Genomic DNA, 72089 nt, shown 5'->3' with positions numbered 1-72089 from the left:
AAGATATCAGGTTTTTTTCCTAAATTAATGTTAATAGTCCTTGGTCTTTGTTCAAACTCCACAGTTCTTTCTCTGGATATAGATGGTATTCTCCATGGCAGACAGCCCCAAATTGTCCCTGATTGTTGCACTGATGGAACGAGCAAGTCCATCAAGGTTGATCATCACTCCCATGTTGCTGTTAGCGTGTCTCACTCAGCATCAGTTCATGCAAATCCCTCCAGGCTTCCCTTAATTCCCATCTCTCTTGGTTTCTAATAGAACACATACATATACCACAGTTTGCTAAGCCATTCTCCAATTGAAGGACATTTACTTGATTTCCAATTCTTTGCCACCACAAACAGGGCTGCTATGAATATTTTTGTGCAAGTGATGTTTTTACCCTTTTTCATCATCTCTTCAGGGTATACCCCTAGTGATATTGCTGGATCAAGGGGTGTGCACATTTTTGTTGCCCTTGGGGCATAGTGGAAGCTTCTTTTTATACTTTGAAGCCTCGCAACAGTATGTTTTATTCCATGCTAAACTAATTGATAACTGTAAAGATATCCCTATGTAGGAAGTCAATGGGAATCATGACTGTTCTTTTAGTGTCAAACCTGAAAGCCCACTGTTAAATCTTACCTGTTAGTGCTTACACCTTGGAAATGGGCAAATACTACAAATCAGGTCTTAATTTATTGTTTTGAAGATTGTCTAGATTTATAAAAGTGATGAAGAAAATATTAATAATGCAAATTAAACTTTTTTGAATGTTATTTTATTTTTTCAATTACATGCAAAGATTTGTTTTCAATATTCATCTCTTGTAAACCTTTGAGTTCTACATTTTTCTACCTCCCTCCTTACCTTCCCTCTCCATGATAGTGAGTAATCTAATAAAGGTTAAAAATGTGCAATCATGTTTAACATAATTCCATATTAATCATGTTATGAAAGAAGAATCAGAACTAAACAAAACAAAACAAGTTTAAAAAAAGTGAAAATACTATGTTTTGGTCTGCCTTCAGACTCTGTAGTTGTTTTTTTTCCTGATGTGGATGACATTTTCCAACACAAGTCTTAGAATTGTCCTTGATCATAGAACTGTTGAGGGGGAGTTCAGTCATATAATAGTTGATCATCACATAATGTGTTGTTAATGTATACAATGTTATCCTAGTTCTGCTCATTTCACTCAGCAACAATCTTTTCAAGTTATTCTGATGTCCTCCTACTCATGATTTCTCACAGAACAATGGTACTCCACAACATTCATATACTATATTTTGTTCAACCATTCGCCAGTTCATGGGCATCCCCTCAATTTCCAGTTCTTTGCCACTACAAAAAGAGCTGCTATAAATGTTTTTGAAAACGTGGGTCTTCCCTCCTTTTTTATGATCTCTTTGGAATAGATCTAGTAATGGTATTGCTAGATCAAAGGGTATGCACAGTTTAATTGTCCTTTGGGCATAGTTCCACATTACTTTCCAGAATGGTTGGATCTGTTCACAACTCCACCAACAGTGCATTAGTATCCCAGTTTTTCCCACATCCTCTCCAGCATTGGTCCTTTTTCTTTTTTGTTAATTCAGCCAATCTGGTAAGTGTGAGGTGATAATGCGCATTAAAAATGTATCATCTGGAGGGCACCCCTAGCTGAGAAGCTTCCTATCTTGTATGTCCAGTGTCTGTTTGAAGAACAATATTAGGCAAAATGGATTTTCCACCCCATACCTTGGTACCCCTTCTTGTATAGCATGATTTCATTCAGTTTCTGATCCCACAGGATAATAATCCTTTCTTCTGCCACCAAACAACAACAAACAAAAGTTATGAAGGCACTGCCCCAAGAACATAAGATGGATTAGGTCTCCTCTGCCAGTTGAATTTCTACCATGGAATTGGAGTTCCTCAAAGAAGAATATTCAGGATAAGTTTTGAATTGTAGGACATAGTGTTGGCAAAGCTTGGGGGAGTGATGTAACTTGGCTTTAGATGTTCCATTTCATGAAGAGATGGAATAGAATAACAGAAAAAATGTGTTGAAAGGAAGCCTTTAGCCTAGAGGCAGAACATTTTGGAAATTGCAACAAATAAATTTGCCGGTTTCCATTGGCTATGATCATGTGTTTGGTATTGCATTGCCCATGGAGCGTGTGTGGTTTTCTCCTTTAAATAGATGCTCTAACCCCCAATTCAACATCTGTCAAACCAAACATAAACTTTGGCACTTAATGAATTACTAGCAATCCTTTATGTTAAGAGAGGAGAGTGGATTGACTGCTGACTAGATTGATCTTCACTCCTTAACAACACACTCTGGTTTTCCCTGCTCCTGCTTCTATGGAATTTGCTTCTACAGAGACTACTCAAGGAGGTCCTGGCACGTATTCTCATGTGTCTGATGTGACCTTCCAAAATGAGGCATGAATATGAAGATATCTAGATGGCAATCTTTACTTTTTTTCCACATTAGGAGGGGATTTAAGATGAGAAAATCTTTCCCTGTCTATCACTGAGGTTCATTTTCTTGCCTTCTCTCTGATGGATTTGAGAGAATGGAACAGCTAAGAGATATGGGGACATAGATTAGGAAGGAGCAGATCTACTGGCATAAACTGATCAGCTACTCAAATAGTACTCATTTTTTTAAATAAAGAAATATTTTATTTATTTTGAATTTTGCAATTTCCCCCCAATCTTGCTTCCCTCCCCCCACCAAAGGGAGTCTGTTAGTCTTTGCATTGTTTCCATGGTATACATCAATCTAGGTTGAATGTGATGAGAGAGAAATCATATCCTTAAGGAAGAAAAATAAAGTATAAGAGATAGCAAAATTACATAATAAGATAATTTTTTAAAAAATTAAAGGTAATAGTCTTTGCTCTTTGTTCAAACTCCACAATTCTTTCTCTGTATACAGATGGTATTCTTTTTTTTTGTTTGTTTTTAGGTTTTTGCAAGGCAAATGGGGTTAAGTTGCTTGCCCAAGGCCACACAGCTAGGTAATTATTAAGTGTCTATTTGAACCCAGGTGCTCTGGACTCCAAGGCCAGTGCTTTATCCACTACGCCACTACGCCATCCCCTACAATTTTTTTCTAACTAATTAAAGTAATTTTTTGGAATTTTGATTGGTAGGGCACTAAACAAGTAGTTTAATTTTGGTAGAATTGCCATTTTTTATTATATTAGTTTGACCTATCCATGAGCAGTTGATATTTTCCCAGTTATTTAAATCTTATCTAATTCATATGAGAAGTATTTTGTAATTGTTTTCAAAAAGTTTCTGAGTCTGTCTTGGCAAATAGACTCCCCAGTATTTTATATTGTCTGAGGTTACTTTGAATGGGATTTCTCTTTCTAGCTTTTTCTGCTGCATCTTGCTAGTCATATATAGAAATGATGAGGATTTATAAGGGTTTATTTTATATCCTGTGACTTTGATAAAGTTCCTAATTATTTCTAGTTGTTTTTTAGATGATTTTTTTGGGATTCTCTAGGTATACTATCATGTCATCTGCAAAGAATGAGAGTTTTGCCTCTTCCTTCCCAATTGCAATTCCTTCAATTTCTTTTTCTTCTTTTATTGCTGAAGCTAACATTTCTAATACGATATTGAATAGTAGTGGTGATAGTGGGCATCCTTGTTTCACCCCTGATCTTATTGGGCATGCCTCTAGCTTATCCCCTTTGCATATAATGCTTGTTGATGGTTTCAGATAGATACTGCTTGTTATTCTAAGGAGCAATCCATTTATTCCTATGCTCTCTAGTGCTTTTAGTAAGAATGAGTGCTGTATTTTATCAAAAACTTTTCCAGCATCTATTGATATGACCATATAATTTCTGATAAGTATTTTATGGATATAATTAATTATACTAACAGTTTTCCCAATATTGAACCAACCTGGGATAAATCCTACTTGGTAATAATGTATTATCCTATTGATAACTTGTTGTAATCGTTTTGCTAAGATTTTATTTAAGATTTTTGTATCTATATTCATCAGGGAGATAGGTCTATAATTTTATTTCTGTTTTAACTCTTTCTTGTTTAGGTATCAGCACCATATTGATGTCATAGAAAGTTAGGCAGAGTTCTGCCTTCACCTATTTTTTCAAAGAGTTTATATAGAATTTCAACCAATTGTTCCTTATATGTTTGATAGAATTCACTAGTGAATCCATCTGGACCTAGAGATTTTTTCTTAGGGAGTTCAATAATGGCTTGTTGAATTTCTTTTTCTGAGATAGGGTTATTTAGGTAATTTTCTCTTCATTTAACCTGGGAAATTAATATTTTTGTAAATATTTGTCCATTTCACTCAGATTACCAAATTTATTGACATAGAGTTGGGCAAAATAATTCCAAATTATTACTTTAATTCCTTCATCATTGGTGGTGAGTTCATAGTTTTCATTTATGATACCAGAAATTTGGTTTTCTTCTTTCTTTTTTTAATCAAATTGACCAGAGATTTATCAGTTTTATTGGTTTTTTCATAAACCAACTCTTGGTTTTATTTATTAGTTCAATAGTTTTCTTGCTTTTGATTTTATTAATTTCTCCTTTAATTTTTAGAATTTCTAATTTAGTATTTAATTGGAGGTTTTTAATTTGTTCTTTGTGTAATTTTTTAGTTGAATATTTAGTTCATTGATTTTCTCTTTCTCTATTTTATTCATTTAAAGATATAATATATCCCCTGACAGCCACCTTGAGTGTATTCCATAGGTTTTGGTATGTTGTTTCCTTATTGTCATTATCTAGGATGAAATAATTAATTCTGTCTATAATTTGTTGTTTGATCCACTCATTCTCTAAAATGAGGTTACTTAGTTTCTAATTAGTTCTGGGTCTATATCTCCCTGGCCCAATATTGCATATAATTTTTATTGCATCATGATCTGAGAAAGATATATTCACTATTTCTGCCTTTCTGCAGTTGATCATTAGGTTTTTATGCCCTAGTACATGGTCAATTTTTGTGTAAGTGCCATGTACTCCCTATTCAATTTCCTCCACAAGTCTATAATATCTAGGTTTTTCTAATAATCTATTTACCTCCTTAACTTCCTTCTTGTTTATTTTATGATTAGATTTATCTAAATCTGAGATCAGGAGGTTGAGGTCTCCTACTAGTAGAGTTTTGCTGTCTGTCTTCCTGTAACTCCTTCAACTTCTCCTCTAAGAATTTGGATGCTATACCAATGGTGCATACATATTTAGTATTGAAATTACTTTATTGTCTATTGTACCTTTTAGAAGGATAGAGTTTCCTTCCTTATCTGTTTTAACACTATCTATTTTTGCAGCTTCTTTGTCTTAGATAAGGATTGCTACCCTGGCTTTTTTCACTTCAACTGAAGCAAAGTATATTTTGCTCCAACCTTTTACCTTCACTCTATATGTATCTCTCTGCTTCAAATGAGTTTCTTGTAAGCAAAATATTGTAGGATTCTGATTTTTAATTCACTCTGCTATTCACTTATGTTTTAAGGGAGAGTTCATCCCATTCACATTCCAAGTTATAATTAGTAACTCTTTAGTGTCCTCCATGCTATCTTCCCTCTGTTTGTATTTCCCCCCTTTTTACACTTTATCCATATTCCCCAGTATTTTGTTTCTGAAAACCAACACTTTCAGTATGCTTTCCCTCCTATATCCAATCCCTTCCCCTTTCTTTCCCCTTTCCCTTTGCCTCTTCTTCCTTCTGTTAGTTCCCTTCCCCCCTAACCTTTTATCCTTTTAATACTTGAAAGGTAAGATAAGTTTCTGAAATTTGGCTATAATATTCCTAGTGGTTGGTTTTTTGGGATCTCTTTCTTGGGGGGGATCGGTGGATTCTCTCCATTTCTATTTTGCCCTCTGCTTCTAGAATATCAGGGCAATTTTCCTGTAGTAATTCTTTGAAAATGATGTCAAGGCTCTTTTCCTGATCATGACTTTCAGGTATTCCAATAATTTTAAAATTATCTTTCCTAAGTCTGTTTTCCATATCAGTTGGTTTTTCAATGAGATATTTCACATTTTCTTCTAATTTTTTATTTTTTTGGTTTTGAAGTATTGATTCCTGATTTTTGGCAAATTCATCAATCTCCCTGAATTCTATTCTTTGTCTGAAGGATTTGTTCTGCTCAGAGAGTTTTCTTATCTCTTTTTCCATCTGGTCAATTTGTTTTATAAAGCATTCTTCTCCTCAATAACTTTTTGAACTGTTTTATCCATTTGACCTAAGCTGGTTTTTAGCATGCTATTTTCTTCAGCATTTTTTGGATTTCTTTGACTAGGCTGATGACTTCATTTTCATGTTTTTCCTGCATATCTTTCATTTCTTTTCCCAGTTTTTCTTCTAACTCCCTCATTTGATTTTTTTTTTTTTTTGAGCTCTGTCATAGCCTGAGCCCAATTTCTGTTTTTCTTGGAGTCTTTAGATGCAGGAGCTTGTGCTTCCTCATCTTCAGACTGAGTATTTTGATCCTTCTTGGGGTCATATGCAAAATATTTCTCAATGGTGTTCCTCTTGTTTCTCTGCTTGCTCATTTTCCCAGCCTAAACCTGTTTTTGGGGTGCTTCCTGAGCTTTTGGGACACTCCCACAAGAGTCACAGTATGTGAGGCTCTGTCCTCCCTCCTTGTCTGTCAATGACCATATGTGCCCCCCTCTACCACGGGGCTGAGGTGGGGGGGGCCCCTGCTGTTCTAGGCGGGGGGCTAGACTACTATCAGGATCTGAATGTGGTCAGAGCCCCAGAGTCCTGTTCCAGGGGCAGAGGACAGAGCTGGGCAGTCTCTCTCTTCACTCCCCTCCCTAGATTCAATGGGTTACTGCCCTGGGGGCTCATGCTTCCTGGATCCACCTGCTTCTGTTCCTGGAACTCAGCTGTGCTGGCCACTTTGCTCTCTGTGTGCCCTGAGGGCTGGACTTCATGTGTTCGCTCTCACAGAGGTCTACTGCTGTTCCCCCAATTTGTGCCTGCTGCTCCCCAGGGTATAGCTCAGGAAACGCCCCTACTGCTGTGAGCCGCAGCTCCCAGCTCCCTGGGGCTGCCTCTGGGAGGCTGAAGTTCTTTTGCTCTGGCGGGCTACCCCTTTGGCAGGCTGCCCCTCCAACCCCAGGGGAGCAGAGCCTTTCTGCTCTTTTCTAGGTTACCTTGAATAGGAGAACTGCCTCACTGGCTCCCTCTGTGGGTTCTGTCTCTCAAAAATTTAGTTAGAGTCCTTAGCTTATGAGTTTTATGAGAGAGCACCTAAGACACAATTCCGTTCTTGTTGCCCCCAGTTTCTTTTTTTTAAAGAAAGATTTTATTTATTTTGAGTTTTACAATGTCCCCCCCATTCTTGCTTCCCTTCCCCCACCCCCCACAGAAGGCATTCTGTTAATGTTTACATTGGTTCCTTGTTATACAGTGATCTCAGTTGAATGTGATGACAGAGAAATAAGATAAGTTTCTTAACTTAACTGAGTGTGCATATGTTAACTTTAAGTCAAAGCTGCTGAAAGTAAGATTCAGGTAGTCCTCACCTTCTCCCTTCTTCCTCTCTATTGCAATAGGTCCTTTGTACCTCTTAATGTAATGAGATTTACCCCATTCAATCTCCTTCAGCCTCCTGTCTCCTTAGTGTCCCCCTTTTTAAGGAGGTATTGTTTTTAAATCATTCTTTCTGAGTCACAGAAAAGTCATGAATGTCCTTCACTTCTGGCTAAGTATATTCTCTCTAATAGAGCTATAATTCTTAAGAGTTATAAGAATCTTTCTTACAGTTGGGATATAACCAGTTTCATCTTATTGAATAGCAGTTTTTTTCTTTACCCTTTATTTTCCTTTTCATGTGTCTCTTGAGTCTCCTGTTTGATGTCCAAATTTTCTATTTATCTCTGGTATTTTCATCTGGAAATGTTGGAAGTCTCCCATTTTGTTAAATGTCCATCTTTTCCCCTGGAAGAGAAGGCTCAGCTTTGCCGGATAGTGGATTCTTAGCTGCATTTCAAGCTTCCTTGCTCTTCAGAATATCTCATTCCAGTCCCTTCGATCCCTTAATGTTGATGCAGCCAGGTCTTGTGTAATCCTTACTGTGGCTCCTTGCTATCTAAATTGTTTCTTTCTGGCTACTTGCAGGGATTTCTCTTTTATCTGATAGTTCTGGAATTTGGCTACAACATTCCTTGGTGTTTTCATTTTTAGGATCCCTTTCCGGAGGGGATTAATGTATTCTTTCAATAACTATTTTGTCCTCTAGTTCCATGATACCAGGGAAGTTTACTATCACTAAATCCTGTAATATTAAGTCCAGGCTTTTTTCCCCCCTCTTCAATGTTTTCAAGAAGACCAATAATTCTTAGGTTGTCTCTCCTTGATTGATTCTCAAGGTCAGTGGTTTTGCTGATGAGGTATTTTGCATTTTCTTCTATATTTTCGATCTTTTGGTTTTGTTTAACAGAATCTTATTGTCTCATGGAGTCATTAGCTTCCACATATTCCATTCTTTTTTTTAGAGAAGAATTTTCTTCATGTAGCTTTTGCAGCTCCTTTTCCAATTAATCAATTCTATTTTTGAAGGAGTTTTCCATTTGCTCAAGTGTAGTTTTGAGAGAATTATTTTCTTTTTGAATTTGCCCATTTGAGAGAATTATTCTCATTTTGTTTTTGTCCAATTGTATTTTCCAAGGATTTGTTTTCTTGTTGCGAGATGTTAATTTTCTCTTGCAACATGTTAATTTTCTCTTGAGTTTCTTTTCCCAATTTTTCCAATTTATTTTTAAACTCCTTCCTGATTTCTTCAAGGAAGTCTTTCTGGGTTGGAGACCAATTCATATTCTCCTCAAAAGTTCTAGATCTCTCTGGGTTAGAATCTGTGCTTTCAGTGGGCCCCCTTTCTGCTGGCCTTTATTCATTTTCCTAGGGTCTTGTGTTGGAGGAGGGGGTGACTCTCAGAGGTTTGCTTTTGAATGCCATATAGGCTTTGTTCACCTGGCTTAATAGCTCCAAGTAGGCCAGTCAGTAGGGGGGTACTGGTTGCTTTCTCTGGAGTGTTTGAGGCCCTCTGCCTAGGCCTGCAGGGAGTGAAGAGAAGCAGGGGCAGCAGGTTCTAAATTGTTCTTGAACAATAGGCTGGGCCCTGGGGGAAGTAGTTACTCTCCCTTTCAGCTGAGGGAGCTCTGTTGCCCACACATGAACCTTAGGGGGTGGAGGGGGGTTTCTGTTTGTTCTGGGAAGAAGGCTCTGCTCATGCCCCCAGCCCGGGGTTGATGTGCAGCCGTGCTGGCAACTCTCTGTGCTGGAACTTGACTTCTAGCCTGGCTGGGACTCCCCAGACCTCTACTCCCCCAGCCAAAGTTTCCGTGGCTAAAGTTGATCCTCAGACTGTCACTCATTGAAGCCTCCACAGCTAAGGCTGATCCTCTGCCTTCACCCTGCTGCTGCCCCTGTGCTGGCTGTCTGCTCTCTGCTCCTGGTTCACCTACAATCCCTTGAGACAGACCTTGAAGTAGATATTCTTCTCCTAGCTTCTTTTTCTGGGTTTTGTCAATCGAATTTCTGTTAAGAGATTTCTTTCATTGTATTTTTGAGGGGAAACCAGGAGACCTTAGCACAGTGTCTGTCTTCTCTCTGCCATCTTGGCTGGAAGTCAAATAGTATTCTTTAACTATTATATTCAGGGCAATGGTCTCTCAATTGTCCCATCAGATGGTCTTTTATGGGTCTTAATTCTTCTACTAATCTGCTCCATTTGACCCTATTTACCACCTACTCTGAGGGCAACTGGGTGGCACAGTGGATAGAGTGCCAGATTTAGAGTCAAGAAGACTTCTCTTTCTGAATTCAAATCTTGTCTCAAATACTTACTAGCTGTGTGATCCTGGATAAGTAACTTAACGATGTTTGCCTTAGTTTCCTCATTTAGAATGAACTCAAGAAGGAAATGGCAAACTACTGCAGTATCTTTTCCAAGAAAACCTCTAATAGAATAATTAAGAATCAGATATGACAGATATGACAAAACCAACCACTCCTCTCTTTCTTTTCTCTTTGGGTTTTCATAACATGACTCTCTTCTGGTCCTCCTCCTACCTGTCTGACTATTCCTTCTAGTTCCCTTTGCTGGATCATCAACCATATCACACTCTCTAACATCCCCAACATTCTGTCCTAGGCTCTCTTCTCTCTCTCTCTTTCCACATTCTCTCAGTAACCTTATAGGCTTCCATTAGTTTTTCATCTCTATGAAACTAACTCCCAGTTCTAGTACCTGCCTTTCTTTGGCACCTCAATCTTGCATCACCAACTGACTTTTGGACATTTCAAGTTGAATGTCATGAAGGGATCTTAAACTCACAGTAGCCTGAATTGAACTCATGTTTTCTCCCTAAATATTTGCCTCTTCCAAAATTCTCTATTTCTATTAAAGGGACTACCATCCTTTTAGTCTCCCAGGTTTATTATCCTCAGCATTATTTCAGACTCTTCATTTTCTCTGACCCCATGTAGTCAATTTGCTGCCATATCTTACTGTTTCTACCTTCATGATTCTTTTTCTATCAGACCCCTTTCCTTACTATTTTTGGGTTGTAGTGGTGAATCTACCACTTTCTTCAACTTCAAAAGTTCTCCTGATACAAGATGGATCTAAATCCAAAAGATGTATGCAATGCACAGTTTGAGTTTTCTCTTCAGCAGGCAAAAGTGTGTAAACAACCATTCAATGTATCCTCCTAGCCAGACACTGGATGAAGAATCAGAAATTCTGGCCTCAGGATCTAAGTCTTTTCTGGGTGTAGAAAATTAAAATGAATGAGGATTTGTGCTTTCCAAGTCTTGTCTGTCCAGTCTGGCTCCAACTTGTGCTGGCCCATTCTAAATCAGGGTGAATGAATTCAGTAATGAGTCATGGAAAGGAGAAGCCCCAATCATTATCATCTTTTCTCTACCCTTGACCTAGAGCAGAACATTCCTTTGTCACAGCTGCATCCTGTAATTTACTGTTACTACCTTTTCTCTTGCTCTCTAACCCCAAACCCTGCTAAATTGCACAGTATAGCAGCTATAGATTGAGGAGTTTTATCTTTGTGTAATATTAAAAAAAATCAAAAAATCATTGCTATTACATAATGCTTAAAGGTAGCATGACAGCTACCTAACTTGTACAAATACTTTCTGATGTAAAAAAAATGCTCTAGGGAAAATAAAAGACAAACCCTTTAGATCAGGCAAATTACTTCTCATGTGGGATGCAACTGCTCAGAAATTTCACATCAGAAAAAAAGAAAACCACAAGCTTATGTTCCAAACTCATTTTTTCCTCTTGTTTTGATGACAAGATAAAATGAGAGCTCATGCCTGGGGGGAAATGAGTAAACTTCCAATTTTTATAAGATGTATGTGTTAGAAGGGGAAAATCTAATGACCTAATTCGTGGTAGGAATTTAAGAAGTGGAAATAACCTTCAGGCAATGTAGCACCCAAGTAAAGATGCAACTAGTAGTGGATAGATGTTAAACAGAAGGTTCTCATGTGAATTCTGAGGGCTAACTTCTAACCACAAGTACACAAGGATAACTTATTATTTCATTAGTGTAGGGAACTCCTAATGTGGGAGAGATTTCCACCAAGGCAGATTGCAACTCTTGTAAATAAATCATAGGGAATTGCCTGAGACACATGGTTGATTGCTGTCCTTCAAAATTGAAGACTATGACATCAAGTGAATGATGACATGACATGAAAATTATGTTGATTAAATGAGGGCAACATTGTGCTACAACATCCTTCTCACTGCCTCTTCTAGAAATAACTTAACTTGTGACTGCACAGGAAACAACTTTTGGTGTTGGTCTGTATATAGTGGGAGACCTTGATGTAGGTCCTTCTCATGTAATTGAGGTACCTTGGCTTACAATAATATTGGGTGAAGTGTGGTATTTTTGTGACAATAAATGTATGACAGTGTAGTAAAGCTAACCCTGTCTCTTGATTTAAATGTCAGTATGGTAATATTTGATGACAAGCTTTTGACAGTATGGCAAAGCTAACCTGTCACTCAACTGTCTCTGCTACTCAGCTCTTCAACTATTTCCCCCCTCCTGCCCCACCCCCACCCCCACCTCCAGGAACCCAAAGACTTTGGTTTCCTAGAAGCTGCCTGGAAGGTCATGGGAATAATGCCGGTGGACAGCTAATCGGGACTAGAGGAAATCATTTGCTAAGAGTGTTGGAGACTCAAAGATTATCAGATACTTTAGTTCTAAGGCACATCAAATTGATGAGATTATTCACTCTAAAGACACAGTGATACTAAATATCAGAGGACATCTTCCTGTCTTTAAGATACCTCATTGCTTCTTAGGTTCACACATTCCCTTTAAAAATGTGGGGCCGGGGGGGAGAAAGGAGATGAGGTTATGAAAGGTGTGAAAACTGAAGAGGAACACTCTTGACAAACATTTGGTTGTTCCTGCTTTTGATTCTTTGAAAAGATGTATTGTTCATTTTATGAGAAGGAAGGAGGAGCAGAATAATCAGTTCCTATCATCAAAAGAACCTTTCTCAGGATCTCAATTTGATTAAAATTAAAATTTCAGTCCAGTGAACATACTTACTTTTTTAAGAGACCAAATCTATCTCATCTTTTTTGTTAATAACTGCTATATCTCAACAATCCTGATTGTATTGTTCCTTAAACTGTCCAACAAATATTTATTTCACAGTTTAATAGAATGCTTATGATAGTCATTCTTGTTGACTATAATTTGGTGCATAAGAGTAGCATATCAGGTTTGGTGATATGGAGCACATATTTTGTATAAGAGTAGCATATTAAGATAGGTGATACAGATTGCTTTATAATTTCAATCTTTGACCATGGTAATGAGCAAACCAGAAAAACATGGTTCCCTACCTGGAAGGAGCTACAGTCACTTACTCTCAAGTAAGGCAGAGCCAATGTTTTAGGAAAGTTTCCAGAACTGCTGTGTGTACTAAATTGATTATATATTTGCTGCTGAACCTATAATGTATATTTGGAGGAATTAGGGGCAGCTAGGTGATAATAGTGGAATAGAATCAGGAAAACTCATCCTCCTGTGCTTAAATCTAGCTTTAGACACTTGCTAGCTGTGTGCCTCTGGGCAAGCCACTTAATCCTGGTTACCTTAGTTTCCTCAGTTTCTTCATTTGTAAATTGAGAAGAAAATGGCTAATCACTCCTATTCTAATGCTAAGAAAACTCCAAAATGAGGTCACAAAGAATTGGCCAATGACAAGATCACAGTTTTTAGGGATTCTTGAGTAGTTGAGAGTACCCTAGATTTTTCCTACTCTAATTGCAGCATTATAGTGGCTAGCTAGTTGGTGGATATGGCCTCAGGCACCAGATGTGTGGCCCTGGGTAAGTCACTTTGTCCTGTTTGCCTAATTTTCCTTACTGTAGTTGTGTCTTTTAGGGTTTGTGTTGGGTTTTTTTTTTTTTTTTACTTTTTTCAAGGCAATGGGGTTAGGTGGTTTGCCCAAGATCACACAACTAGGTAATTATTAAGTGACTGAGGTCAAGATTTGGACTCAGATCCTCCCAACTCCAGGGCAGGTACTCTATCCATTGCACTAGTCAACTGCCCCTAGTTTCCTTATTTGTAAAATGAGCTGTAGTAAGAAAGGCTAAACCATTCCAGTATCTTTACCAAGAAAACCCTAAAAGAGGTCATGGAAGGTCAGATAGGACCAACAAGAACAAAGAGAAGTTAAGTGATTCATTCCTTATAAGGAGGTGGGATTTAATTCAGGTGGTTCTGACACTTAAGCTGGCTCTCTAGCTACTTTATCATATCATAGTTTCCATCAACACATCAGTAGAAATGAAAGTGTTTGATGACCTAAGTTTCTTTGTTTTTTTGTTTTTGCTTCTTTTCACTTTTATTAGGTAGATTCCCTGGAATTTGAAGGGAACCTGGATGGAACCTTAAGTTTATTTGGTGTTCATTCCTTTCAGTCCTGACCAAATTTCCTGACTCCATATGGGGTTTTTCTTGTCAAAGATATTGAAGTGATTTGCCATTTCCTTCTCCAGCTCATTTTACAGATAAAGAAACTGAGACAAATAGGGTTAAGTGACTTGCCCAGGATCACACAATTACTAAGGATCTGAGTCTGCATTTGAACTCAGGTCTTTACTCTACTACCCCACCTAGATATCTTAACCTGTTATTGCTCAGGAACAAATCTTTAAGGTTATCAATTGCATAACAGTTGCTAATCTGCATTGGTAAAGGGAATTTCCTTCCTGAATTCCCCCTAAACTGATGAAATCCTAGACCTTCCATTAAACAAAGCATTATTTAATGTTCCAAAGGGAACAATTCAACCTGGATTGATTTCTCCCACTCTCCCAAGAGTCCTTATTTACATTATAATCACCCTGGTACCATAATTTCATGCAAAGCATTCAAAAACACTTGAGCAGATGGTTTCTAAATTTTTAAGTATTGCAATCATATGATTCCATCCCCTTTAATCTTAACTTGATAAGATGCTACAGTTTGCTTTTGCAGACACACTGAAACCTTGGATTGGTTACATGTACTAAAATTCACATGTGAAGAAAGCAGAATTTTTATTTAGTTAACAGGGAGAGGACAGTGGGTCAGAGGCTGTACTGTTCCACAAGGTCTTTGTCCTTTGGATCAAACATTGGAAGTACTCACTCATCTCTCTCTACACTGTGCTGGAGAGGGAGAGGGAGAAGCCAGCTCCTTATGTTCTACTCAGACATCTACCCATGGACTGTTATGGAAAAAGTGTCATAACAGAACCAGAAGGCTAAGTAAGTTGTTATGAGAGAGGATGAAAAGAACGGCAATGTTTGCCAAGGTAGCTAGGAATAGCAAAGATTCTCTCTTGTCTTCTGGCCCGACACTCAGTTTGGAAGACCAGAGCAGCTCTTCTGTCTGGTGTGTGTGTCTAGACTTTTGTTTCTAATAGTGTATGGTATATTTCTCTTTATTAACTTTTTTTTCCCTTCAGCTCTAAATAGATTTTCTAAATAGTCTCTCTAGTTGAATGTTGAATGACAATGAAATCTTTAACATATATTAATGTTCAGAATTATATATAACTAGGGCAGGGCACCTGAGGCTTTATCCCCGGGAATCAAAATTTTGGCTGCCCGGTATTTTCAGTCTTTCAGCTGGTAGAAACGTGATTCAGCACCTAGTTAGCAAGAATAATTAGTTATAAAATAGGAATCTGTTAAAAGGCTCATAAACCTCAGAGAAACTACTCTTTAGACTCCTCCTCCCACCTCTAGCCTTGTGTTGTCCTATAATCTGCATCCATAGTATACTATGTTCCTTATCTCCTAACTGAATTTATTCAAAAAGTTTATTTGAGAATGATTTTTGTGTGGCTTGCCATGGGTGGAAAAAATAACTGATTTTGGTACTGTTAATCTTGGACTTGATTTAGAATTGAATTTTTCTGTTATTAACACAAGTTCTTGATTATCAACATATAACCTGAGTCCTCCAAACCATTGATATAGGACTCTCTCCTCATTAGTAGAGAGCAATACCCGAGTCTCTAAGTGGTGGGGCAGAGTTGGCAAAAGCAGAAAAAGCAAAGAGTAGGATTCTTCAAGCTTTTCAGTCTCATCAGGCTCTTAACTTTCTTTGAGTCACTTTGGGTTCTTTCTTGCTTTTAGTTTGGAGCTCTTCTAGCTTTTAACTTTGAGAGAGAAGTTGGATGATGCCAACTCCACTTAAGGTTGCTGAAGAAGAAGTCTCCATCATGTCCCCATTCTCAGTTTGCTCCTCTAGAGACTTTGGGAAGTTTCTCCTTGGTAAGATCTGAGACTCTCTTGGTTCAGCTGAGTTTATTAGCTCAGTTCAACAGGATTGGTACTTATTCTGAATGCTCTTACTCTATTGTCTGTTACATATTCTCCTGGTACATTTTTTCCAATGTCTGTTTTGCTATTGATTGGAGAAATGGATATCTTTGTTGTATGTGTTCATTCTAAAATTGGCACTTGAATTAGTACAAGGTACCTAAAAACATGAAATTTCACTTTTTTAATTAGTGACTATACAGTAACCTACATCACAAATAATGAGCTTCACATGTGTACAGCTATATAGAGGTGAATATATATTTTTTCATTAATCAGATGCCTTCTAGCCTAGGCTTAGCCCTGACCTTTTCTATATTTGCCCCTAGACAGAAATATTGTCATAATATTTGTACATACCTAATATATAATTACCAGATGAGTGGTCCCTTAGAGGGTTAACAGGCTCTAATAGCAGAGAAAAGAGAACCATTTTCAGATTATTTAGTAGATTCTATTTTGCTTATCAGTCTTTCCACTTATTACCAATCTCACAAAAGGACACAATTCTCAATTCATTCATACATATATTTCATTGCTCATTTGTTAAAGTTAGGAATACACACACACACACACACACACACACACACACACACACACGCACACACACATTTCCCTTGATCTCCCTTTTCTCTGATCTTGTTTTAAGTTTCTATGATTTCTGTGAAATATCTGTGATATGTTGACTTCAAGTTGAGGTGTGTTCTGGGGGGTTGTCTTAAATCTAGTGGAAGGTTTTCCTCCTTAACAAAATGATACTTGAATAAAATAAGTATGATGGTACTATTACCAAAAAACCCTCCCAAAACTGGAACTTGGTGGGAAAGGAGTCATGTCTTAGATATAAAGTTGGGTCCTCCATTCCCCATTAAAGGAACATTGTTCAAAAGTTTAGCTTGAATCTAAAAACTATATCCCCTAGGTCAACAACATTTAAGGGAACAGATAGATAATAAGACCAAGGTCACCAATGACATTGCAGGGGATGTCTTGATTTGCTCATAAATTATGAAAGTCATCAGCTTTGATCTCTTCTTCAGACTCATCAAAGTCCAGTGGCAAGACAAAAGTCTAGATGATTGACAATGGCCCAGCATATAGTGAATAACTTTTCTATTCCTCTTTCTAAGAGCTCTCAAATGATCTCTTTTATAATTTTTTTCAAGATTTCAACATCACGATCATAGGTCTGCAATTTGAGGAACCCATTTTTTCTTTCCCTTTCAAAAATAAGGATCACATTTACCCATCTCTTGTTCCCCAGAATTTTTTAAAGATTGTTGATGCTGGCTTGGAAACTCCATTTGGAAGTTCTTTTAATACCATACTATAATTCATCTCAGCCTGGTGACTTAAACTCTCAGAGGGCAACTAGATACTTTCTCAGCATTTTCTCATTAATTTTTTTCTTTAAAACCATTGTCCTTAGAATCAACTTTTAGTGTCCTAGGAAATTCTTTCTTAACAGATTGAGTGTTATCAAAAGACCTTGAGATATTTACCTGAAATTGCTATGCTAGGTAAATTTCTTCCCCTCAAATAAAAAGCAAATTTACAAAAGATTATACATTACTCTTTGGAAAGTCAACAAATGACTATGGATATACCATTAGCTCTAGAAAGGTCAAAGTATTTTAACAAACCATACCAAGTCATTAAAATAAAAAGGTTTGTTTTTTTTTTAAATCCCTATTCTTTGATGTTGGGAACTTGATTGAAAAAAATAATCATCACCTTGAAACTAAAATCAGACTCCAATCCACAATTCACTATTGGTACAAAGCCCTTGGAATTAGGGTGTTTTATTGTCGTTAATTATAGATCATTTTAAAATATAGGAGAAGTTAAAAATATGACAATGGAGAAAGCAACATTCCTGGCTCTGAATGGCAATGAAAATCAAAATTTATTTAATGACATTAACGTAACAGAGAATTGCAACCTATATATATATTATATATATAATATATATATTTTATATATATATATATATATATATATATGTATGTATTTTACTCTAATAAATACATGGATTCCCCAAAGTGTACATGTTGTAGTTGGAATGCCTTTTAATTTAATTCAACAATAAGCATCACTGGAAATACAAAGACAAACTAAATAGGTCTGTTTTCTAGGAAATTCTATTCTCTTTGGGGTTAGGATAAAACTTGAATGAATATGAATGAATGAATGATTTATTAAGCAGCTCCTATGTGCAAACCTCTAGATACAAATAAAAAAAAAACAAAGCAGGCTATGCTCTTAAGAAGCTCACATTCTAAAGGGAGAAGAAAACATACTTGTAAAGTTTCAGCTGCAAAAGGATGGAATAGGCCCTTGGTCAAAGGTACAATTCTAATGATAGCCATCTCTGTGGTGGGGTGGAAGTGGGGAAGGAAACAAAAAAGAAAGTTACATAATAACTTGATTATATGTTTTAAAAGCAATAGAAAGTTATACGTAATAGATTTGCATTTTCATGTGTCCCCCCCCCCCCATTCTACTATGTTATGGAAGTGTTTGTTTTATTTAAATTCAGAATAAGATAATTTTTTAAAAAACTTGATGGTGGTAAGGCTTCTTCTTTCATGCCATTGTCACTGATAAAATTATATACATTTCTGATGTTCAACCCTCTGACAGTGCCAAGGACTTTGATGATTTTTTTGGATATTCAGTAGATATGGCTGTAGTACCTGCAGGCTGCAGTAGCAACCTTTAGTTGCCAGGATGCAATAGGAGTTGCTTTGCAGGAAGATGGGCTGTTGGCACAGGATTGGAAGCATTACCATGTATACATACACAAAAAATACAAGTATAATATGAACCATCTCCACACTTCATGTAACAAAGGAATTGTGTATCCCTATTTCTTCCAGGCTCTAAATATTTTTGGTTTGGATTTTTTCTTCCACCTCTATTCAAGGGCAACGCCCTGCCCTTTTTTGTAAGATCACTTTTCACTAACTTCACTTTGACTTCATCTGGGCAGTGAAAAACAAAGACAATTTACTTTAAGCATTATGAGGTCAAGGAAACATGCCTGCAATAAACACTTCAGACTGAGCTAGGGAAGTTGGTCCTTTTCATCCCTTAGGGATAAAAGGTAAAAGGTTTTTTTTGTTACTCTTTGAACTTCCTAAACTACAAGAGTAGAAATTTTAAAACAAAAGCTATAGAATAAGAGGGAATTCACTGACTATTTACATTTCTCAGTGCTCCAGATGCAGGGGAGATGAATAATCACTGGATGGTTACAAAGCTTCTTCACCTAGCTCAAGGTCCAGCAGGCACTTTATCCACTATATCACCTAGAGGTTGCATACTTGCTCTTCCAACCTCGTCTCTCTAGAATTCTAACATTCCATTCCCTTCTTTTCTTCCCAGACTATGGAACTAAGTCATTGCTGGCACTGAAGTCAACTAAAACTATCTCAGCATGTAGTTCCTGGGGAAATACCTACTTAAGATTCCAGGACTACATTCCAATAAATATATTCCTTATGCAACATAATTTGAGGAGGCAGATAGTCTAGAAATTGAGAAAACAATCAGGGAAGGCTTCCTGAAGTAGATGGCACTTAAACTGAAGCAAGTTAAGGATGCTGAGTGATAGGCATGAAAGAGTACAATCCAGTATAAGGGGAGAGCTGGAGGAATAAATGGAGGTGGTGGATGGAAGTTAGGAAACAGCAGTTGGTCCATTTTCACCCCTGAAACATAATTCAGGAAGGAGAATAGTATGACTGAAAAAGTAGCTAGGAGTCAAATTGTCCAGACTCTAAATGACAGGTTAATAGTGTGTAATTGATTCTAGAAACAATGGATGTTATCAATACTGTTTGTTAATTCCAAATCACATCAAATTTTAAATTTTATAAATAGATAGAAAAGTTATCACTTTCCCTTTATTAAAGAAGGTTCACAAGTCATTAACTTCAACAAATCATATTTCTTCCAGAAGTGTTTCTTGTTGCTGTTCAATCATGTCCAACTCTTCATGATCTCATTTTCTTTTCTTGGCAAAGATACTTGGAGAGGTTTGACATTTCCTTCTCCAGTTCATTTTTTATAGATGAGGAAACTGAGGCAAAAGGAGTTAAATGCTTTGTCCAGGATCACATAGCTAGAAAGTGTCTCAGGGGGGCAGCTAGTGGATAGAGTACCAGCCCTGGAGTCAGGAGGACCTGAGTTCAAATTTGGCTTCAGATACTTAATAATTACCTAGTTGTGTGACTTTGGACAAGTCACTTAACCCCATTGTCTTGCAAAAATAAAGTGTCTAAGGTCACATTTGAACTCAGGTCTTCCTGTTTTTATTTCCAAGTGCTCTATCCACTGAGCAATCTAGTTGCCTCAACTCATTTTTAGTTACCAACATTTCCCCTCTCCCTGTCTCTTCTAGGATTATTTTATGTTGGCTGATGTTGCCCCTAAGGAACCATTTAGCACTTAGGTGTGACAGATTCCTTCTCAAAGCTGTTAAAGAGCAGCCAGTTGGCCTATCTTTTCCTTTGGAAGACAGTATTTTCCTTCTGCTGGGAAACTGGGAACCTTCCAGCAGTTGCGCAGTTAAGTTGACTTTTCAGAATTCACTCTCCCCCTGGATTTGATTTACATTAAGCAGAGCATCACTTATTCCACCTACGAATGCATACAGCCAAACTCAGTCCAACTCTTCTCAGACCTGCCTCTAAACAAGACTGAACTTTTCTATAGTTGACCTTCTGTTAGAAGCATCAAGAAACAGAGGCTGGAAACTGGAGGAACTTCACATACCTTTCATATTAAGCAACCAAAAACTGTGCAGCCCCTTCTGCCTTTATCTCTGGCTAACTAATACCCTGCATGCCATCTGCCCTTCAGTGGACTAAATTCTCTGGAATCCTTCTAGAAGTCAACTAAATTAACCCCAGAGACCCATTGTTTTGCTTTTTGTGTCCAGTTTATTTAATACTTTTCCTGTCAGAATGATCTAAACAAGGTTAACCTATATGATTGTAGTACACAAAGTCTCATATTTGCTTTTTTTTAGTCCAATAAATTTATTTTGAAATTTTCATATTTGCTTTTTAAAGCACTTTCAGGAACTGTGGCCAAATGGTAGAAAGCATATAAAATGAAAAGGCTTTGGAAAACTGAAGTCAAAAATAACTCTCAAGTATGTTACTATCAGACAGTCTAATAGGAACATTTAGTTTGAGACAGGGTAAGGGTCAAGCTTGGGCTGTCTCATTGAGGCAATGGGGATTTCTAACTAGGCATAGCCACTAAGGGGGTGTCTACAAATGTGTCACTGGTTTATAGGATCGTAGGATTTAGAATTGTAAACAACTTTAGGGATCACCCAGTCCAAAAGTGTTCTTAAACTGGGGCTATGAACCTGATCCGATGTATCTTTTGTAATCCTATATATCTTTTCTTACACATTTTAAAACATTATTCTGAGAAGAGTTCCCTAGATGTCACTTTATTCTCATACTCACAAAAAGTTAAGCACCCTTAAGTTCAATTCTCTCATTTTAGAAATGAGAATAAAGAAAGGTCATGCTAGTAGAAAGTGGAGGAGTAAGGATTTGAACTCATTCCCTGAACTCCAAATTCAGTGTTTTTCCTATTGTCTGCATGATCCTACTGGCTTTATTCAAACAGAGAAACAGGAGAAAATGACTAACTCAAGAGACATCTGGTAAAGCAAGGAAAATTCTCAGGTTTGTTTAACAGAGGAAGCCAAGGAGGGGGAAGGTCAACAAGTGTGGGCGTGTGGATCCAATTCTTGACAGTGATGAAGTGAGCCCATAAACCATTTCTGAGAAAAGTGTGAACACCTCTGGTCTTAACCTGCCTGAGCTCTGACACAGATGATTGGCAAGGCACCCGGCTTCAGTTGATCAAGATCAGGCCAGTTGCCTTGAGAAAATTGAATGAAAGTAGTGCTGGTTGCATTCCTGGGCTGGCAGGCTGTTGCCATCTGCCTGTCCAACACCCTTAGTCATGCCCTACCCTCCAACTTGGTTAAGAGAAGCAGAGTGTGGACTTGACCCTGGACCCAAGAATACCCCCCAGTGATAGATAGGCATCTTCTAACCTCACTTTACTCATGCCCTACCCTCCTCCAGTTAATCAAGAAGAGAACCAGAGCATAGACTTGACCCTGAACTAAAATAGATACCCAAGAATACCCCCGGTTATGGGCAGACAGCTTTTAATCTCATAATATATAGTGTGTAATATATAATATATAATATATATTTGGGTACCTAGGTAGTACAGTGGATAGAGCAGCAGTCCTGAAGTCAGGAGGACTTGGGTTCAAATCAGCCTCAGACACTTGACTCTTACTAGCTATGTGACTTTGGGTAAATCACTTAACCTTGATTGCCTCGCATCCAGGGCCATCGCCAGTTGTCCTGATTCTTATCTGGCCATTGAACCCACATGGCTCTGGAGGAGTGAGACTGATGACTTAACACTTAGCACAGTAGCCCCTCATTCAAATCCAATTCACTTGCTTGTCATGGTATCGCCTCTTCAAGAATGAAAGACAAACATCATCATCATATAATATATTCACTACCTATTCTTATCATATGTTGGCTCATCAATAGGTATAGACCTCTGTGATCCAAGATACTCTGGCCCCACTCCTGATGTTTTATAACGCACTTTTTATTCCATCCACCCTTACACCAGGGTTTGGGAACCTCATTTGGTCTGGTGCTTCCAAGACAACCTCAGGTAGGGCTCAAAATTCACTAAATCTAGGAGTTTTTTAGTTGATTTAGGATTTTTAGGATTTCTAAGTTGATAATTTTATATGACTCTCAAATGATATTTTAAACAATGCAAATGACCCTTGACATTTGCTCCCCACCTCTGCCTTTTATCCTAATGCCAAAGAAGAGAAATCTCTTACATACTGTGGAAAGCACTCTTTGGGTCTCCCATTCTATCCACTATACTGACAAAAGGCAGTTGGGGTGAAAATAGAACTGGACCATGAGACAGGAGATTTGGTTCTTAATCCTAGATTTTGCAACTGACTTGTATGAACTTGGGCAGATCTCAGAGCCAAGTTTCTGCATCTCTAAAAATGAAATGATTAGATTAGATGATTTTTTTAAAAAAAGTTTTTGCATGTTTTAATTGATCCAACTATATAATTCTGATTATTTAGTCAATGTCTTAATTTGCTTTTATTTTGTTTTAAATTCTGATGTTAAAAGTAATGAGTAGGGGGGCGGCTAGGTGGTGCAGTGGATAGAGCACTGGCCCTGGAGTCAGGAGTACTTGAGTTCAAATCTGGCCTCAGATACTTAATAATTACCTAGCTGTGTGGCCTTGGGCAAGTCACTTAACCTCATTGCCCTATAAAAACTAAAAATAAATAAATAAATAGATTAAATAAATAAAAGTAATGAGTAGATTAGATGTACAATACATTGGAAAGCGCTATCACTGTGATGTCATAGAATCTGGGTTCAAATCTCTTCTTAGGTTTATTACCTGTGTCTCCTTAGACAAGTTATTCAACCTCCTTATGGCTTGGATGATCTTAAAAGCCCATTTTTATAATTCTAATGATTTCTATGATATTGCATAATTTATACTAATCTTTGTTCTAAAATAACATTATTTTAGAGCAACTAGGTGGCATAGTGGATAGAATGCCAGATATGAGTTTAAATTTGACATTACAAGCTATGTGACCCTGGGTTAGTCACTTAACCCTGTTTGTTTCCTCAACTGTAGAGTGAGGATCTAACCTTGCAAGATTTTTTTGTGAGGATCAAATGAGATAATACTTTTTAAAAGTACATCTTCTGGTATATAGTGGGTGCTATATATAAATTCATATTCCCTTCTCTGTCCCTTTCTCCAAAGATCTAAAATTTTCAATTGGACATATTTTTATCTGCAATGACAATTCAGCTCTTACCATAGTTTCTCCTATCTTATCAAACCAGGCTTTTATTGGATGTGGAGTCTCAGTGGTGAAGAATTTGATCATCCTTAAAGCAAAGTAAAATATTCCTTCTTGTAGTAGTTTTTCTCTTAATACATTTATTTGTAACTAGATTGGGTCTTCAGATGTTTCTATTCCAATGATAGATTTTGTATGATGAAATATTCCATCCTCAAAATTAATTATTTTGGGGGATGTCCACCACGTACAAAGAATAAGAAGCATCTTCTTCTTCAAAGTCTTTCCAGTCATTTGTTGAGATGAATGATGCTTTGTACCACCTGGATGCAATTTAAAGGTTAAATCTTTTTATTACTATTGTTATTTCATAGTTTTATTCCATATTTTAATTTTTAATTTTTTTAGATTTTTCAAGGCAATGGGGTTACACAGCTAGGTAATTAAGTGTCTGAGGTCGGATTTGAACCCAGGTACTCCTGACTCCAAGGCCGGTGCTCTATTTACTGCACCACCTAGCCGCCCTTATTCCATGTTTTTAGCAATACAATAAGCTATCTGGTGGTACAGAAAATTTCTTCCATAATCACAAAATATTCACCTTAATGTTCCTCTCTAGGAAAAATGATTGTCTACCTCTATATCATTCTTCAGCTTTATCTTGACCTTAATTTTTTTTAATATAGCAATTTTATGAATCAGGTTGTCTCATCTATGTTCCTTACCTCTTTATTAATGCAAAGAGAATATGTTGTGATGAAAAGTTTGTTAATTTACATTTCATCTATAATCCATTACAAAAGTGTTATTCTGCAAGCAAGAAAAAAAGTAAATGACAAAACCCACAATTTTTCTTTAAAAAAATCCAAACTTTGGGGCGGCTAGGTGGCACAGTGGATAGAGCACTGACCCTGGAGTCAGCAGTACCTGGGTTCAAATCCAGCCTCAGACACTTAAAAATTACCTAGCTGTATGACCTTGGGCAAGCCACTTAACCACATTGCCTTGCAACCGCCCCCCCAAAACCCAAGCTTAATTGTTGGTGGAGTTGTGAACTGATCCAACCATTCTGGAGAATGATATGGAACTATTTCCAAAACTGATCATACCTTTTGACCCAGCAATATCAAAATTAGGCCTATATCCAGAATAAATCATAAAAAATGAGAAAAGTCTCACATGTTCCAAATTATTCATAGTAGTCCTTTTTGTAGTGGCAGAAATGGGAAATTAAGGGAATACCCATCAGTTGGGCAATGGCTAAACAAGTTATGGTATAGGAATATTATGAAATACTATTATTCTATTAAAAAACCATGAATGATCACACTCTAGAAAAGCATGGAGTGAATTATAGGAACAGATGCTAAATGAAGGGAGCAGAACCATGAGAACATTGCCCATATTAACAACAATGTTGTGAGTTGATCACCCTTGATAGAAACAGCTCCTCTCAGCAGTTCAGAGAGGTAGGACAGTCTTTGAGACCTGCTATGGACAATGCTATCTACATTCAGAGGAAGAAAAACAAAACAAAAACTCCTACAGAATCTGAATGTACCCTATATTCACTTTTTAAAAATGCTGAGAAGTGACCAAAAGCTCCACATTAAATGTATGAGATGGGAAAACAAATTTCAGACTGTTAAGGCATAGACATTCCTAAGATTGAAATATTTTAGTCCAAATGGATGCAAAACCTTGAGCTTTTACAAATACAAAAAAATCAGGGAGGACTGATTCGGTTTTTAGCTTTCATTAAATAATGATAATGGTGGGTTGCTCTCCAAGTACTTTTTCAGGTACTTTGGGGTGGACCTCCCTCTACTCCCCCATTGTGAATTAAAAATTGCATAATTACCTTGTGATATTTTAGGCACTTCAATCATCATTTTCTCTAATTTTGGGGGAAGGGTGGAGTTATTTGGATTAAGTGACTTGCCTAGGATCACCCAGTTAGTAAGTGATGCTGAATTTGAATTCAGCTCTACTGACTTCTTTGCTGATGCTCTATCTACCACACTGCCCTACTGTCCTAGTTCTCTCTAATTGTCAAAGTACATTTTTGGCTTAGTCTTAGTGCAAAACTCTGAAGTTACAATAAATTGCCTGATTTATAAGCATCCAAATGACACATCACCTTATGGTTTTCTGTTCTTTCCATCCATTCTATCCTGGAGAGCAACCCACCATTTGTCATTATTTAATGAAAGCCAAAAATTGAATCAGTTCTCCCAGGATTTTTATATTTTTGAAATCTTAAGATTTTGTATCCAGTTGGACTGAAACATTTCAGTTTAAGGAATGTTTATGCCTTAACTGTCTGAAATTTGTTTTGCCTTCTGACTCATGTATTTAATGTGGAGTTTTTTCTAACTTCTCAACATTTTTGATTTTTTTGTGATATTAGATACTATTGGCTACAGCATTTTTCTGAATACAAAAACCTCTCATAACAACCATGGTGGTGCTGCCTCCTGGTTTTCTCCTTACCTATTTCATAATTTATTTTTGCCAGGGGAAAGTCTTTTTTACTTATCCCTTGATCCATTTACACATGCTGAGTGATAATATAGGGTATGGACTATAAGAGATCTACCTCTTTTCTCTTTTGACACTGTCTCCCTTGGTGATATTTCTTTTATTCCCATGGGTTCAGTTACATTCTCAGTGCAGATGACCCTACCCCTAATCTCTCCTTTGAGATCTGGGCCTTTGTCTCTATCTGCATTAAAGAATCATAGGGCAGCTAAATGATGCAGTGGACAGAGTACTGACCTTGGAATCAGGAGGATGGGAGTTCGAATCCAGATTATGACACTTACTAGCTGTGTGACCTTGGGCAAGTTACTTAATCCTGATTGTCCCACATCCAAGGCCATCTCCAGATGTCCTGATTCATATCTGGCCATTGGACCCAGATGACTCTGGAGGAGAAAGCAAGACTGATAACTTACTCAGATCCAATTCATGTGCTTGTCATGGTATAGCCTCCCTGATGTCATGGTCTTCTTCGAGACTGAAGGACAAACATTATTGTTATTATTGGAACATGAATGTAGAGAAGATATCTTTGAGGTTATTCAGTTCATTCCCTTCATTTTCAGTGAATCATCTAAAGCCTAAAAGTTAATTAACAAGATTATAAAGGGAATTATTTTTTTTAAATAAAATGGAAGTATCAAATCTCTAGCTATACTCCGAATCTGTAATTATCGAAATAAGTACTGGGTAAGAAATAGAAAGGCTGATCAATGAAACAGATTAATTATATAATTTACAGAAGCAAATGAGCATAGCAACCTAGTATTTCATAAATCCAAAGATCTCAGCTTCGGAGTAAGAACAAACTATTTAACAAAAACTGTTGGGAAAACTAGAAAGCAATCTAAAAGAAACTAGGCATAGACCAATATCTCACACCCTTTACCAAATGAATACATGATTTATTCATAAAGAGTGATATAAGTAACTTATTAGAGCATAGAAGAAATTATATGATTGGGGAACATATAATTAGAGGAAGAGTTCATGACCAAACAAGAGACAGAGGGGTTTACAAGGAATAAAATGGTTAATTTTTATTATATAAAAGTAAAAAAGGTTTTATACAAATGAAATCAAGGTAGCTAAAATTAGAAAACAATCAGGAAAATGAAAAAAATCTTTGCAGCAAGTTTCTCTAATAAAGGTCTTATTTCTAAAAATTTATAGGGAACTGAGCCAAATTTATAAGCATAAGAGCTATTTTCCAACTGATTAAATGGTCAAAGAAAATGAATAGTTAGTTTTCAGGAAGGAGGAATAGTCATATGCAAAAATGATCTAAATAGCTAGTAATTAGGAAAAAGCATTAAAACAACTCTAAGGTACCACCTTATACCCATCAGATAGGTTTAAATCACCAAAAACAGATGACAAATGTTGGAGGTGATATGAGAAAATAGATATGCGAATGCATTGTTGATACAGTTGTAATGTAGTCCAACCATTCTGGAAAGCAGTTAGAACTATGACCAAAAAACTATTAAACCATGCACACTCTCTGATCCAGTGATATTTCTACTGCATCTCTACCCCAAAGATATTCAAAAAAGAAGAAAAGGAATTGAATGTGCAATATTTATAGCAGCTCTTTTTGTGGTGGCAAAGAATTAGGAACTAAGTTAGGGAATAATTGAAAAAGTTATAATATATAAATATGATAGAATACAATAGTGCTGTAAGAAATGAAAGGGATGGTTTAAGAAAAACTAGGAAGATTAATATGAACTATTGCAAAATGAAGTGAGCAGAACCTGGCAAATATATATGCACTAAGTAACAGCAGCATTGCAAAGATAATCAACTCTCAAAGACTTAGGAACAGATCAACATAAAGACCAAATTCAAATCCAAAACTCATAATTAAATATACTATCTACCTCCCAAAAGAGAACTGATGGACTCAGATTACAGATTGAAGCAAGGTTTCTTCTATTCCTTTTTCTTGCCTTTTTATTTGGGAAGGGGGTAGGGGGTTGAGAGATATGGTTGATGTGGAAATTTGTTCTGCATGTCTAGACATATTTAAGAACAAGTTTTATTTATCTTACATTTTCAGAGAGTTGGGGAGGGAGAGTGTGAAGGAAGAATTTGGAACTGAAAGCAAAATTGAATTAAATTTTTAACAAGTTAATTGGTTTTTCTAAGGTTACACAGATATTAAATAAATGAGTAGAGATTTGAAACTTTGATTCTAAATTCAACCTTCTTTCTACCATATCACATTGCCTTTTTGTCCTGCCAGGGTCAGTATGTCCTAAACTGAACTCATTCCCTTCCTCCCAAATTCCCTATTTCATTTGATAGCATCATTCTCCCATAATTGCTCAGAGTTGTGCCTTCAGTGTGCCCCAACCATACAAAGCAATCTATTAAGTCCTCTGGATCTTACCTTTATATTGTTTCTCATGTCCCCTTCTTGCCATTCAGACTACTACTACCACTCTAGGTCAAGTCTTCACTGTCTTTCACATGGTCTATTATAATATCCTCTTAACTCTTAATTCCCTGCTTCCTTCTCTCTCCCTTCTCCAACCTATTCTCTGTGAAATAGGCACAATAATTTTGCTGTTACATAATTCTGATGTTGTCACTTCCATCCTCCATACTTATTATTAGTCCCTTATCATCTTTAGTATAAAAAAGAATCTCCTTAGCATGATAATTGAGACCCTCTACAATGGTTCAAGTAGATTGCTTTCCTTTTCAGGATAGGCAACAAAATTTAGGTCTGAGACCTGGACTTCCAAATTACCTTTTTTTGTTTTGAGTGTGGTTAAAGTTAAAAGTTAAAAGAATCTCTGTGATATTTCATTGGAAAAACAATTCTCAATTGGGTGAATTTCCTGGAAACCATCAAACTTTTGCATTCTCTTCTCCTTTTTGACCCCAAGAGCAATAAACATGAAGGAATTCTACTGCAGACACCAAATATGGAGGAATGTTTTGCTCTTCAAGTTTATGGACTCATTTGTTCAGTTGTTTCAGTTGTGTCCAACTCTTCATGAACCTATTTGAGGTAGCAAAGATAGCCAAAATAGTTTGCCATTTCCTTTTCCAACTCATTTTATAGATGAGGTGAAGTGACTTGCCCAGGCTCACACAACAGTAAATATCTAAGACCAGATTGGAATTCAAGATGAGTCTTCCTGACTCCAGGTCTGGCACTTCATCCACTTCACCACCTATCTGCCCCTCAGTCTGGAACAGTAGATAGGAATTCTTGGAGTCAGGAAGATCTGGCTTTAAATCCTACCTCTTACACATATTAGCTGACTATAAGCAAGTCATTTAACCTCTTATGGTCCCAAACATCTCTCTAAGACTAAAATTTATAGATGAGTTGTGAATCTGCATCAGTGAAAGAAGTTTCCACACCAAGAGTTCTATACCAGTGAAATCACAAGTTTGAATCAAAAGCAAATATTTAATGCAGATTCCCACTCAGAAGCTATTGGTCAGGGGTTGCCAAATTTTCTCCACTAGGTGATACATCTAGTCCCCAGGTGAGTGTTCTTAAGGAGCTGTTCCAAGTGAGTCATGCCTTTTTTTTAAAGGCAGGTGTAACAATTCTCTTGGTTTTGCTTGACAAGATTAATTCAATAGGAGTTTCATGTGAACTATGGGATGAGTTAGGCCATACCTCATAGTCCTCTTTATGGCAAAATATAAAACCAAGATAGTCTCTACCCTAAAGGAACTTTCATTCTCATGGGGGAGACAACATATATAGGGGAATAGTACTACCAGCTAGGTGATGTGGTGGATAGAACACTTGCCTTGCATGAAGAAGCCCTGAGTTCAAATCCAGTCTCAGACACTTCCTAGCTATGTTAACTTGAGCAAGTCACTTAAACTGATTTGTCTCAGTTTCTTTATCTGTAAAAATGAGTTGCAAAATGAACTGATGTTGAGCGAGATGAGCAGAACCAGAACATTGTATACCTTAACAGCAACATGGAAGTGATGATCAACCTTAATGGCTCATACCAACAGGGCAAAAATCAGGCACAATTTTGGGGTATCTGTGATGAAGAATACCATCTGTATCCTGAGAAAGAATTGTAGAGTTTGAACAAAGACCTTTAATTTCAAAAAAATGATGTCTTCTTATGTAATTCTGCTATATCTCATACTACATGTTTCTTCCTTAAGGATGTGATTTCTCCCTCATCACATTCAACCTAGATCAATGCATACTATGGGAATGATGTAAAGACTAGCAAACTGCCTTCTGTTGGGGGTTGGGGGGAGGGAAGGGAGATTGGGGGGAAAATTGTAAAACTTTAAATAAAACCTTTCTAAAATTTTAAAAAAAAATGAGTTGCAGAAGAAAACAACTCCAGTTATCTCTGCCAAGAAAACCTAAATGGGGTCCTGAAGAGTTGGATGCAACTGAAACAACTCAACAACAGTAAGGGAAGGAAGTTTGGGTCTGGGGAGTTACAGGGATAGTGAGTTAATACATAGGGTAGTTGATTTAAATATCTATATAGAAGCAATAGCAGTAGTGATTTGGTTACAGTGCCCAAAGCAAGGGGTGCAAAGTATGGGTGCTAAAAGGAAAATGGGCGATATGGCAGCAGGGAAAATGGAAAAATGATTAATGGGCAACTGGACAAAATGTGAAGGATTTTCTTGTTAGAGGTTGGCTACCTAGAATAGAGTGAGTTTGCACTTCCCCATTCACCAGTCAAGACAGCTCAGCTCCAGAAAGGGAGTTCCAAAGCTGAGTGGATTTTATTAAATCCTCTCAGTTTTTTCCCACATAAACTCTTGTCTAGTCATATTGCTCTCATCCTATACTTATGCATTTCATATTTTTTCAAGTGTAGCTGCTACATTTATTCTATTAAATTTATTAGCTTCAACTGATCACTGTAACCTGTAAAGATTTTTTTTAAGCATGGTTTGTTCATCCAGCTCCAAGCTTTGGGGCTTCTGCAAATCTGATGAGCAAACTATATATACCTTCATCTACGTTGTGATTTAATAGACTTAGGACTTGGGACAGATCCCAGGAACACTCCACTAGAGACTTCGCTCTACTAGAATGGGCCTTCATTGAAATTCTCCTTTCTTCCTCATCACATGCCAGGCAAGGGCACAATTCCTAGACCCTTCTGCTCAAATAAATAAAACAAGCAAAGATTTGGTGACAAAGGATGCCCTTCCTGAACTGGGATGCTATGCCTAGCTTTTTCTTCTCCTCATTCCAAATGTGTGGAATTTCCAATCCCAAACAGAAGGTTGAAATTGGAGGGAAAGCATTCTGATTTTTAGTCCACGTTTTGCTTCTCACTCATCACATGGCTTTTAGACAGTCACTGAACCTATACATATACATATATATATATATATATATATATATATATATAAATTGAGTTTTTTGTTTTTTTTAAAGGAAAGATCTCTCTTGTTTTTTTTTGTTTTGTTTTTTAAAGGAAAGATCTATCTTGTTTTTTTTGGGTTTTTTTTGGTTTTGATTTTTTAAAGGAAAGATCTAATTGAGTTTTTTTAATTGAATTTTTTGAATGTTATTTTATTTTCTCCAAATTACATGCAAAGATAGTTTTCAACATTCATCTTTTGGTAAGCTTTTGAGTTCCACATTTTTCTACTTCCCTCCTTTCCTTTCCCCCTTCCCTTCCATGACAGCTAGTAATTTGGTATGGGCTACCTGTACATATTTCTTCTTTTTGCTACATGAGCATCACAAACTTTGCTCTTTTTATCTCACAAGGTTGCTATGTGGCTGAGAAAGTGCTTTGCAAATATTAGATATTCTTGTAATACTAGGTATTTATTGTGTTTATTTGATTTTTATTCTTGACTTGGTCATTCTCCTGTTTTCTGCAGAGGGCCCTCTGGGGCCCAGCCCTATGTTCAGACAGATGGTCTGAATACCACGGATGGGGTTGTGCAGGGAAACATGCCAGATCCAAGATTCTATTCAATTTAAACCCCAGGACTCTGTACATTTGTTTATGGATGAATTACTTGAAGGCATACAAGCTAAAACACGCCAGGCATGCTTAATAAGGTCTTGTAAACATTTGTATTCTGTTAAAACGCCAATGTTTTGTATTTTCCATTTTTTAGTCTAAATGACTGGAAACATAGTCTGTGCATGTTAAACAGTAGTTCAAAGGTATGCTGGGGGCATTTTAAAACTCCATGCCATATAACAGGATTCTTCCTATGTGGGGCTCTTAGACAAAGAGTGTTGCAAGTGGACTGAAAAACCTAGAGGCTGAAATGTCTCTTGATCAATATGTTAGTGAAAATCTCCAAAGACTTCCTGAAACTCCCAAATATATCACCTTCTCCTGGAAAATTGATTGATATAACCAACTAAAGAGTGCCCTCCAGATCTAATAAAGTTCCTAGAAATGTCTTAGGGGTCAAGGAAATGGGGTGCTAACATTTGCATTTTTCTGCCAAATCACCTCCAAGTCTTGGTTCATATAAAGTATGTGTTCTCTCATACACAACACTGTTCTGGGACCCTCAGTTGTCACTCCTCTCTGGCCTCCCAAATTGTAAGAAGGTCTGTAAGAGCAGAAGATTCTGATTCCTGCACCACAAACACAGGACCATAGAAAGGAAAATTCTCCACTGAGATGGGCCCAAATGAGGAAACTTCACTTTGACCACCCTTGAAGGTCACACTTTTGGATGATTCCAGTCTTCTCCTAGACCTTCACAATCTCAAGTACTTAATTGTCGCATTAAAAGTCCATAAAGTGCAACAAAACGATGTATTTCCAATAAGAAGTTATGATTTTATTAATAATATCATTTCAGGACAAAATAAGTTTATTTCATTTAGCTAAATAAATCTAATTCATGTGTTTAAATAAAATTCATTCAGGGCTGTTCTTTTTTTCCTTTTAAGTATTTTTTTTTTTGGACAGCTGTGAGTTTTCTGGGTTCTTCCCACCTAACTGGGCTTTGTCCAAATTAATGCATCCAGTGTCCTGGAAACTGCTTCATAATCTAGGTGCCTTGAGAATACTTAACTGTATCCACTTAGTTGAACTGAACATAAGGAAAATTAATTTGTAAAGCAGACTTGGAAGGCATTCCTCCCCCCACTCCCAGCTCTTTCTTTTCAACAGAGAAACTGGTAGGAGGCCATTGTTAGTACTGTGAGGTATAAGTAAAGAATAAACTTTGAACAGAGAGAGAGAGAGAGACACTGTGAGGATGACCTGTTCATGAGCTATGATATACCAGCCCACCTACTGCATTACTTTCCCAGCTAAGCCATTTGTTATCTTTAAGTTGCAGAGAGCTTCATATGACATCTTTTCTATTAATACATACATTTAAAAAATAAAACATCATGTTAAATAGCAGGACGGTTAACAGTTGGACATACAAAAACTACACTGCAAAACAAAAATAATTTGACTAAACCCAGTAAAGAAATAATAGACAATCTTCATGGTGTGATTGGAGATGGTGGTCTCCTAGTCATCTTCTTTAGTCTGTAACAGAACGGCATTCTGAGGGAAGGCCTTCAGATTCCCGCCACTGAGCCAGTCGCTGCTTGAACCATTTCTGGGGAGAAATGCAAAAAACTACAGTTACTCAAAGAAACAGAATTATTTTGAGTCATTTTTTCCAAAAAGATGGTGACTATAGGTCTGGATGTGGTTGGAGGGGAATAAATGTCCCTAAGACCACCTCCCTTCCATTAACTATCAAAACATTTAAGATCTGTTATTCATAGGCAAATCATTCAATTCAAGAAATGGACACCATGTACCCTCAAAGCTTGAGTGGCCACAATCAGATGAAAGACTTGTCAGGGATTTCCGGGGGATGAAGTCCAGAGGGACAGAGATGAGGTGGTAGTTCAGGTGGTCATAACCAAGATAACAGTTTTAACCTGAAGCCAAAGAAAAGGGAAGTGGAACTGAGGTCCAGACAGGGAAAACAAAACCAAGCAAAAAAGATACACTTTGGATTCTCTAAGAATTCAGCCTGAGCCTAGAGTAGGAGTAGCAAAGTCCAGTAAGAAGAATGATCTGTCAGTGGTAGAGAAGAGTCCTGAGAACTGGTTAGAACAGGGGAACCAAGGATTGCTGAATGCTATCCAAAGAGTAAAATGATAATTCCTATTTTGTTCAATGCTTTAAAAAGTATGAAGTGCTTTACATACATTATCCTGCTGATCATCATAACAAAATTAGGTAGGTGATAGCAATAATTCTCATTTTATAAATGGGGAAACTAAAGAACTGAGAGGGCAGGTGACTTTGTATCACATAGCTCCTAGGTATTTGAGGTAGGATTCAAACCCAGATCTTCCTTACTTCAAAGTCAGCCTCTTCATCCACTACAACTTTTATCAGAAACTTGCCCTAATCTAGTTTGCATCCAAAAATTCTCACAGTTTAGTAAATATTAGCTGTATTTGTGAACCAAGTGTGTGTGTGAAACTATACTGGACAAAAATGGGGTAATAACATAAAATGTCCCCAAAACTCAGGGCCTAGGACACTGTCTCTGGAGCAATTTGCCTCCTAGATTTACAGATTGAAAAATAATCAGACACAAGAAAAGCACAGACTGAGCAGCTAAGGAGGGGCTGTTAGCTGCAGACACCTGGAAGAGGGAATCTGAGAATTAACAAAAATGAGCAACAGTTAGTGACTCTAGGGTTGCCCCAGCTGTTCCATTCAGTTCAAAAACATTTATTAAATGCCTATTACCTCGGCAGCATTCTACTAGACCTGAGGGAGGCACAAAGATAGATGAACACAGGTGAGTCACTAACTTTATTGCCTGAAAGGGGAAAGGCTCCTAATGAGATGTCTCCCAGTACTTTTTCCAACCCTTAAACTAGAATTTCCATTGTCCAAGCCAATTCATAAGATGCTTTCTTTCTGGAACACTGGGGTGCCTTTATTAAATTATAACACCAAATATTAAAGTCTCCTATTGATTTGATACCTTAATATGAGATTGGTATAGCCCAGTTTTTGTTTTTGTTTTTTTAGATTTTTCAAGGTGATGGGGTTAAGTGGCATGCCCAAGGCCACACAGCTAGGTAATTATCAAGTGTCTGAGACAGGATTTGAACTCAGGTACTCCTGACTCCAAGGCCGATGCTCTATCCACTGTGCCACCTAGCCACCCCCATAGCCAACTTTTCTTGAAATAGTTTTTTGATTTATTTTCAGGGGTGGGAGAAGTGTTCTTTAATGGGAGCAGGCCGAATTAAACTAGACTTCAAGTAATTACAGCTGAAAAAAATGATAAAGTTTTACAGATGCAGAATGGTACCTTTGCACACACACACACACACACACACACACACACACACACATGGAAAATCAAATGCTGGGAGGCTGGGGATCCTTTTTGATATCATGACCCACTTTAATACAATGAGATTTAATTTGCCTTTTTGCAGAGAGCATCCCTCTGGGATGTCAACCCTATTACAGCAGACTATGACCAATCTGCCTTAACTAGTAGAAACTTCAATATGGACCAGAGTTGTAGTTCCATGAGTGAGCCACTAACAGTCCAAAAAAAAAAAGAAAAAAAAGAAAATACAAATCATTTCTATTTCAATACCAAAACAGATAGGATGAGGGCTATCTGGAAATCAAATGAGTTTGAAATTTAATAAGCTAGCTTTAGTCCTTCAAAATTATCCCCAGTAAAGCACACTGTGTGCTCCTCCCCCCACCTAGAATAGATTCAAGTTACTTAAATTACTCACTTAAATTGATCCTGATTATGGTTCCTGGCCTTACCAGCCTATTCTGTGTTCTGTCATCCCTTGGGTAAGAAAATCTATCCCTTGATTGCTCATAAATGCATGTCCTCATTACCCTTAGACACTGAGAGGGATTTATTTACTCTGAGGAAGAGAATCAGACCCTATAAATGAGAAGGGACTGTGAAGAACATTTTTCTTTTTCAGCTAGCATCTTACATCTCAGTAGCTAACATCTTTTTCTTTCCTAAAGGAGAGTTTTGTTTTTCAGCTCTTGCACTGATGAAACTTCCAAATTCACTGAGCTCTGGGACTGGGCCCAAAAGTATTGAGAGGAGTTTAAAAAAAAGAGCCCTTCTCTAAAGGACAATGACAGCTACATTGGATTTGAGTTGGTAATAATAGAAAAGAACAGACCTTTTCTACATCTCAAGGGACTGCTGAGAATGTTTCCCAGCTTTTTCTCCCCAAATCTACTTAAAAAAAGAGAGATTGAGTTACTGGGTTTAGGATTTTGTGCAATTCCATTTGACTTAACCCAGTAGGTTTTTTAACCTAGATGTTGATGTTGTTGGGGTGAGTGTGTTGGATGGGGGGAATGGGTGTCATCTGGACTTTGAATTTATAGGGAAATCCCAGAATGAAAAGTCCCCTGCTGATGAAGATGAGTAACTCTTCTTAATTATGAGTTTCCCAGGAGTACTGAAAAGTTAACTGACACACATTTACTTTATATTGTAGGCAGGGAACTCTGCCCTATCTAAGCAAAATGTCCTGTAAATAAAGGCCAGTAAATAAAGCCTTTCTTATTTTCATGATGATAAAATGACTGATTTCTCACAGTGAAATAAGGGCTTCATTTCTCCTAATGGGAATTATGTGGAAATGATATTTCTAATTATATAGTTAGGCCCACTGAATTTTGATGTAATGACTCTTATGCAAGGCTCCTTCCCCCACTTTTCTTGGCTCTTGCCTTTACCCTAACATTCCTACCAGTGTTGGAGGAAGCATCTCAGAGATAACTCATGGGAACACAAAGTCCTTCCTTGCCCTCATGAAAGTAGCATCTCTAGTCCATGATGACATCACAATTTTTAAAGAAAGGAAATAACATAGCATAGGGAAGATAAGGAATAAGTAAGAAATCTGTAATTCTTTAGGGCAGTTCTCAACGTTTTTTGGTTCGTGAATTCTTTTGGCAGTTTGGTGAAGACTATGGACCACTTCCCAAAATTATGTTTTAAATGCATGTGATACATAGGATTATAAAAGGAAACCAATTAGATCAAAATATAATTATTAAACATTTTTAAATGCATAGTTCCCAAGTTAAGAATCCCTGCTTAAGTGTTGAGTCAGAATCAAGTTGGTCCTATGGTTAGGGTGAGTAAATAGCTGCCTAGATGTTATTATTTATAAGTCCCACCACTTCTTTTTTGCTCAAGGTCAGATAATTAACAAGTCACTTCAGTACTGTTTCCAGAAGCTACTTCTTTTAAAACCTAAGTGATAGGTGGGAGGGGATAATCCATGAAATCATGAACCTGAATTAGTCTGTCAGACTAAAAATGGTTATTATCTCAACCAGCACTTCCTGAGGAAATGGAACAAACTACAGAAACATGTGCATTCACATATGAAATAGTCATTCAGACTTCTCTTACATTGACTGTCTTGTTAAGAGAGGTAAATCCCTAAAGACCCTGGGATTTATAATCTCTTCTCACCTAGAAAAGGGGCTGTACATGTATATGGGAAGGAAAATGAAGGAAAGGTAGATGGTGTGGCCTTGGCAAAAAAGCACTGAATTTGGAGTTAGATGATCCGGAATGTAATCTCAGCAGTACTATTTAAATCTCTGCAAGACACTAGACAAACTATTCCTAACACAGCCACCTTTCTGGTTTTAGTTTACTCATCTGTAAAATGGGATAGTGGTGGCATAGATCAGGAAGATCTCCCACCCAAATCCCCTACCCAGATTTGATGTTAGAAGACCAGAGTTCAAAATCTGTCTTTGACAATTCCAAGCTGTGTGATTCTGGACAAGACGCTTAAGCCTTTTGTCTCAGTTTCTTCAACCTTAAAGTGAGGATAATAGGATCAATTTCTCCAGATTCTTGTGAAGATCAAATTGGATAACACAGGTAAAAGTCCCCAGAAGGATAGCTCTTGATAGACCAGATTTTGCTCTGGGCTTACCTGTACCCAACGTTTCCCTGTCAGCCTGCTTTGGAAAAGAGAGCCATCAAGCAGAGAAGGATGCAGCAAGTACGGAAGGAGGCAGTAAGTAGGTTGTCTGCTTGTGCCCATTATTCTGTGGCAGCAGATCTTGGAAGTTCTTTAAGAAGTTAAAGGGAGGGGATCCAGCCTGGCATGCTGGACGAAGCCAAAGTACAAAATACTAGGTTCTACTTATTTCTTAATAATAGCTCATGTTTACAAAACACTTTACAAATGTGCTTACTTTTTAATAATAGTTAATGTTTACATAGTACTTTACAAATATTATTTCATTTGAACTTCCATGGGCTAGGCATTATTATCATTATTCCTGTTTCATAGTTGGGGACACTGAGACACCAAGGAAATTCAATAAGTTGTTCAGGAACACAGAAATATGATGTATTTGGTGGCTAGCAATCCCTTTTTGGGAGTGGGTCCCTTGAACCCATCCATAATCCCTTCTTCCCACTCTAATCCATCTCCTCCTCCTCTTCATGCAGAAGTGGAAGGGAAGAACCAGGATATTTCAGCTTCCCTAGACCAATGGAACTACCTTTTCAGATTTGGGGGCAGAGGAGGGCCACGGACGAGAAAATGGAACAGTCTTTTCAGCAGATACATACAATGTGGTAGTGTATGATAGACACAGAGTTACTTCCGAGTGCATTTTTATAAACCCACAGTTCAACTGAAATACAACAAAATATAGGAAACTGGAAGGTTAAAAAGAAGTGGGGTAGATTGAATTTGATATGGGCTACCACAAATATAGAACTTAAATGCTTGTAAAATGTTCCAGTGCATACATTAGATTATAAAAGGATTCTTATTCTTATCAGATTCTGTGATTCTATAAATTCTATAAATTATCTTCCTGAGATATCTGATGAAAGAATTCGTGCCCCTCCTTCTCGCTCTTCAATTCAGCTCACCACTTTCAGTATGACCTGGAATTTTTTTTTTTTTTTTACTATTCTGAGCTGCCAGTTGTTCTACATGAGGAAGTTGTGAAGGAGAAAACTGTAGAATTTGAATGCAACCTTGACAAATGGGTGCAAATATTCTGTTCTCCTTAATCTGTGTAGAGAACAGATTCTTGGCACATCTCTTGGTTTAGTAGTCATCCCAGGTAGGAAAACTTTCAATTAAGCTTCCATTATCAAAGGAGAAAGGTTTTTTTTGTTTTTTTACGAACAGGCTCCTTGCTTTTAGTCATAAACATTTATTAAAGGACTACTATGAACCAGGAACTACATGAAACACTTTCTCCCCCATCCTTGTGGAGTTAATTCATCAAACCTTCCAGATGATCGTTTAGCTACTTTATCTTTGTGGAATGTTTTCTATTACTTGATCATTTCTTCCCACCATTCCTCTGAGGGTTAGGAAATGGTTGTGTTATTTCTATATTGCCTGCTGGTTGACAGGGCAGGGAGTAGAGAAAATCCTAGTTCATTTTCAAATAGTTTATTCTTTTGGCCACCAGTTTTCACACAAACTCCTTCCATTCTTACTGTGGCAGGAAACTTGACCTGGTAAAAACTCACATTTCTATAACATTTTAAGTATCCTGCAAGTGTTATCTCAGTTAAGGCTTATAAAGTCTTCTGAGTTATATTCTATTTTTATATCCACTTTTCAGATAAGGAACCTGAGACAGAGAGATAAAGTGACCCCATAACTGGTCAATGTTTTGGAGAGAAGCTGAACTTAGATTTTTCTTACTTGAGGTCTAGTACTCCCTCCACTCGATGTCTCCAATCACCATTATCTATATGTTACAGATAAGATCACTGGTATCTGGGGACAGGGGGTTATAGAAGAATGTAAACTTCTTAGCGGGTCACTAATTTGCTCTATCTCCAGAACCTCCAGTACCTTAGCAGGTCCTAAATAAATGTGTATTTAACTGAACTGATAGACCAAAAGTATATGTGTTTTGGGGGTAGGGAACATAGATTATTTAATGTGAGCTTATCATAGATTGGAAGAGTACCTCAGGCATTACTTTGTACAGACACAGTCAGAATCTGTCTCTAAGAGAAGGAAAATCCTTGCCTCCTCAGTCATTTTTTTCCCCCCTCAACAGAGTCTGTGATTTAAAAAAACTAATTTCATCAGGCTATTTTCCAGGAAAATATATTTAGCCTGTGTTATTATATTCCCAGTGTGTGTGATAAATAGTAGGTACTTATTAAATTCTTGTTGATTAAATGATCAAATTAAAAAATTAAATTATCAAAAAACATTTCAAAAGAAATTTCAATCAATATTATAGATGGATGATCTGCTAAAGGCAGATACAAATTGCTTTCTTGTTGACTCACATGTAAGAAAATGATCAACAAGGTAAATCTTGACACAGTTGTCTAGCCCCAGGATGGACTGACTAAATATAGCTTGATTCTGACATAAATCAATGGACAGCTGTTGGCAGAGGCACTAAGTTTCTAGGACAATTTGAATAGATTCAGCCTGTGATGATGGGATGTCACTGCTCCGTTTAGTCTTTTGTATCCCCCGTCTATAAAATAGTATGTAACAGACTGACCCATTTTGTACTTCACCATGGAGATGAACCAGTATCCCTCTGCCAATTATTACTGGGTCTATAAGCCTGACATAATGGATTGAGTGCTGAGCCTGAGGTTAGGTAGATCTGTATGGATAGTCTGCCTTCAACCTTTACTAGTCTCTTTTCTTTATCTATAATATTTTCCTTTTTCTCCTTTCCTTATCTATAAGATGAGGATAATATACTTAAAATATTTACTTAAGAAGAATACTGTGAGGTTCAAGTCAGTCAACTAGCATTTTATTAAATGCCTATTATGTGCTAAGAATTGTGTTAAGCTCTGATGATACAAAAAAAGCAAAACCAGATTTTTTTTTAAATTAAAAAACAAATCCTGCTCTCAGAGAATCGCAGTGTAACAGTGACCACAAAATGATTTGTGACTGTTAAAGCTAATAGTTAGCTTCTATATTGCACATATGTTCTCTCCTTTGAGTTTCATAATAACCTCATGAGGCAAATGCTACTGTTATGCCCATTTTGAAGATAGGAAACTGAGGATGATTGAGATTAAGTGACTTGCCCAGAGTCGTCCTACATGTAGGAAGTAACTGAAACAAAATTTCAACACAAAGCTCCATGCTAGGCAGTCTTGTTCTTCCATCCAAATGCCAGAATTCTACATAAAGATGTTATTATGATTATTGTATATAATTAATTATCATTCAGTGCTGAAGGGTAAATGGAATCAGATATCAAGATGGTAAACAACCCCTGAAAAGTCACATGGTTCAATCTTATTCTTCATGTTTTTAGATGAGTGAGTGGGGCATTGATTGTACAGGTTCACACAGTAAATCAGTGCTCCTACCTGGGTCCCATTGGGTACCCAACCATTATTTTCCATTGATTGATTTAGAGGAATCTCCTAAAAGGAAGGCACTAGCCAAGTAGCTATTTTCATCTTCTGCCCTAAGCAACTTTCAGAAGTGCCAAGAGACTTTATAAACAAATCACAGGACCAAAGGGGGCAATTAATCTAAGTCTACCCCTCCATAATTAGAATTCATCTATTCTAGAGCATTTAGAAACACAAAGCAATCTGGTTACAAAGGACTTAACTGTTGTTATTGCCTGTTTCTCTGAACCACTCTGAGTCAGGGAACCCAATATGAAGACTTAGCTTATCTATTAATATTAGTTGAAGAAAATAAAACTGCCATTAGGCAAAATGTCACAGGGACTATCTAGGTCCTCAGTAACGATGTTATGAAATGGTGAACAGATTATAAAATTAGTGATTAGATGACTGATGGGTCTTTGTAACTTTATGGTTGGTTATAAAATAAAAACAATAGACTGGATCAGCTCGAAACATCAGACATGTTTAAAACACACTTCTTCTCTTTCTTCCAAGACTCCAATAAAGGGCAGCTAGGTGGTGCAGTGGATAGAGCACCAGGCCTGGAGTCAGGAGAACTTAAGTTCAAATCTGGACTCAGACATTTAATAATTGCCTAGCTGTGTGACCTTGAGCAAGTCACTTAACTCCACTGCCTTGCAAAAACCAAAAAAAAAAAAATAAGACTCCAATCAGGTGCCATATAGTCCTTCTAGATCTCTTCAGCAGTTAATATTCCCTTTTTCTTCATGTATTTCTAGAACAAATTTTTTTCTGATCTCTCCTTGGCCTCCTTCAATCTATCAATTACCTTATTCTTATATGCATAGATTACATACTTTATATACATATAATTTTATTATACTTAATAATTATATGTAAACACATTTTATTATATGTATAATTTTAATATACTTAATTAAAATTTATTTATTAGATATAAGTAAATAAATAATAAAAATAAAATAAATTTAAATATAAAATATAAATTAAAAACTCTTCCCAAATTTCTTTTTTGAGGGCAAAGAATATTCTATTTTATCATTTTCTCTATACCAACCACAGTGTTTTTCTATATAGTAGATGCTTAATTTATGCTTGTTGGCCTGAACTGAATTACCTTTACTTGATTACCTATCCTTAGCCAAAAATATTTTAATATGAACACATTCCTCTCCTTTCCTCTTCTTTACTTCTTTCCCCTCCTTCTTCTATCTGTGTTGGTATACCAACAGATACAAGTTTGGATTATTTTAAGTTAAAGTACAGTGTGTTGTGCTGGACAGACTGGATGGCAGGAAACTTGGGTTTTTTGTCTGAGCAGCTGTGTAGCCTTGGACAAGCTATTTAAACCCATCTAGACTTAGCCTTCCTTAGGCTATAGGGTTTTTTCCCATCTCAAACCTCTAATTCTATGAACATCCAGAGTAATATACTTAAAGACATCAGACACTGGAAATGGGTGCAGCAGAAGTGGGGCAGGACAGCAAGCTGAGAGATCGTGCATGGAAGATGATGGAAATGACCATGAGTATGAATGTTGCAGCAAGCTGCAAAGGAGAGTCCACCTAGCTGGGAAACCCACTGATAGAAGAGAAACAGCTTCTGTCTGGAAGGCCGACTGTCCAAAGGAAGAAGACCCAACTCTGGACTTTGGGGAGAGCAAAGATTAGAAGAAAAAAGGCTAAACCACCGGCAGAAAAAGGACCTGAAGGAGCAGGGGAGATGACAGTTTAAAAGAGAAGTGGGAGGGGTGGCTAGGTGGCGCAGTGGATAATGCACCGGGCCTGAAGTCAGGAGTACCTGGGTTCAAATCCGACCTCAGACACTTAATAATTACCTAGCTGTGTGGCCTTGGGCAAGCCACTTAACCCCATTTGCCTTACAAAAAATAAAAATAAATAATAGAGGAGTGGGGGAGAGGTGGGGAGGAGGGAGGCTTGTCTGAAAGGGCAGCGTGGTACCCTCCGAGGAACTTTTGCTGCCTGTAGTCCCTGGAGTGAGGAAATAGTTCCACTTTTGTCCTTGTGTCCCCAGCACCTGCCCACCCAGACCTGGCACATATAGGTACCTATTTGTGGAACGAAAGTGGGTGAGAGGAAAGGCAAAGTATGAGAGGCCTCAGATTTGGGGGCAGAGCAGCCTGGGGCCAGGGTGGTGATCCCGAAAGATGGAGCCAGGGTGGCGGTGATGGGTGCGGGGGTGCAGCGGAGGAGATAAGGGAGTGGGAAATGATAAGGTGACTCCAGCTAGGATAAAGAAGCCAGGGAAGGAGGAAAAGAGGAGAGGGGCCACAGCCTGGGTTTGGGGAAAGGGGCAGGCGGGGGCCTCACCTCGGTCACCTTCTCCGGGAGACCAACCTCGGCGGCGATGAAGATCAGCGAGTTGGGGTCCGGGTGCTTGTTGGCTTTGAAGTTCTCCTCCAGCCTCTCCACCTGATCCTTGGTGATGGAGCTCACGGTGTCGGTCGACATGGTCCCTGTGGCCACTAGATGGAGAGGAAAGTCCAGGATGGGGGCGGGCCGGGGCTGCGGGCTGCAAGGCTGGCTCGGGGCGCCCCCCGGGGTCCCGGACCGAGGCTGTGCCTCTTAGGACCCCCCAACCCCGAGAGCCTAAGACCCCGGGTCTCCCACCGCCAAGTCGGGGCCGGGCGGCTCCCGGAGGAGCCAGCCCCTGGGGATGTCAAGGTCCCCCCAGCTCTTACCCCTCCCCGCCTCCGCCCGGCCTCGCTTCTGCCCGCCCAGCTGAGCCGCTAAAGGGGCGGCCACCCCCTACCCACCCCGGAGCCCTTCTCTCCTCCCCCAAGCGTCTCCTGCCCCCCGCTCACCTTCCCGGGAGTTGCTCCCAGACCCTGCCTTGGCCCTGGGGCAGCGAGCTGGAGTCGGGAGGATGACTCAAGTCTCCCTCCTCATTAAAGAGTAGGGGTGCGGTGGGCTAGAAATGCGCTTCCCAGAGCCTTTTTCGCCGCGGAGAGGAAGGGCCTCGTCCCCCTAAGAAGAGGGGGCGGGCAGAAGGAAGAGCTCCAGGCTCGGGACATTCCCCCCTAAAATTACGCTTCGTGGCTTCCTATCATTTTGCAGCTCCCCAGAAGTCAGCGCTGTGAGCTAACAGGTTTTTGCACCGAATCAATAGTGCAATCCACCAGCTCTCAATAAGTGGTGTCTTTTGTGAGCCAGGACCTGTGTCTCGGCTAGAAACTAAAAGCTTAATGGAAATGTGGGGAGTGGGGAGCCAGTCATAGTCCTTGGGTGAGGCTGGGGAAGGAAGCTCCGATAGCCTTCAGTTTATATCTTTCCCTATAAACTGCCCTTAATTGCTGTCACCTCCCCAAATTTAAAAATCAAGTAATCCTACTGGAGGTGTTCTCCCCTTGAATCAGGTACCAATTCTGACCCACAAGGATTATGTCTCCAGGCAAGTCGCTTGACTTCTCAGGAACCTGGGCTTTTCACCAGATGTTAAGCAAATACTCATCTCATTGGAAGGAATTGCAATGAAATCACAGGTTTGCCCCTCCTATCACTTCCTAGTCCTGATGGGACTATGGGACAATGCTTAGAATGTACAATGGTCATTTTTTTTTTTTTAGGTTTTTGCAAGGCAATGGGGTTAAGTGGCTTGCCCAAGGCCACACGGCTAGGTAATTTAAGTGTCTGAGACCGGATTTGAACCCAGGTACTCCTGACTCCAGGGCCGGTGTTTTATCCACTGCGACACCTAGCCGCCGACAATGGTCATTTTCAAATATAAGTCTATACAAATGAGGGGTTAGCTGCTGACGCTGAACATCATGCCCAACTGAACTGATCCAAAGAGGGAAGAATACACTCCCAGTTGGGTTCAGAAATACATTTCACTCAATGGAAGATAGAAGAGAAAAGGGAGAAAGTAGAATTAATTTAAGGATGGGATTAGTACTAAGCAAAATAAACTGTACAAAAATATTTGGTGTTCTTTTTTTGGTGTCAAAGAATTAGAAACTGAAGGGTTGGGACAGCTAGGTGGGGCAGTGGATAGAGCACCGGCCCTGGAGTCAGGAGGACCTGGGTTCAAATCCAAACTCAGACACTTAATAATTACCTAGCCGTGTGGCCTTGGACAAGCCACTTAACCCCATTACCTTGCAAAAAAAGAAAAAAAAAGAAAAAAGAAACTGAAGGGTTGCCTGTCAGGGAAGGCTGAAGAAATTAGGGTTATGTAAATATGATGGAATGCTATTGTGTTATAACAAATGATGAAGGGGATGGTTTCAGAGAAACTTGTAAAGACTTTTATGAACTGATGCAGAGTAAAGTGAACAGAACCAGAAAAACAATGTATATACACTGACAACAGTATCATACTTTGAAAGACTTAGGAACTCTAGTCAGCATAATGACCAACCATGATTCCAGTGGACTCATGATCAAACATATTAACTAAAACCTGATAGAAAGGTAAATGACTCAGTGCAGGACACACACACACACACACACACACACACACACACACACACACAAACAGTCGACAACATGGTCAATGCAGAAATTTTTTTGACTATATGTTTGTAACATGGGTTTTGTTTTTCTTTCCCTGGGCTTAATTGGAGAAGAGGGGGAAGAGAGAGGTGAATTATTTGCACATAAAAATAAAATTTAATTTCAAAAATCTTCTTTACTATAATGGTTATACTAGGAATTGCTCTAGGCTTGGCTAACAGTGAACATCTATGATATCTTACACAGTTTTTGTGATCCTAAACTCTTTAGTCTACCTCAATTCAACAAATATTTAAGTGCAAAGAATGGGCATATAAAGAAAAAAATGAAGCAGTTCCTACTAGAGTCTAGGAGTTTATATTCAATTTGAGGGTCACGACATGAACACAAAGTTCAAGAAAGATGGAGGCAGAGAGAGCACTACTAACTGGGGTGATCAGGGAAGGCTTCAAGGAGTAAATGCACTTGAGTTTCCAAGAGAGACAAAGTTTCTGAGAGATGCAGAGGATATAATCCAGTCTAAACTTGGGATAGAGCTTGTTGGAATTCATGAAGAAGAGAACAGTCATCTTGAATGTGATAAATAACTTGAACTTTATTTGGGCTGTAATGTAGGGTTCATATAGACAAAAAAGTATAAAAGAAGCTGGAAGGGGCGGCTAGGTGGTATAGTGGATGAAGCACCGGCCCTGGAGTCAGGAGTACCTGGGTTCAAATCCAGTCTCAGACACTTAATAATTACCTAGCTGTGTGGCCTTGGGCAAGCCACTTAATCCCATTTGCCTTGCAAAAACCTGGGAAAAAAATAAAATAAAAGAAGCTGGAAGCATCCTTCCTCCCCCAAAATATTAAAAGCGTCAATGAAATTGATTTATGGCTTGCATTTTAGGGGAACCAGAGAAGCTGGGGTTGCTTTGGGTTGGAATGTCCCCATTTCTCTTTGCTCCCTATCCTACTCTTCATGTCTTTGAGTCTTAAATTGCCACCTAGTTATGGAACCCTTCAATTAATAAGATTATGATTAGCTAACAAAGTTATCCAGGAATATAAGTACTTAATTCATTTAATTTTGGATATGGAAAAGACTTTAAGGATCATCTGAAAGTCTGATATATTCTGCTTTTTCTTTTTTGCTAAGATATACAATTTAAATAAAATCTAGCTTGTAAGGATAATGATCATTGAAAACCACTAATTTGATCCAGAAATGCTACAAGAAGCCAATGCCACCTAAACTTCTTTCTAAACTGGGGTAGGCTATACTCTGCATCTGTGTGTGTGTGTGTGTGTGTGTGTGTGTGTGTGTGTGATTTTATTGCAAAGATGACAATTGTGTGGCATGTATCCTAACCCTTGATTGTAGAACAAAGTTTCTAGCCTGCTGGGATTATAAGAGACTTTGAAGACTCCCTGATCCTTTACTACCAGATGTTCAATGTGCTCAAGATCCAGGACAGTAATTTCTAAATCTAGCTGCTTTTCTTGCTGCAAAACCCTGTTATAATGATGAACCCTTCTGCTTTAGCTTTGTCCTCCTCTGTCATTTGATTCCTGTTTATAAGTGAAGGGCCACTAATGTTCTTAAATCTGATCAGGTGCATTTTATTGCATTAGATTTCCCTGGCTTCCTGTTACAGTACTTTGTATTAGATTTCATGAAGGAGGCCCTGGTTCTTTTAAAGGGACTCATCCAATTAGTTGGATTAGTATGATTGATCTGATCAGGATGGCATGAAGTGGAATCAACTTGAAGTTTTGGATAAGGTTTATTATTGACTAAAAAAGATGAAGGAGGAAAGAAGAGAAAAAAATGTTGGAGGAAATGGGTGTGGGCCTTCTAGGTTGCAAAATCTGTTCCACCTTTAACCACAGCCCAGGCTCTCTCCTTGCAGGCTATATTTGATTATCAAATGTTTGCTTTTTCTTTTCTTTTTCCCTCTTCTAAGATGAAACAAAACAAGTCCAGTGACCTCATGTGAGTTACCTCATAAAGCAAGCGATAAGAGTATATATATCTAGATGAGAGTATTTATATATATATATATATATATATATATATATATTTAGATATCAAAGAGACAAAATCTTCAGCAAGAAAACAGTTTTAATGTTTAGTTTTAGGAGGCAATACAATTTGGGCAGAAAAAATATTTTAAAAATCAGCTTTAAAGAGGCAGTCTTTATTACATCATGGGTGTTCAATGTTAGACATTTAAAAAATGAACTGTTCTAATATAACAATAATATGATAATTAAATTTGAATAAAGTCCAACTAATAATTTAACTTGGGGTAGTATTGGGTAAGGTTGGGAAGATTTATATTACTTTACCAAAAGAAAGTCAAAATTTAAAATGCAGTTTAAGAAATATATTTAATTAATTCTGATACACAGGCATTCAATCAATCAATCAATGAGCATTTATTATGTGTCAGGCTCTGGAGATATGAAAAAGAGGCAAAAGATAATCCCTGCCTTCAAGTCTAATAAGGGACAGCGGAGACAAGTGTATATGCAAACAGGCTATTTATAGAATACATAGGGAACCATTATGAAGGATAGTACTAGAATTTAGAGAGCTTTTGAAAGTCTTTCTGTAGAAGATGGGATTAATTAAGATTTACAGGAAGCTAGGAAAGGCAATAGATGGAGGAGCTCATTTTGGACAAATTTGGACAGCCACTTTGAAATGATGGAAAGACAATTGGACATGTGAGATTCAAGCTCAGCAGAGAGGATGGGGGCAGTATGAATAGATTTGAGAATCTTCTGCATAGTAATTAAGATAGTAATTAAGTCCATGGGAATTGATGAGGTCACTGAAGTTGTATAGAGGAGGAGACAAAAGGGCCCAAGCCCAGAACCCTTATGAACACCCCCAGTTAGAGGGTGTGATCTGGATAAGGATCTAACAAAGAAGACTGAGAAGAAGCAGCTGTCTCATAGGTAGGAGAACCAGGAGAGAGGGGTGTCCTGAAAACCAAAAGAGAAGCAATGTAAACCATTGCAGAGGTCAAAGAGAATGGTTAACCTGAAAAACTTTAATCAGCTTAGTTCTATTTGAACTGTTGGTAAAGACCCACACAAGTAGGAATTTTTGTTTCATCCATAAATCCCTATCTCATCCATAAGAAAAACATGAGAGATGCTGTTAAAAACTTTACTAAAATCTATAACATTGTTCTGATTCACAATTTAACAACCCCTGTCCAAAAAAGATGTTAGTCTGTCACAATCTGTTTTTAGGAACTGATACTGATTTTTTTTATGATCACTTTTTAAATGTTTGTCAGCTATACTTTCATAATGCATTCCAGAATTTTTCTGAGATTCAAACTCAAATTCACTGACCTAAAGTTTGCACACTCTATTTTCTTTCTTTTCTCTTTACTGAAAGATGGGGTATTTGCCCTCCTTAATCATGCAGTACTTCTCAAATGCTCCATGATTTCTTTCAGTACCTAAGGATAAAGCTCATCTGAATCCAGTGACTTGAATTGTCAAAGGCAGCTAAGCAGCCTCTAGCTATGTTCCTCCTAACCTTGAATATCAAGTCCCTCGACCATTCTTCCTGACCCACAAGATGAAGAATTTTAATAACTTAAGTAACAGTAGTGTCTAGAAAGAAGCTTCATCTTTGAAACTTTGAAGTAGTTAAGGAGTTATTGTTTGGCCTTCATTTTCTCAAAAAGGATGATGACATCAGGGAGGTGATACCATGACACACAAGTGAATTGGATTTAAGTGAGGAAATTACCAACTTCACTTTCTCCTTCAGAGTCATCTGGGTCCAGCATGATTGGAAATGGCCCTGGATGTAATGGGAGGTTAAGAAGTATTATGGAGGGGAGCTAGGTGGCATAGTGGACAGCCACTTTGAAATGATGGAAAGACAATTGGACATGTGAGAGCACCAGTCCCTGGAGTCAGGAGGAATTGAGTTCAAATCCAGCCTCTGACATTTAATAATTGCCTAGCTGTGTTACCTTGAGTGAATCACTTAACTCCATTGCCTTAAATAAAATTTCTTAAAGAAGTATTATGGAAAGAAAGAAGAAAGGAAAGAAGGAAAGAAGGAAGGAAGGAAATAGGCATTTAATAAGACACTGCTAAGAACTTAATCATCTCATCTGATCCTCATGGCAAAACTGGGAGGTAGATGCTATTATTATCATTTTATAGTTGAAGAAACTGAGGCAGACAAAGGTTGACTGACTTGCCCAGGGTCACATAGTAAGTGTTTGAGACTGAATTTGAACTCAGGTCTTCCTGACCCCAGGACCAGGAAGATTCAGTTTTTCTTAATAACCTAGAAAGTTGGGGAGATGTTCCTTGAGTTCCTTTATCTTCTCTTCAAGGAGAGACAGCACTTTAAGTAGTCACTTGGCCATGGCAATAATGGAAACATTACATACTCTGAATGGAACAGTCCTTTTGCCAGGGCTTGGTCTGGCTGCCTGGTGAAGGGGCTTGAGGTGCTAATAATTCTGAAAGTCATATTTATCCCTAGTTCAGGAAAAGAGGAAACTTTTACAGTATCAGCAATTTTCTAAATTTCTCAAAAGTCAGTTCCCAGAGAGGTGAAGGAAGGCTTTCACTCCAGCCCCATTGAGCAGCAGTAGCAATGGGGTTGCTAGCAGAGTGATTTTGTAACAGCAGTTTGGTGGCTTCCCTCCTTCAATCCATTCCCTTACAGACACTGGAGAAGTGAAAACTCAAGAAAGGAGCAAGTGCCAAAGGATAAGATTTTTGTTTTCTTTATTTTTGCTAGGCAATGGGGTTAAGTGACTTGTCCAAGGTCACACAGCTAGGTAATTCTTTTTTTAAGGCAAATGGGGTTAAGTGGCTTGTCTAAGGCGACACAGCTAGGTAATTATTAAGTGTCTGAGGTCGGAATTGAATTCAGGTACTCCTGACTCCAGGACCAGGGCTCTATCCACTATGCCACCTGGCTGCCCCACTTTTTCTCTCCACTCCTCTCCTCCCCTCCCCTCCCCTCCTCACCTCTCCTCTCTCTCCCGTTCTTTTTTCTCAAGAACTATTGCTCAACTGACCAGAGCACAGAGAAACACACAGAAGAAAGGAATGGGAAGGAATTAGGTTTTTACTTTTTTCTATCTAGATCTATTTGTTTTTGGGTTTTTTTTTGCAAGGCAATGGTATTAAAGTGACTTGTCCAAGGTCACACAGCTAAGTAATTATTAAGTGTCTGAGGCTGATTTTGAATCCCTGACCTCTTGACTCTAGGGCTGGTGCTCTATCCACTGAACCACCTAGCTGCCCCTATCTAAATCTATCTGGATATGTTTGGTACCCAATCTCAAGTGAGTTCTTCTAGTCTGATCAAGACTGTATCTATCCATTCATTTCTCATAAATACCTGTGGTTGATCCAGGCCTGTGCATTTCCTTGTGTTTATTGGTTCATGGTGGAAAGGCATGGAAAAGCTCTGTGAGACACACACAGGAGAGATCAAACTTTCCAAATGCAGAACTGGGATCCAAACTCAAATCCTTTGTCAGCATGATACTAAGTGCTCTTTTCATTTTTCCCTTTCTGGAGAACTTTTGAGGCTTGAGACTTGGATCCACATTTGTAAGATGTGATTAACTACACCAAATATGGAACTATTGGCTAGAGGCAAACCTAGTGAATGCCAGGATTCCCAACAGAAAACAAGAGTGAATACAAATGACTGAGTAAGGAAGAAAGGAGGAGAAAGGAAAATATTTCAGACTGTGCCTTGGATTTCAAATAGTGTTAATGTTGAATCAATTATACCCTTCAAAAATGTACCTTAGAGGGTGAACTGAGTTCCCATGTCATGGAACATGTCATCTCAAAGTATTTTCAGAGAGATGACTTTCAAAGCATTATTTTGGAGTTGGGCAAAGATAGGACTGGCTCTATTTTGCAAATGGAGAAATGGAGGCACAGAGAAATGAATTGACTTGTCCAAAGTATACAGTTAAAGACAGGACCAAGATTCAGAACAGGGAATTGTGGATATGTCAGGGGATAAAGTTTCCTCTAATCCCCCCTCCATATATTACTCTTCTGCATCAATGATGCTTGAAATTCTGCCAAGATGATTCATTACTTTAGCTTAAGATTTAATCCCTGTTAAAATGTAGCCTCCTTCCTCTCCCCACAAAATAAGACTGCATCATCTGTTATTTACACTTTAGTATGAAAGCAAATAAACAGTTATGAATTGGGGTGGGAGAAGGGGGTGAGCAACATTGATTTCAACCATCACCCATTTCAATTTGGCCAAGAGTAAAAAATGATCCTGGCTATTGTAGCAATCCAGTTTTCTTTTCTGTAGACTATGCTACCCCATCAGTTCTCCCACCAAGATCTTTAACCAAGCTCTCAAAAGAGCTTTCTCTTTCTCAGTGAGATTTTCTTCAGTATAGAAAAGAAAAGAAAGAATTCATTTTCCTTTTAAAACTTTATTCTAAACTTATTTTACAGTTGAAGGACTTGAGGCCACCATAACACATTGTATCTGCTAGGCAAAAGTAGTGTTCCAAGTAAATATACTTTATTTGTTTTTGTTTTGTTATTGTCTTTTTTTAAACATTTTTCAAAGGCAATGGGGTTAAGTGGCTTGCCCAAGGCCACACAGCTAGGTAATTATTAAGTGTCTGAGGCTGGATTTGAACTCAGGTACTCCTGACTCCAGGGCTGCTGCTCTATCCACTGCACCACTTAGCTGCCCCCAAGTAAGTATACTTTAAATCTTCACTGTACAGACACAATTTGACTTCTAATAAAATATCTATAAATGTTTTCAACACAATGATCAATTTTTCTCTCTTCATTTTCTTTCTTTTTGAATTTAAAAATACTGTTTATTATATGTGATGTCTCTCTGGGAGAGGGAGAAAGATACTTGAGAAATCTCCAAAGATGTAAAAAAAAAAGAAATCAATAGCATCTCTATATACCTCTCCAAAAGCAGAATTTTCTGGCTCTAGAGTATGTATTTAGGGACTATTATATTTTTCTTCACTGTGGTCTCTTTCTCAACAATCCCCACATGAGGCACCTTGGTGTCTGCCTACCTTTACCTAAACCCTAATTCTGAGTTTGATTAAGGCATAAACATTTTGGCAGGTTTGTTCAAGCTCATAAGATGAGAACAGAAGCCAGAGGAATCATAACTCCTCCCATTTCATCTGGTATAATAAAAACAAGAACACACGTTGCCTGTTTCCTTCTAATACATGGAGTAAGGTACACTGTGTCCTCACAGAACATGTTGCTTATTGCTTCATGAAGAAGGAAGAAAGAGAGATGGCAAATGTGAATGAAGAGTAAGACATGTCATTCTCCTTGATCATCAGTGACCATATCATCTCTGTCTCCTATTCCTTCCCACAGTTTGTCAAGCAAACATGTCAGATTTTGTTATTTTAAAAGTCAGTAACACCTAACAATAAATCCTATTGGTTTGGCAGTTTGACGTTCTAGGGAGCTGGGCTGCTTGTTTTAATTAATATTAATCTTGCATGTTCCATTTATTCACTGGAGTCCTTGCAGCACGTACTGACAACTGTTCTATAAAGTCAGACCCACTGCCCCTTTGCTCTGCCCCTTTCAGTCAACTATTCAATCCTTCAACCAACATTTATTTAGTACTAACTGTATTTCTGCCAAACACTGAGATAAGCATAGGAGGCTCCAAGAAAAAAAATAGAGGCATGGTCCTTGACCTCAGGAAGCTCACATTATTATTATTATTATTATTAGTAGTAGTAGTATTTAAATTTTATTTATTTAAGGTAATGGAGTTGTGACTTGCCCAAGGTCACACAGCTAGGTGATTATTAAGTGTCTGAAGCTGGATTTGAACTCAGGTCCTCCTGACTCCAGGACTGGTACTCTATCCACTGTGCCACCGAGCTGAGGAAACTCATATTCTAATGGATGAAATGATATGCAAACAGCTATGTACATATAAGATATTTATGTATTTATATATGCATATATACATATCTCTGTCTATCTATCTATCTGTCTATCTATCTATCTATCTATCTATCTATCTATCTATCTATTAAAATAAATAGCGGTCATCTCCTCAGAGGGGAAGGCACCAGGAGAGACAGAGATAGACAAAAAGACAGAGACAAAGACAGGACAGAAAGTCAGAGAAAGATGTGTTTGTGTGTGTGTGTGTGTGTGTGTGTGTGTGTGTGTGTGTGTGTGTGTGTAAGGAAATAAGGTATTCAGTAGGTTGATTGCAATCTTACTATAAACTCTCTTAAGTAAAGGACTGGATTGATGGTTAATTTATTATTTGTGGAGTCAAAAATGTGGGTATGGATAACAAGAAGAGCTGACATTTATTTATAAAGCTTTAAAGTTTGCAAAGTGATTAACACAAACTCCAAATGAGCCTCCCTCTTGCCAGCTCTATGATGTAATGGGTATGCATATTAACTCCATTGTAAAGATGATGAAAAGATGGCACCTCAAAGAGATAAAGTGATCTTCCCAGCTAGTGTTAGAGGCTCCTAGCATTATGAACCTAGATCATCTTGACTTCCAGTCTAGAATCATTTACTAAGATGGCAACTTAATCTATCAACTCAAGTATTTACTGTTCAGCTCAACCAAATGCCATATTGACTCTGTTGCTTTTTGGCATTTGAGCAGAGGGATCAAAGGACTAGTTTGAATCAGTAAAGTTGATCACAGGATCACAGACTGGGAGCTGAAAGAAATCAATGGATTTGGAAACAGAAGTTTGAGGTCATCTGATCAAAATTCCCCTTATTTTACAGTTAAGGAAACTGAGTCCCAGAGACTTGAACTGATTTATCCAAGATCCCTAGGTATATAGCATTTGTTTTCCTGTGCATATATATATATATATATATATATAGAGAGAGAGAGATAGATAGATAGATAGATAGATAGATATGTATTTGTAGTGGTAAACAGCAATATATTTACTACTTTCATGAACATATCTTCCAAATCCTAATGGGTCTTCTTCAGAATTTATTATAAAAATTTTTTATTATTAAGTTTATGGATGGCTTTTGTTTTTTATATCAACATCATTCCCCCCCCATCCTTCCTCCTCTCTCTTCCAGAAACCATTCCAAGTAATAAATAGTATTTTTTAAAAACAGAAAAAGAAAAAGGAGGAAAAAATCAGTAAATCAATCAATACATTGAAAAAGTCCAAAAATATATGTAATGTGTAACACCTGTGAATCTACCCCCCCTCCATAAAGGGTTGGTTAGGAGTAAGGGAGAGTCATATTTTAAGCAACATTTCCTCTCTGGTTTAAGTATGTATATTTTGACAGTGGTCAAAACATTAATTTTTTTTTATAGATGAGTGTTGATGCTACTAATAACTCATCTTTCTCCATTTCCCAATTCTCCCATTTCTCACCTATTAATTGATAAAGAAAGAGAAAGAGAAGCAGCACGTGATTGTCAAATTATTTTCTTTATGTGGACAATAATAGTTGTCATCATCATCATGGGCTGTTTTAGAAAATCTGCCACAGTGTTGGGCTGTTTTGTTCCTCATCACAACCAGGATTGGGCATGTTCAAGCCAAAAAAGTGAAATCTGGAGAAATAACTCAGGTCCCTCCCTTGCCTTCTGGAGGGTTGTGCTTTGTTGTTTTAACCCCATGAATTATCCAGCCAGAGCATATCTCTTGTAAGGAGGAAAAACAGAGACTCAGTTTAGAGTTGAATCACCCCCAGTAAATCTCATCCCTGTACTTAAGAGCAGAGAAAGAATGCACCGATGGGACAAAGAAGGGAGAGAGGAGGGTGGAGATAGCTTGGCGAAGAGCCAGGACTGTAGAATACTGATGCCAGGCTAGGCTGCATCTGGAATCTGTGACATGTTTCCCTACCTTGCAGAGCAGATTTGTTCCTGACCCAGCTGGATAAGCTATCCGATTGTTTCAATTAATACATTCAGGCCAGACCACCCATCCATCTCTTACCCCATGCTTTTCTTGAATTGGTTGAGAAGTGGTTCATAATAACATTCTCAAAGGAAAGCCATTCTACAAGAACAGAGAAAGTTGAATAACACCTAACTCTCAGCTCAGTGATCAAGTTGTTAAGACCACCAACTGTCAGATTTATAGAGCTGACCTAAGTGACTAGTTCAATGATTTAGTTTATCTTCATGGATGATTTATTACATACAAAATTGCATAGATTACATAGGATCATAGATTTAGAACTAGAACTAGGGACTCCAGAGATTATGGAGTCCAACAGCCTCATTTTACAGATTAGAAAACAGAGGCAGAAAGACTTACCCAGGATCACACAGTGAAAAAATATCTGAAGGATTTTGATGCCGTGTCTTTCTGACCCCCAAGTCTAATAACCTTTCCACTATCCCCTATCCCCTCTTCACAGAAACTGATGGTAAAAGAATCTTCTCCACCTACCCCCCAAGAGCTAATAATAAGATAATCTGAAAAACTGTAATAAATAAAGCTTTACATAAATCTCAGCAATGAATTACTCATCTATTAAATCTAGGGTATAAAATGCTTTGTAATAAAGCTGATCCTTTTTCAAGGGCAGTTCAACTTTTGTGCTCATCCAGAGTCTTACATGTGGAAACCTGTATAAATCTAAAAGATAATAGATAACTTTGTGTTTCTTTGTTAGTGTATGGTATAAATTCAGAGATGATATTATTATTATTTAGCCTGTTACAAGCAAATGGATGGATTAAAGGATGAATGATTAACTCTTGACTGAAAATATTTCCATCATCTCTTTTAAGAAGATTCCAAATTTATGAATAGACAGTAATCAAAATAGGTAGCAGTATGGGAGCTGGGGTGTGTGTGTGTGTGTGTGTGTGTGTGTGTGTGTGTGTGCTCACAATTGTCAATAAAGGATATTTGTTTTTTTTGCAAAGGCAATGGGGTTAAGTGACTTGTCCAAGGCCACACAGCTAGGTAATTATTAAGTATCTGAGGCCAAATTTGAACTCATGTACTCCTGACTCCAGGGCTGGTGCTCTATCCACTGTGCCACCTAGCTGCCCCAATAAGGAATATTTGTAAATAAGGTATTCACAAACACCTAGATTGTTGTTGGTTCTTTGTTTTTGAAGGGGACCAATAACATCATAGAGTGCTTGTCTTACACATAGTCAGCTTTATTCTCTCTTCCAGAGTCATTGAATTTCAGTGGCAAGAAAAAAGACTGGGATGCCAGGGATCCTCTTGGGTCTTTAGTGTCTGACTAAGCTATATGCATCCCATAATGAATGCTTCGGTTGCTTTCATGGCCTCATGACTGGTTGGACAAATTGTTCTCATCTCCCATTCTTCCATGGGAAGTCTTTATTGGCTTGGGATAGGCATTCTCTAACTTATGCATAGATTAAAGGATTATTGCTTACCCTCAACCTGATTTTTCTCATCTGCTGAGACCATTTATTGATGGCCAGGCTAGAGTGTAGGGTGACAGGCAGATACTAATTGTGGATGAGGAGTCCTAAACCTCACACCAAAAGTGCTAGTTCTCCCTGGACATCCTATACACTTCCAAATGTCTGTGTAGTGATAATGTAATACTAACATACTCCGAACTATGGAGTCAGGAAGAACAGATCTATTTTAAGCTATATTATATTTTATATAGCTAGAAGAAAAAAGCACCAACATTTAGATGAACCAGAAAAAGGATGGGATTGAACTCAGTGATTTTTGGCTCTAAAATTCTACTTTTTCAATAGTCTGAAGTGATCTGGGTTTAAATCATCCCAGTAATCAAGAGGCATGAATTAAAGTCATTCAGAGACTCAAGCAAATGGACAAAGAAGACCTTTACCTGGGATGATTGGTTTGGTTCAGTTTTTCCATCTGCAGAGCAGGGCAGAATATTTTCTTCCATTAATCTGTCTCAGAGCACTGGTGAGACAGTGGCAATGATGAAGAAATATTCTTAGACTGGGTGTTGCTGTAGGTGATTAGGTGTGAAAGAAGAGGTTTGCCAACTGTGTTCTTTAAAACCAGGATGTTTCTGCTATATATATGCTCTGGGAGCCTTCACAGTCAGCAAATATAAGTGGGTTTGCATGTTATCTCCATGGTAAGTCTGCAGGACAGAAGAGGCTGCAGGCTGCAGAGATAGCAGGAGGTTATTTTTGCCTCTTAAGAGGTGGTGTTGGAGTTGCCTCATCATTGAGTGTTGGAAGACACAAACTTCAAATGAATTTTATTTGGATAGTGGATGGATGGGGAGGAGGCATTTAATGGCAGTTTGAATAGAAATGATGGAAATTTGCCTTGTGAGCTTTTCCTTTCTCCCTCAATCCAATCTGACAAGTACTTTTAAAGTTGATTTGTTGGTTGATAGGTTGTAGTTATTCATTTCTGAAGAGGGTCAAAGTTCAGTGTGTCTGACTGTGGCTGATTAGACCAATAGAAGCTAGGAAGGCTTTGTCACGGGTCAAACATAGTCCATGTGAACATTTGGCATGGAAATGGCTCTAAATTTCTACTACATAGAATCTAGGTGGTAGATGTGAAAAAGACAAAATGAAAAGAGTCTCTGGCCTCAAAAACTTGACATTGCACCAGTGAAATACAACCTTCCTTCCAGAATAACAGTATTTGGGTGTCTGCCTGCTTTAAGTACTGTGTTCTTATGATTGCTGTGTTGTTCTCCAAGCATTCACATTACGTCCTCTTAGAAGTTAATTCCCCCCGACCAGCCACAACTCAAACTGTTATGACAACAACAGGGATGTAATAATGATTACTATAATACAGAGCAATGTCCTTAGGGCTTTTTAAAACAGGTAACCTGGGTGGGGTTACGCTAATGAAGCATAGGAATCCCAAGCCTTCTCAAAAAAAAAAAAACTTTGATGCTTAAACGTGTTAAAGGATTAGAAAAAAGATTACACTGTGGGAAAATCTCTACATCTAATGAGAATTGTTTAGATGAAGGAGAAATTTGGATTACACAGGCAAATATTAAGTTTATAAAATCAGCTCTCTATCTTGCTTGTGTAGGGGAACAATGATATGAGTAATTCAAAACAGCAGCAGCTCATTAGCAAATCTGCTCTAATTTTTGGTGAGTTTGGGAATACATCATATGATTTTTGGGTTGTTCAATTATCTTCCTGATTCTATTTTATTGAGGCCAATATTACTTGTTTTCTATCCTCTGAATACACATGAGCTGACAGCAGGAGAAATGACCCAAAAGCAGACTTGCCAGGAACGGAAATCAGTCTAGTATTTTAAATCTGATTTGGCTAATCCACACATAGATAATTGAAAGCTGGCTGTAAAATACTGTCATCCCATTCATGTGTGTGTGTGTGTGTGTGTGTGTGTGTGTGTGTGTGTGTGTGTGTTCATTCAAACAAAAATTTCTTCTGGAAATCCTTTCTAAACATGATCCTGTGAAAGACCCATTCATCTCTAGGTCTAGGAAATTAGAGTCATTTTTACTTTTTTTTAAACATATGTATTTATTTCTCCAGGACATTTAAATGTGCAGAAATTATATGATAACTAAATAGGAAAAACAAGGCAGCGATGGATCCATATTTTAATCTGCACTAGCAAATTTAAATATCTCTGCCATCCTTCTGAATTTCCTTTTTAACCTTGCATAAAACAAATAAGCATAATTTTTTCAGGTTGTGCTTGCTCTGTGGAAAATTCAGAAAAGATTCTTTGCATTGGATATACTTCTACAAGGGACAATAGTAAACCATCCACATTTTAATGAATCTGTGACCTCACTGATATATCCTCCAAGGGTGAAGATTGACACATAATCAAACCCTCCTATAAGGTTCAATTCCTATCAATATCCTCCTGTAGATTCTCCACAAGGGAGCCTACCCAATGTACTTGGGGGCTTCCTCTGGATCAGACATTCATAACCTTTTTTGTGTCACAGACCCCTCTGGTAATCTGGTGAAGTCTATAAACCCTTTTTCAGAATAAGGTTTTTAAATGCATTAAAAATCCATGAGATAATAAAGAAAGCCAATTATATCAAAATATAATTATCAAAAAATATATTTTGAAGGACAGCTATGTGGTACAGTGGTTACACTACAGGTACAGGTTGACACAAATGTGTATTAATCTCCCCTCTTGGTTTAGTTCAGTTTTTTTTCCATCTGCAGATCAGGAGAAAACCCTCACTGCCTGCCTCCTGTCTCAGAGCACACTGGGAAAATGATAATACTGTGAAAATGTCTTGAGCCCAGGTGTTAAAACCTAGACAGCACTTGGGGAAACCTCCAGGGTTTAGAAGAAAATCATATCCTCGGTAAGACTGTGATCTTGTGGTATAATAGGTACTAAACTGACAGCTGTAGAACAACAGTTCTTCCACTGATAAACTGTGATGCCAGTCTGAGTCATGCTCACTGGCTAAGAGGTCTCCTTCTCTCCCACCCCCCACTTTTTGCATGGCAATGGGGTTAAGTGACTTGTCCAAGGTCACACAACTAGGTAACTTAAGTATCTGAAGTCACATTTGAACTCAGGTCCTCCTGACTCCAGGGTGCTTTATCCACTGCTATAAAAAGAAACTATAAGGAAGTTTCCCTCTTTCCAATGATTCCGACCTCATAGAGAAGAAATTTTTTTCACTTCTCTTGGGACTAACAATAAGAATAAGAATAATCAACATTTTTGTGGTATTTTAAGATTTGTAAAGTGCTTCACAAATATTATCTCATTATATCAAAAAGCCCAGGAAGTAGGTGCTATTACTATCACCATTTTACTGATGAGGAATCTGAGGTAGGCAATGAATGGTTAAGTGACTTGCCAAGCAAGGATCAGATAGCTAATAAGTATCTGAACTTAGATTTAAACTTGGGTCTTCCTAACTTTGGAGTGAGTGTTCCATCATTGGAGGTCTTTAGTTGGGGGCAATTCTGTTTAGGTGACATGTAGATAGATGAGTGGATATGAATGCTACTAAAAAATAATCCTAGGGGCGGCTAGGTGGCACAGTAGATAAAGCACTGGCCCTGGAGTCAGGAGTACTTGGGTTCAAATCTGGTCTCAGACACTTAATAATTACCTAGCTGTGTGGCCTTGGGCAAGCCACTTAACCCCATTTGCCTTGCAAAAACCTAAAAAAAAAAATAGCCCTACATGACTGATCTTATTTCATGTCACTTCTTAGTTTTTAAATATTTTGAAATTCATGTAAACAAGAAGGCATATAGAGTTATTATTTTTTTTTTTAGGTTTTTGCAAGGCAGTTGGGGTTAAGTGGCTTACCCAAGGCCACACAGCTAAGGTAATTATTAAGTGTCTGAGGTTGGATTTGAACTCAGGTACTCCTGACTCCAGAGCCGGTGCTCTATCCACTGCGCCACCTAGCTGCCCTGTGGAGTTATTCTAAAATGCAAGATGATTCCCTTTCTGCTTTCTCTTTTTCTTCCTCTCTCCTTTATTTCCTCTTCCTTTCATTCAACTCTAGTTGCAAGTTGTCTTCTCCTATTAGAATGTAGATTCCATTAGGGCAGGGACTTTTTTTACACAAATTGAATTCCCATCCCTTAGCACTTAATAAATGCTTTTTTCATTAATTTGTTATTCCTTTTAGTAATCAATAAATACACCTACCACTCCAATTTCTAGGAATGCCTCATTTGGAAGGATGCCATTTACACTTCCTGAAGAATCAAAGTCTCAGATATAGTAAAGATTAACCCTCTGTAACTTGAATTTGAAGAAAGTGGCACCTAGAAATGATGATGTGGTGGTTTACTGATGCAAACTGGAGATATGGACTGACAGAAGGAGTTGTCATATATTCTACTATAGGGTTTCAATGGCTAGAATACCAGTTGGGGACTAAGGATTTCATGCACACCGTCCTTTCTCATGACATATACTAGTTGGGAAGGGATCTCAGGAGGTCAAATGATCTCAGCTTCTTTACATTTAAAATAAACCGGGCTATTTAGCTCTTAAATTCACCAGACAAAGAAATCCTACCCCCAAATAGGGCTTAGCACAATGCCCAACACATAACAGACACTTAATAAAAACTAGTGGACTTGATTCAGCTCACAAACTCGTTCCAACCTTTCACATTATGATGGAATTCTTCATAAAAAGCCTAAATGCCAAATAATACAACTTAGGCCCATTTTTCTTCTTGTTTTGTCTCTAAAAGAGATGGAAAATAGTTGATCAATTTCATGAACTATCCATTTGAAGCCTTTTTATTGTCTGCTTTCTGCCTTTTCCTTTCTAAGTTAAACAATCTCAATTCATTTGACCTTTCCTCATAGATATTATTTTATAATTCTTTAAAAAAAATTTTTTTGCAAATTTAAGGCAATGGGGTTAAGTGACTTGCCCAAGGTCACACAGCTGTGCAATTTAAGTGTCTGGGGTCAGATTTGAACTCAGGTACTCCTGAATCCAGGGCCAGTGTTTTATCCACTACACCACTTAGCTGCCTCTACTTTATAATTCTTTTTTTCTTTTTTAGGTTTTTGCAAGGTAAATGGGGTTAAGTGGCTTGCCCAAGGCCACACAGCTAGGTAATCATTAAGTGTCTGAAACCAGATTTGAACAGGTACTCCTGACTCCAGGGCTGGTACTTTATCCACTGCGCCACCTAGCTGCCCCATACTTAATAATTCTTTAAGCACTTTGGGGGTTGTCCTCGGAATCCTCTCCAAATTCACCTTTTAAGTTCTAGGGGTCAAGACCAGGCAGAAATTCTAATAAAGGCTTGACTAGTGTTGTGTATAATGAAAGCATTACCTCATGACTCCTATCTAGTAGTAGGAGGAGGAGGAGGAGGAGGGGTGTTGTTGTTGTAGTAGTAGTAGTAGTAGTAGTAGTAGTAGTAGTAGTAGTAGTAGTAGTAGTAGTAGTAGTAGTAGTAGAGGTCCTTCAATCTCAAAGAAAAACCATTACATAAGGGAAGAAATACACAGAAGATTGATTAGAGTAGGGATGTTGTGCAGACTCCTTTCTTATCTCTTCCAGAACTATGTGAGCCCAGTGGTGTGACATAATAAGATCAGGACAACTGGTGATCAATGGGAGACCAGACCTTTTAGAGTCAGATCTTTCCCAGTTTATGAAGGCTCCTAAAGTATTATCATGTTATTGACTTAGTGACATTTAGTCATAGCTCCACACATGATAGCTAGGCCCCAATGATCTCCCAGCCAAGCAGATACATCCACTATTCAGAACCACCAATCTGACATTTTATGGCAACAAACTTTTGCCAGTAGAATGAAGCTAATCTATCTCTCATGGTCTATTTCTATTCAGCTCTATAACCACAGTCCCCCCAAAGGAACCCAAAGATTCTTGATTTATGAATCCTATCATTTATCAGTAATGCTCCCTACATTATATGGAAATCATGCTGAATAAATAAATAATTAAATGGTGAGCACTTTCCTACTTTAAGTTACTGAATAATAAATATAAGAGACTGAAGATATATTGCTGGGCACAATATAAGCATTCAATAGAAAAGAAATATGGAAAAAGCTAGATGGTGGGAGCCAGGTAAGTATATGATTTTATTTTATGTGCATATGGAATATGTTATGCATAATAAATTAATTAGCTCAAGGAGCTAATACAGAGAAGAGAACAGAAGGGAAGGGAGAAAGGGAACAACCATTTTCTTAAGTACCTACTGTGTACCAAAACTATATTAAGCACTTCATAAATATCTCATTTGAGATGGGAACTCGGAATCCATATCATCCATATTACTCTGCCTGTCTGATAAACTAGATTTAACATAGATTTTTATAAAATTGTTGTTATTTACTCATTTTCAGTCAAGTCTGACTCTTCATGACCCCCTTTCTTGGCAAAGATAACGGAATGGCCATTTCCTTCTCCAGCTCATTTTACAGATGAAGAAACTGAGGCAAAGAGAGTTGTGACTTGCCCAGGGTCTTCCAGATTCCAGGGCCCATACTCTCTCCCTTGTACTACCTAGCTGCCCTTTTATAAAAATAAGTTGCATATAGTAGAGAAGCATAGTTTTGGATTTTAAAAAAAGTACTGGTAAACTGAGTGATTAAACAGTTCAAGAAAGAAATGAAAAAACAACAGATTAGTAAAACTAATCTCACTGAGTGAAATGATTTCAAAGCTCCAGAAAGTTTCAGTTTTGTAATTAAAAACTAGTACAACATTCATTATACTTTTATTGAACATTGGACAGAAGGCTAAGAACTGTTAAGTTCACATGGAGGTCACTCACTGTAGATAAGTACAGACCTTGGTACTTAAGATCTGGAGGGACTTAGTAGTTTCCATCTTATAAGCTATTCTTTATAAACTATCAGAAACTAATTACAAATAATTAGATGGGGGTGGGCAGGAATTCACCTCTAAGAAACCAGGTCTCTCTGCCTGCTATAGTGATTTGTTAGCAAGAAGAGAAACTATATTCTGAAAAACATTAGCAAGAATTAGCTCAGTCCCTGTACTAGTTCCTTATCACTTGCACTGTGCCTTTTTCTAAGGAATCTGCAAAGCTATAACATTGGGAAGGCACCATGGCACATGGGAAAGAGTATTGGCTTTTGAGTTGGACCCTAATTCTGCCTTGGATGTTTCCTACATATGTGAGCTGAGCAAATCACCAAAGCTCAGTTTCTTCATCTCTAAAATGTGGACTCCATGGCCTCTAGTTCTGTAGTGTCTCCAAGAAGTGATTGAGGCCAACCTCCTCATTTTATACTTGAAGAAACTAAGACATAAGGAGGACAGATATTAAAGTCCTGGGCAGTTGTTTTATTTTTAAATGGTGAAACTCAATTTCCACACAATGCCTTTTTAAAAATATTGTCTCATTTGAAAGAACAATTTATCTTCTAATCATTCAGGGAAAGGAGAGTGAGACAGAGACACAGACATACAGAGAGACAGAAATAAAGAAATAGAGAAGCAGAGGCAAGATAGACAGTGAAAAGAGACACAGAGACAGAGAGGGAGAGAGACTGAGAGAAAGACAGAGAGAAACACACAGAGACAGAGGCAGAGAGGGAGAGAGGAAGAAAGACAGAGAGAGAGACACAAAAATAGAAAGAGAGACAGGGAAAAAATAAAGACACAGAAGTAGAGAGGGAGAGAGACAGAGAAACCCAGAGACAAAGACAGAGAGACACAGACATAGATACAGAACACACACACAGACACAGAGGGAGAGAGGCAGAGAGACAGACACAGAGACAGAGACAAAGGAGAGAGAGAGAAACTCAGAGACAGAGGCACAAGTACAGAGACACAGACACAGAGAGACAGAGGCAGAGGAGAGAGACAGACAGACAGAAACAGAGACACAGAGACAGGGCAGACAGAGACAGAGACGATCAACTTTTTTTTAAAAGAAAGAAAAAAGATCTCTTCAGCTAAGCTATCCCTCAAGCAGGATCTGAAGTGAGCATCTTGAAGGTAACCCTTTTTTTCAGAGAAAGCATTTTTAGGAGGTGAGGAAGAAATCCATTAAGTTTTTCAAAACTACGTTTTCTCCCAACCTGACACCCCTGCAGGTAGCCTGTAGCAGCTCTGTCCGGAGGGGGCTGCGGGGCAGGTTGGGCTCCCACCAGCTCCGGGACAGTAAGGGCGCATCTCTCCGAAGTGCTGAAATTCGCCCCGCGCTTGGCCAGCCTCCAGCGCCCAGGGGCTCACCTTGGCCCAGAAGGGCTCCCCTCGCTCGGGCGGCAGCGCTGGGCCGCGACAGCCCCTCCTCTGAATGGGCAGCAACCCCTAGGATGGGCAGCCCCCCTCGGGATGGACAGCTCCTCCTTTGGATGGGCAGCCCCCCTGGGGTTGGACAGCTTCCCCTGGGGATGGGCAGCGCCCCCTGGGATGGGCAGCCCCCCCCCCTCGGGATGGGCAGCTCCTCCTCGGAATGGACAGCCCCCCCCCCGGGATGGGCAGCCCTCCTCGGGGATAGACAGCCTCCCTAGGGATGGACAGACCCCCTGGGGATGGACAGCTCCTCCTTTGGATGGATCCCCTCGGGACAGCTTCTCCTCGGGGATGGGCAACCCCTCTCTCTGACAGGGGCTTTGACTCAGGCCAGGGGCTGCCAGGCACGGAGTGGCACCTCCTTCCCCTGCTTTCCGACTGGAGACCTTAATTAAACCTACCCCGACGAGGTGCCCTTTTCAGAGGGTGGCAAGCACCAGGCGCAGCTGCCGCTGTCGGCAGCAGCGAGGCTTGAAACCAGAGAGCTCTAGATTTTTCAAAACGGGGAAAAGGGACTTTAAAAGCCGGATTTCGCTCCAGATGTGGCATACTCGAAAGTGAATCCTTCCCTTTTTTCTCCTGCTTCCCACTATCTAAGAATTTGCTGCAGGACTGGTGAAATTATTAGCGAAAAGTTCAAGGATTTCTGGTATGGCACAAACCAGTTTGTCTTTTTGTGTCTCCATTGTCTCCCTAAAAAAATGAGAATTATACTAACCTCTTCCCATCTCCAGGGAAGGAACAGTTATATAGGCCTTATATTACAAAGGACTCCCGACTCTCTTGTTCTTGACTGTCACGACTTTGAATGGTTACTCTGCTCCCCAATAACCTCAGAACAAATTTCAGTGTAAGGAGTGACCCCTTCCCTACTCTCAGAGAGGCATCCACCTCTTTTTTTTTTTTTTTAGGTTTTTGCAAGGCAGTGGGGTTAAGTGGCTTGCCCAAGGCCACATAGCTAGTTAATTATAAAGTGTCTGAAGCCGGACTTAAACTCAGGTACTCCTGACTCCAGGGCCGGTGCTCTATCCACTGCACCACCTAGCCGCCCTGAGGCATCCACTTCTAAGGAACAATAGCTTACTCCAAGAACAGCAGGAGGCGAAGACCCTTTTTACTGATCCTATCAAATCCCCACTCCAAACTGCACACTAGACCCTGAAACAGTCTCCCTCCTCAACCCCTATTCTCTATTAGTCCCCTCCCCTCCCCCCTACTATATTCTTGGTGAGAGACTCACCTTGCTGGTTATCTACCTTCACTGTTCTTCCCAAGGGAGTCCTTAAGGGTGGGGAGGGAGAGAAGGAAGTGGCAATTGCTTGTTCAGTTCCCCAGTAGATTTTATTTCCTTATGGAGAATCTCAATAAAACTGCCCTTTCACTTAAAAAAAGGGGAGGGGAGTTAGGAGGGGAGCTGGGCTAGCCTTATCTGTAGGTTGTCTGCTTTAGCATGATACTGAAATTGCCCCTAATTCCCATCTTTCTCTTAAGTTGCTTCCACCCCCACCCCCAGCTTTTAAAATGTGACTATCTCTGCCAGAGACTCAATACTCTAGACTTCAGTTCATTTATCAGATTTTATTTTTTTCAAAGAGCCATCTGGGAAATTTTTTGAGAGAATGAAACAGAGGGCCATTCCATTTTAAGTTAAAGGAGTTCTGAGTTAAAGGAAAGGTGGAGGGCTTGAAGTATTGCCTAAGAGAAGTAGCCTGGGTGGGGCATCAAAGTACCACACCCTGGGCACCATAAGGGTAAAAAGAGCATAAGTGTGGGGAAAGCTGATAAGAAGCAAAGAACCTTAGAAAGGTTCAGAGGGAGAGCATGAAGACAAACTTAACCCACAATTTGGCCTAGGACTGGTCCTGATAGTAGTGACTATTTTTTTTTAAAGATCCTACTGTGGCAGAAAAATACATGGATTAATTCTTTGTGGTTTATTTCCCAAAGGAATAACTAATGGAACATGCTGTCTATTTTGTTCATTTATTCTATTCAATAATCATAATCCACCTGCTTATACCAGATATTATAATAAGAACAAAAGGAAGCTTTAGTTTTGAAACATTCCTACTGAACCATTAACATGATCCTTAAATAACACACCTTTGAGCACTTGGAGCAATTAATTCTCTTGGCATAGAAAGAGACTGTGGAGACACAACTTGCACCAAGAATGCACTTGAGAAACAGCCCAGACTCCTTAACAAATATAAAAGTAGGATTCTGACAAGCCAGGAATGCCAGGAGGGTCTCCAGTGCTTGTCCTCTGAAGGTCTAAGCAACTCTTGTTTGAATGACTTCTTCCTGTAGTTAATTATGTACTGCCTGGTTTTACTTCTTAACTGTTTTAGGGCTGTGTAACTTGAGGCAAGGTCCCTATTTCCCCCTCTGGAAAAAGAAAGGAATTGAATTGGGATGAGATTTTTTTTCTTTTTTTGCAAGGCAATGGGGTTAGGTGACTTGCCCAAAATCATACAGCATCTGAGGTCATATTTGAACTCTGGTCCTCCTGACTCCAGGGCTGCTGCTCTAGTTGCCTCAGGGGTAGAGGTTCTTAATGTAAGGTCTATGAATTTTCAAAGAGAATTTTGATAACTAATATAATTGATTTCCTTTGTAACCCCATGTATCTTGTTTTTATGGATTTTTAAAGCATTATTTTAAGAAGAACCAGTAGGCTTCACCCAATTGCCAAAGAGGTCTAAGAGTCAAAAGAAAAATAAAAGGTTAAGAACTGGACCCTCAGGAATCTACAGACCTTTAGTTCTAAAGAAGTCTCTGTGTATATCTAGGTTCTTCAACTAGAAATGGTAACTCCCATCAGAGGATTTTTATCATCTTTTTTTCCTCTCTCACCTAGAGTACTTTGCAGATTTTAGTTGTTTAATCATTTTTCAGTCATATCTGATATTTTTATGACCCCATTTGGGATTTTGGTTTGTTTTTATGTTGTTGGTTTTTTGAAGGTTTTTTTTTTTTTTTTTTGCAAAGATACTGGGGTGGTTTGCCATTTCCTTTCTCAACTCATTTTATAGATGTGGAAACTGAAACCAATAAGGTTAAGTGACTTGCCCAGGGTCACCCAGCTATTACATATCTGAAGCCAAATTCAAACTCAGAAGATGAGTCTTCCTTACTCCAGGTCTTACACCCTATTCACTGTGCCACCTAGCAGTCTTATATCTGTTTTGTGGATAGCAGGTTGTTTTAAAAAATGCTTTGATTTTTAAAAAGGATCATCATCATCATCATCATCATCATCAATTTGGGTTTTATGAGCAGAAAGGTCAATGACCAATGTTGGAAGGGATGTGGGAAATCTGGGACACTAACACCTTGTTGGTGGAGCTGTGAACACTCCCAACCTTTCTGGAGAGCAGTTTGGAACTATGTCCAAAGGGCAACAAAAATGTGCATACCCTTTGATCCAGCAATACCACTACTGGGTCTGTACTCTAAAGAGATGATGAAAAAGGGTAAAAACATCACTTCTACAACAATATTCATAGAAGCCCTGTTTGTGGTGGCAAAGAATTGGAAATCAAGTAAATGTCCTTCAATCTGGGAATGGCTTAGCAAACTGTGGTATATGTGTGTCATGGAACACTATTGTTCTATTATAAACCAGGAGGGATAGGAATTCAGGGAAACCTGGAGGGATTTGCATGGACTGATGCTGAGTGAGATGAGCAGAACCAGAAAAACACTGTACACCCTAACAGCAACATGGGGGCAATGTTCAACCTTGATGGACTTGTTCATTCCATCAGTGCAACAATCAGGGACTATTTGGGGCTATCTGTGAAGGAAAATACCATCTGTATCCAGAGAAAGAATTGTGGCATTTGAAGAAAAACCAAGGACTATTACCTTTAATTTAGGAAAAAACCCTTATATCTTATTATGTAATCTTGCTGTCTCTTATACATTATTTTTCTTCCTTAAGGATGTGATTTCTCTCTCATCACATTCAATTTGGATCAATGTATACTATGGAAACAATGTAAAGACTGGCAATTGCCTTCTGTGGGGGGGGGAGGGAAGTAAGATTGGGGGGGAAAGTTGTAAAACTCAAAATAAATAAAATCTTTAAAATGAAAAGATTTCCATTTCTTTGCCACCACAAACAGGGCTGCTTTGGTTTTAGTATGATGACTCAGATGCCCTGGTATATAAAATATTTTATTCTCCCTTCTATCTGCATTGGCTTTTCAGACAACAGTTGTATTCCCTTAAAGAAAAAGAAATCTAAATGTTAGGTGAGTTGATTTTGCTGTACTTTTGAAGACATGTGAAAGTGCAGTGAATAGAGTGCTGAAGGAGTCAGAAAAAACCTGGGTTCAAATCCTACTCCAAATCCTACCTAGCTTTATGTCCTGAGCAAGTCACTATTTCTTCATCTCTAAAATAAGGGTAATAATGGAACTTTACTTCCTGGAGATGTGAGGATAAAATGAGATCATATCTGTAAAATGCTTTGCAAACCTTAAAATGCCATTTAGCTAACTATTATTATTTTTGTTTTCTTAATCTTTGTGACAAAGTAAAACCTTTTGAGTAAGATCAGAAGGGAGAGTTAATGTTTGAAAATAGATGTGGTATGAAAAACAAAAGGCATAAATTTTAAAATGCTGGGTGAAATGTTTTATTGCTCAGCTTATCTTTTTGATATACATTTGCTCAATGTGATAGTTCACCATGAAGGTGGCCTCTCTTTTGAGTCTCTGCCTTCTTCTGAAAAGATAAAGTAAGACTTAACCATGCACAAATGAATGAACTATTGGGTTCCATCTTTTTTGTAACCTAATAACAAAGACATTTAGACCTGAGGGTTGCATAGATTCTGGATGTCCCTGGCTTCTATTCCATTTCCTTTTTCCTCAGCAGTTTGCATAGCTCTAAACCCAGGTTGGGTATTAGTTCCTCAAGGCACCAGAATACACGGAATCCTTTAAACAAGTAACTACTGGTTGTAATGAAATAAATTTCTCCAGATAATAGCAAAAAAGCAGAGAAAAATTTAATCACCTGTCTTGAAGCCTTCATCATACTTAATCAACATATAGATCATTTCCACTTGATAGCAACATGTTGAAAATAGATATAACTGCATTAAATATGATGCATTTAACATGCATTAAAAGATATTGTTCTAGATCATATAATATTAACTGAAATTTGCAAACTTTACACTTTAAATTCACTGGAGTTTCACGATGAGCTGTGAGGTGGGTACTACAGATATTATCACCGATTTACAGATGAGGGAAATGAGGTTCAGAGAGTTGAAATAACTTGTTCATAGCCATACCATCATTAAATGCCAGAAATGAAATTTGAAGCTAGGTCTTTTCTGACTTAAAGTCCAGCATTTTTTTTTCATTCTACCTTGGACAGATCTTGCTTAAAATACCAGAATAGAGAATAGGATATTAAACAACAAAAAAGCATATGTGTCTGGCATGGCAATTCAAGTACTCATTATAATACATTTTTCAAAAACAGGAGAGATGCCAAAGTGAACTCAACAGCTGCCGACAAACCAAATGAAATTTCCCTTGTCCAAAGTTTCCAGTTCAACCCTATTAAAATTCTCAGATCTCTAACAATCTCCTTTTTGGTTTCTTTTCCTTTCTTTTCTCTTCCTTTCTCTCTCTCTCTCTCTCTCTCTCTCTCTCTCTCTCTCTCTCTCTCTCTCTATTTTTTAATAGAGGGATCCAATTGAGTAACTATTAGAATTTTATCTGAGTTTCCAAGTTAATCCAATTCTATAGATTAAAGTCAGACCCAAGTAAGAGGTACTTACATGAGAGTTGTGACTGCTTGTTCTGACTGCTTGATCTGAAGAAGCCCTGTTCTTAGATGAAGGGTTCTTTAAATAGTTGTGCTTACTCACTCCTTGGAGAGCACGTGTGTGTGTGTGTGTGTGTGTGTGTGTGTGTGTGTGTGTGTGTGCGCACGTTCATGCAGGTACCTGAAAAACCTGCAGTGTGGGGTAGATGAAAATGACAAAAAGAATGTGGATGCTAAATCTGTCCTGGTTTCAGGTTTGCTGTGCAGTCCATTCAGGCAACGACATCTGAAATGGCCAGGAAGTTTTCTTACTGTTTTAAGTCTCTTTTTGTTTC

The 72089-nt window shown here is 38.3% G+C and overlaps 1 protein-coding gene across 4 annotated transcripts; it reads right to left on the bottom strand.

Moving 5' to 3' along the window:
• Positions 1-33098: 33098 nt before the first annotated feature.
• Positions 33099-71876, bottom strand: LOC141517902 (homeodomain-only protein-like). 4 transcript variants are annotated; one of them, XM_074229361.1, is made up of 4 exons: positions 71768-71875; positions 56185-56247; positions 44052-44206; positions 33099-33900 (listed from the first exon to the last, which is right to left on the bottom strand). In XM_074229361.1, exons 2-4 carry the CDS (start codon positions 56219-56221, stop codon positions 33823-33825), a joined length of 270 nt encoding a protein of 89 aa, XP_074085462.1. In that variant the 5' UTR covers positions 56222-56247; positions 71768-71875; the 3' UTR covers positions 33099-33822. The 4 variants fall into 4 exon arrangements, with proteins under 4 accessions (XP_074085462.1, XP_074085463.1, XP_074085464.1 ...); XM_074229362.1 differs by lacking the exon at positions 56185-56247 and having other exon boundaries at positions 71768-71876; XM_074229363.1 differs by lacking the exons at positions 56185-56247; positions 71768-71875 and adding an exon at positions 67202-67314.
• Between the last annotated feature and the right edge of the window lie 213 nt (positions 71877-72089).

The sequence above is a fragment of the Macrotis lagotis genome, chromosome 3, assembly GCF_037893015.1.
Source record: "Macrotis lagotis isolate mMagLag1 chromosome 3, bilby.v1.9.chrom.fasta, whole genome shotgun sequence".
In the NCBI taxonomy this organism is placed as follows: Eukaryota; Metazoa; Chordata; class Mammalia; order Peramelemorphia; family Peramelidae; genus Macrotis; species Macrotis lagotis.
The sequence above is the reverse complement of the archived record's forward strand: the minus strand, read 5'-3'. Positions and strand labels throughout refer to the sequence as shown.

Bases quoted from the DNA above. Each gene is read 5' to 3' on its own strand.
- LOC141517902 (XM_074229361.1), bottom strand. From the start codon at position 56,221: ATGAACCACTTCTCAACCAATTCAAGAAAAGCATGGG. The intron at 44,207-56,184 runs GTAAGAGATGGA...CTCTCCATCTAG, and splicing joins CAATTCAAGAAAAGCATGGG to TGGCCACAGGGACCATGTCG. The intron at 33,901-44,051 runs GTGAGGCCCCCG...ATTTCTCCCCAG, and splicing joins TCCCGGAGAAGGTGACCGAG to AAATGGTTCAAGCAGCGACT.